The sequence below is a fragment of the Strix aluco genome, chromosome 2 (genome assembly GCF_031877795.1).
Source record: "Strix aluco isolate bStrAlu1 chromosome 2, bStrAlu1.hap1, whole genome shotgun sequence".
NCBI lineage: Eukaryota > Metazoa > Chordata > Aves > Strigiformes > Strigidae > Strix > Strix aluco.
This window is the reverse complement of record NC_133932.1, coordinates 16,396,047-16,468,135: the sequence shown is the minus strand read 5'-3', so window position 1 is coordinate 16,468,135 and position 72,089 is coordinate 16,396,047.

The window sequence follows — 72,089 nt, the reverse complement described above, 5'->3', positions numbered from 1 at the left end:
AGCTAAAATTGATTCAGGGATTATTTGGTGAAATAGTTAGTCAGGTATCACGTCTAGGAATAACTAGATTTTATCAATTTAGCAATATTTGTACTACTCTTCAGAAACACAAACTTACACCTCCTGTGGTGACAATCCCTGCTCATATTCCTAGCTTGATAATGAGATTACACTGATGCTGCTTATGTTTTTGGAGAAAATCAAACATGCTTTCTCAGAATACCTGAGTTTTATTATAATAGAACACTTTTGTTATCTTCAAGAAAGCAATTTCAACCCTAAGTTTTCCATTTGACTCTTAGTTCCCCTTTCTTTTAGGGTTTTCCTATCAGTAGTGCAGAAAGTTGCTCCCTCCCTGGCTCTTGTGATGCTAAATCTTCTCCTGTTCATTTAATTATAACAGTACACACCCTAATAACAGTTGTCCATCAGTCACCACTGAGATTCTGTGCATTTCTGTTATCCCTAGTAAGCCATATCCTGCACTAGTAATCGAAGTTTCTCCATTTTGCTGCCTGTGCTCTTTCCATTAGGCTATAAACATTTCTCTTGTGTGGCTTTCTTGCTCATTTGTATTTAAGCTCATGGCTTCAAAGACAGTTGTCTCTTCTACACACAATGCCTTTGTTTCACAAACGTATATACAGCTTTGAGACAGAAACTTCTCTCAGCCTGGAAGAAAATATTTCATTTGAATACAGTGGATTAAATTATGAAGGTATGATTTAATCACACTCTAGATGGGGAAAATAATAAACTGCTACCTGAGACAGACACAGACACTAGGTTACTTCTTTTGCTAGTGCTTTCAGTAAACTTTTTTCTAAAAATACAAATTCAAAATATAGTATTTCCCTCATATAAAAGCTAAATAACTTTTTTTTTTGCAACTTCAAAATGTACAGTAAAGAAGAATCCTATGGCTGAGGATTGTTGCTGGCTATAACCCTCAGACATAAATTCTGGTACTTAAAATTGCGTTCCCACCGTACTCTCATTCATTCCAACAGATGCCCAAAGCACTACTAAATCCACATTGGCATAAGCACTGTGAAAAGCCTTCAGCAGAAACTATTTTTCTTTGAAGGGTTTTGCCTTGGCTACCGGTCATCAGGCATCTTTAATTCCTTATGCTTTCCCTTTTGCTTTATGGTCTTCTTGACCTGTGTTGTTACCTTACATAAAAGCTCTCTGTTCTGTAAGCTTTTCTACATTTCTCCTGGTCTTCTGCCTGCCATGCCTGTTTTAGCTGGAAGTTAGGTATATGAAGTCTGATTCAAAACCTGTTTATCCCTTCCAGAAGGGAGTGATTGCTCTAAGTAGTTGGAAAGCACAATTAGTTCTGACTGTTACTTTGGCAGAACTGGGGCAAAAACCAAGCAGCACAGCAAACGGTTCTCAAACAAGTTTGAAAAAACCCAAAAACAACAGCCCAAATCAACCATATAGTCAAATGAAAGATTCAGTATAAAAAAATTGCAATTTTCTGCATTCTGCATTCCAGGCTGAACGTATGCCTGGAAGGTTCATCAATCCAATGTTTTTAGAACATTGAAGCAGAAAGACTTGACTTTCTTTATGACTCAGCTTTTCAACTTTTACTATCACCTTCTAGAATTGGTAAAACCAGGAAGAGCTGAAAACTTCTCAAACATCAAAATTTTAACATATGAAAGGAATTCTTTGCAAAGTGTCAACTTGCTCTATTATTTCATACTTCACTGCTCTTGATTTCACCTGTTTGTGGTTCTGTTTAGCATATACAGGCTATGTTGTTCTGATAAAAGTACTGAGCTGAGGAATTGCTCAGGAAGAAGTACACTAACAGAGCAGGCACCAGTCATTACACGAGGAAGAAAATTTAAGTCCTAATGTCCTGGAAAGAACCTATATAGAGATGGAAAAGAAATGCATGCAACAGTGCTGAGCTGTAAGCTGTTATTGTACACATGGGAGAAAACTTACAATGAGTGCATCCACAAGCTTCTGGAAAATATTCCCCAGGATCGACACAACCATGGCTGCAGAGAAGGATGTGCACCTGCAGAAACAGGATATTGTGGTTAAACGTAGGACAAGAAAAATGTATGAAGCATGGAAAGCTTAAGCTAATCGTATCTGATATGGGGAGCAGGGAAGGGAGATAGGTGACAATAAGGAAGTTGCTTGTAGCACTGGATCATTTAGTGGCTTTCAGCTGACATGTCAGGCAGGAAACCCATTATGCTATGGCAACAGTTTCACATAAACTGTAATATAAGACAATGCTATATCTTTACCCTTTCATCACTCTCCACTGTCATGCTGGCACAAGCATTTTTGCAACCACACAGTCAACCCAGTCGGAGAACTGATGATCCAGGTTAAAATGAACCTTTTTAATTACCTGAGAGGATGGATAAAGAAAGAAGAAAGGAGGATAAGATGGCAAAAGGAAAAATGTGACTATATCTTTTGACAATTTAACCACAATTTCGGTTTAGACCGGCTTATAGTGTGCAAGGAATTGATCCTTAAACATGGAAAGGGAGAATGAGGCCCAGTAATCCTTATTGCTGATAGATAAAGAAAGATGATTTTTTTCTGTCCCTGGAGAAAGTAAAGCAGTACTGGATGTTGTGGTTGTTGGGTTGGTCTCGGCCCACCAGTGCAGGGATGAAATGAGAGGGCTGAGAACTATTTTTGTCACATTTACTTTTACTGGAGTACCAGTCTATATTTCCCTAGATTTCCCATAAGCTCTGATACAATTTAAAAAACCTCATTAAATGCCTCTTTTTTCTCTCATGTTCTAGAAGGAAATTGATTTGTTATTACTAGTTGAGAAGAAAACACCTTGACTGTTATATATTTCTCTTTGTTGTCTTCCAGGTACCTAAAATTATAATTTTCTTAATTTTTCCAGGGTTTGAAATAAAACTGGTCAGCTTATGATTACTAGACTCCTTCACTTTTTCCTTTTTTTATAGGTGGTCCCAATGGTTGTCCATTTTTAGCATTTCAGAGCTTCTTTAATTTTCATAAAGATTACTGCTAATGTTTCTGTGATTGCTTCAGTCCAAGGTTTATATTAGTCAGGCCTAGGCAACTTGAAACCATCCAGATTTCCTGAGTACTTTCTAACCGTTTATTTTCCCTGGTGGCTTCAAATTCTATGTTCTTCTCACTGTGTTAGTCACCTTAAATATCTGATCCTGTTTAGTCCTTTCATGAGGACTGGAGTACTTCACATAGTTATATAACACTGTATATTATTCCTTTTCCTAGTAATAGACCCTAACATATGTGTGCTTGCACAGACACAAAAAATGAGATTGTCTAAAAGAGAAATACTTTTTCTTAAGCCCTTGCCTTGACAGTGTTATGAAAAGATTTACGTTAAAAGAAGCTTCAACTTCCCAAAAAAAACATGCCTCAGTGGTGCTCCAAGAGCCTTCAGCAAGCTACCTAACCTACAGGTAAAATGTCAGGGCACAGTGAGGGCCAGCTAGTTGCTCAGCCAGGGAGGGGAAACAAACAGTGCCCTCACCAGCCAGGGCCCTGTCCCGCAGCACCCCAGCGAGGCAAGCAGGGCAGCTTTGGTGATAGCACCCAGAGTTGGCCAGTAGTGATCACCATGTTTGGGGCAAGCCAGGATACCAAGTCAACAAGGCAATGTCCGCCTCAACTAAGAAGGACCTGGATCCAACAGGAGTCAGTCAGATTTGGCAAAACATTAGAGATGCAAACTGCATGACTGCAGGACAGCAGTAGGCTGCTTCACAATCATAAAGTGATTAGAGGATTTTGACACTGTCATATTTTCAAGTGTGACAGTGAAGTTGGTCAAATCCAAGTTAATTCCTAATATACTTTGTTTTTATTTATTAACTCATTTAATTTCCTTGTATTAATCGAGAAAATTCTGTCCCAAGCTTTACTTCAGGCACAATATGCATCTATAATGACCTTTCCCTATCTCTCTCTCCAGAAGACATCTGCTTGGACCTGAAAAGAGAATTTCTCCTCTTGCACCTAGGAAGAAAGATCAGCCTTGGCTGATGTAGTCCATTCCCTGGGACAAACAGCTGCAAATGGAGCAGAGAAAGCCAACAGAGTTCCAGCTTGTATGTCCTGTATGAATAATTCAATCTGAAAGACTTTTGTATGAAAATTCAAGTACTGCCTGGACTATATCACCATTTTCACCCTGGCCGCCAGAGAAGAACATGTGTCAATACTTGAGAAACCAGTAAGGCCCTGCAGGAGAAGAGGGGCTCTCAGAGTAGAAAGCACACACTCTTCTTGGATAATATGCCAAAGACAACTCTCTCTGAGCACGCTGTACTGCAGCACACTTTCTCTTAGGCTGTTCTTGTGTCAATGTAACTTATTTTCTTGAGAGTCCCATTTCCTTCCCTTTTATAGGCACCTCAGGTGACACCCCTTATCTGTAACACATTCTTCTCTAATGTCAAGTAATATTAAGCCTAACTAGATCGTACAGAGGATACTGGTCCTGGATATTATTTTAATAGCAGTTTCGTATTCATTAACATTATCTTATATGCCAGAGACCAAGATATTCCACAGGGCAAATAGACTTGTCTTGATTTAATCAAAATGTATCTAATGGCTAGCAAGGACAAAGCATTTGAAATAATTTGCTGGGACACAGGCTCTGTTCTTAGATACACTTGAAGAAAGTTCAACTTTTGCAGTTCACAAAGCATGAAAGCTATCTGGCTGTTCATTGGAGAGAGCTAGCAGTCTCCGGTGGAAGGTTTCCAAGGAGGGGCTGCCAAGGAGACTATAGAGCCAGCTGTCATCAAAGAACAGTCAGTCAGCTATCACCTTTACTGAGTTTTTACAGTCTAGAGACCTGGAGTTTGCTATCCTCCCACTGGGCTTCATCTACAGTAAGGAAACTTTTAGAAAGAAATGTCATGAAACACTCAGATATCAAACACACTTCCCCTATCCCCCCACATTTCAACCCCACCCCTTTTTCTCCAGAGTCGTTCACCCTTAAAATAAAGAAGCTCTCTTTTCCTTCCTCTGTTTTTGTTCTACCACTTTGGATCTGAAAAACAGTAAGTTTGTAAGTATTTTTTATTAGGCTGAAAATGAGTCCCTCTTCTTGCAGCTGCTACAGATGTTATAAGCAGCATTTTATTATAATCAAAATCAATATGGCAGTATTACAATATTTCTATCAGTGAAACAAACAAAATTAAGTTAGATGACAATCTCATTACTGCAATAGAAGCTTCAATAAATGGGAACCATTCTTACTAAAATATAAAACAGCCAAAATAAGACAAAACAAAAAAAAAAAAATTGCCCAATTAAGTACATTGCGTCCATAACACAACTGAAAGATCAATACCCCTTCAAATGTACAGAGAGGCAATTGTCCCCATCTGCCTACATAAAGAATTAATTCATCAAAACACTACCCCATAGCAGAATTTTCAGGTATGATTAAGCTATCATGGTATTTTAATGTTAAAACTACACTCCTCAGTGCTGCGCCTGTTTATGAAAAGCTCTCTGTGGACCTAAACGAAATAACATTTTTCTTTATGCATTAATATAGCCAATCTTATTCTCACTCTACCAGCAAGAATCTTCAGAAGTAATACATTTAAATCCACAGTAATACTTTTATGTTAAGTCACCATTTGAAATACAATGTGTTGTTGTGAAACAACACAATATTAATAATGGTCAGTATGTAACAGCTATTTAGCTTTCCTCTCACTTACTTCTCCATGACTTTCTATTATGCTGAGGATTTTTATTATAGAAAATGTTCATTCACATTTTTTCTTATTGCAAGATGTGAATGATTAACACTGCTGAGGGCCAAATCCAAGAATTAAAAAGTAAGGATATGTGGATTTTCTGAAGGCAGATACTAAACCTCTGGAGGTGTCACGGATTGTACTTAGCTTTGCAAGTCACACTGGAAAATCTTACTTTAAAGACATTTACAGCCTACAGGGCTCTAGGGGAAAAAGACTTCAAGACTCTCTATATACTATCTGTAGCCAAAATATACAGATAAAAAAGAACAGTTCAATATTCATAACAATATAAGTCTCTCCACCATATGTATCACAGAAGGTATTGCTGTGCTATACTCTGTTGAGATCACATCTCCAGATAATTTCAGAAATCACAGGAACATAAAATTTGAGACTAAATCTGAGCTCAACATCTCCCTTTCCTCCTGAGTATCCTAATCTTTTAAGAATTTATTTTAACCACTTGCAGTAACACATCTCCCATTTTTTGTATTAGCTGTTCCCAGACAGACACACCTATTCCTTATGAGGGGACACACAATCAAAACTGGGTACTTTTTTGAACAGATTAGAGAAGTCAGTGGAAAACTGAACTGTGCCAAAGACAAATTTTTTGGAAAACTGAAGGCGGATTCAGCACATAGTATCGGTTGAAAGAAATGGGTGGGAAATATTTTGAAAATGCTAAAATATTTCCTGTCAAATTTAGGGGAGAAGGGCAGTACTAAAAGCATTTTTAAGTGTCATTTATCATTTAGAAACTGACCTTAATAGGAAAAACAGAATGAAATGAAAATTTCTTTTGAGTTTATAGAAAGTTTTAGGCTAAAACAAAATAAAATTATGAAATTTCTTTCATAAAACTTTCCCTTTCCTTCATCGTCCTGAATAATTTCTGTTTAGGTTCTACAAGAACTAATAAATTTTCCCTTATTTCTTCATTTTGATCAACAACCAACAAAAACCCCCCAAACTTCTCCAGCCATACTTGTTTTAACAAAAATGGGCCTCAAGACTTTTTACTGTGTGTGATCAAGGGGACTGCACCCACCAATTATTTTTAAAACCCAGCCCAGCAACTTCTCTGGATCAGTCAAATACTATTGTGACTTACTGCCATCATCTAGAAGGGAAGTGGAGCTGGAAAACGTGCACCCCTTCAGTTTTCCAAACTAGTACTCTCCATGAATTTAATGACTTCTTATTACTCTTAAATTGATTACTATATTTTTGCTGGAAACAGGTCATATTTGGTTTTTGCTATTATTAAGATACTTTTAAAGATTCAGCATCCAAATAAATACAACAATCTTGCCTAAACAGGCAAGTTGGAGTGGGGCATGTGGGGAGGAAATTTATGGAAATCTCACCCTTGCACAAGACAAGAATGTGGCTATAATTCACAGAAGCACAGCTTGTTCAGCCCTTTGTCCCATGAGAAGGAAATCATCCAGCTGAGCTAGGGCGAGTGCAAGGTTGGCTCTCCCTCCCTTTTTGCAGTGGTCATCGGGGCAGGCCTGGCAGGCCAAACCATGGCCCTATTTGCGTTCACAGCGAGTCCCAAGGGGCAGCCTATCCTGAGGGCTCTTTTCCTGGGTGCATGGCCCACCGCTCACTGAGAGAGCTGAGCAGTGTCCACACACTATGTATCAAACACACAGCACCAGCAAACACCTTCTCCAGCTTAACTGTGAATGTAATTTCCTTTTTTACCATGCCTGGTAAAAGTTCAAGTGTGTTTCTCTTACAACAGTTAATAACACTGTGAGCACCTGCAACTCAATGAGCAAAGCCTCTCCTAGCTCTGCTTTTAGTGTTAGTGCTGGTGTGGTCAAATTTTTCAGAGGAAACACAAAACTTTCAGCTCAGCTTATGGCCCCTAAAATCCTTCTGGTTCACCAGCTAGTATAACCATTGCTGTGTGTCAGTCTTGTGAGGTGAAACAAACACACAAATATATTTAAAGATTCCTAAAAGATGAGATAGATGAACTATTGACTTTGCAGTCCTACTGTGATAGAAATATATTTTGCTGTGAATGTATATTTTTCACCACAAAAGGATGTGGGATGAATAAGGCACTTGCGATCTGCTCATCATGAATCCTCAACCAGGGCTGTGTAAGATTTGAGTCTTTTACCTGAGGGAAGACAAAAGGATGGATAGGTCTTTTTATTTTGTAAGAAGGATATTCTTCCACTGATAGTTTCCTGGTGCTGTCTGGCTATTTTAATCAATAGCTGTAAAGATGGAAACAGTCATTATCTTGTTACACAGCAGTCCAACAGATACTGTATGAAAAAAAGAATACAAGGAACAGGCAGCAAAAAAAATGTAAAGAATTGTTGGGCAATTTGGTTTCCCTCTTGAATGTTTGGCCTGATATAGAAATGGATTAAGGTTTGACTAACCTTTTTCAGGGTTTTTTGTTTGTTTTTACTGGCATTGCATATTTTAAACTGAGTTTCATGAGCATTGTTTATTATCAGGAAAGATATGGATATTCAACACACAGAAGCTAACTACCTCTTAGAAACTGGAAGGCATTATCATTCCCTCTGTCCTGAACTCCAACACAATATCTGTATGTGACCTATATTCCCCCAAATTGAATATTTATTGCTAAGTTCCAAAGGCCAATGCCAGAAACCTCATGTATTTAGATTGTGTATGTAAAGACAAGGTCTTGAATTCTAAAATGGGCAGATCCTTTAGCTGCACTTCCACCCCCCTTCATCATCTTTTTATTCTTACTTGATTTTGTTTTAAAAGGAAGATACTACATTCAGAACACTGCTCCCCTTTTGAACTGAAAACATGGCCTATGTATAAAAATATAGCACAAGTGTTAAAAACAGAAACAGTCAGGCTTTCAGAAGTGTAAATTCTGAATAGTCAAAATAGTCAAAAAAATTGTCCATTCCCCAAAACATGAAATATTGATTATAGAAATTGATTTCTGAACCTATAAAGGGACCATTTCCACCTCAGTCTTGAATATTAGACAGTCAGGGGAAAGGAGAATAAAGAAACAAGAATAAAGAAATCTTAAGTTATTCTTTGTTTCCAGAAACAAAGAACTGAGGAAATGTGTTTACTCTGTTAAGGTTTACAGTCAAGTCACAAGATTTAGCATACAAGAGTTCTCACAGTAGGATAACCCTTTGACTCCACACATATTGGAATAGTTGTCTCTACCAGCAAATTCAAATCTACACATGCCCTGGGCATCCAGGGTAGGTTTATGTTGTTGTGGGGATCACAGCATTCTCAGAATCTGTTTCAACATGCAATTTTGTTATCAAAATTTTTCACTCTGCTTAATATTACTTAGTTTCAGATTCACTGAGTGTTGGATTTACAACTCTACACATGTGATCTCAGAGGTACTTACAGATCACAAACACAAATGTGATCAAATGGAAATTAGATTTGGTTTTATATTTGTTTTCTTCCTTGCATTCAAGACTGGCATAAATCCAAGGCTACATTTCCTCACATAAGCATATCTGTTTCATTATGTCCAACGCAATAATAGATAGTAATGTCATTTCTGAATGGCACCATATGACACCAGCGTTTATGCTGGTTATTGTCTTGCTATATTTAAATTTAAATTACAATGGTCTCACACATATGTTAAGATTCTGATGAGTATATCTTGTCTTGCCTTCTTTGACACATAAACTTCCCAAGAATGTGGAAAAGAAACCCCAAAACATTATTCACTGATTTTATGTGTTAAGTCTGATTTGAACTACTGGCTCTTATTTACATGTTGATCTCAGTATTGCTCTGTCTGCCTGGTACTTGGCATTTCCTTTTCCTCTAGGCAATTGCAGGTCTATTGTAGAAGTCTGTGGAAATTTGTTCCTGGAGAGAATGCCCTTGAAATGAAATTATATTGTATTGTGTACAATACTGTTCATAAAGAAACTCAATGCAAGGGTGTGTTAAACTTACTTCAGAGCAAACAATCAAGAAAATATCACCTACAGAGAAAAAAAGTTATGCCATTAATACAGGATCTGATGGTCCAAGGCCACCAAGAAAGCACATAGCCCATACTGAATCACTCATTAACAGCTATAAAGCTAATGAAAAATAATACTATTCTATTAATATGAATTACAGATGAAGTCTGAACTGTGAACCCCTGCCAATTTAAACCGTTACTGTAGTGGCGTGAATAAAGGAATCCACAGACATCTTCCTGACACGGGGGTACTAAATCATCCTAAAATCAATACAAGTGCTTTGGTTTAGTCATCTCTACCAAGAGTTGAAGAAGGTTGGCATTTTTCTGCCAAGTCTGTGGCAGGCTAAGAGGCACAGCTTAAATAAAGTGGAACGGAAACTACTCCAGCTGCCCCCACATACATTTTTAAAATCCTGACAAGAGTCAGTCTGGGAATGTGAGGATTATGCCAGGCTGAATGAATGAAAAAGAGCACTGCTTCTGGAGCATATGTTTCCTCTCAGTCTAGAGGTGGTCTCCTAGTCGGTCTGAATTTCTTTGCACTTTATATTTGGCACCAGTGTGCAGAATCCAAAGGTATTTTTAACATAGAAAAAGAAAGTGCTTGGGCAAAATGCCTCCCACACAAGATGACACTCATACTGGGTACTCTCCTAGTGAATTTCCAGACTTGTTTTGTAGTTATAATACAGATGATTTCACAAACAGTGTTTTTAATTTTAAATTTCTACAAGCAGAAGCATAGAACAATGGAAACACAGTGATGTTTTTAGTGGGGATAATTGGGTTTTCCTTAGGTCCTACTTCTTTAACAGAAACTTAGCTTCATTTCTGTATCTTATATTTTGCAGGAAAAATCCTGGACATACACATTTCCAGAAGCTTAAATACAAAGAGGCAAAAAAAAAAAAAAAAAAAAAAAAAAAAAGGAGCAGGGAGGGAGAATTTATAGATTTTATAAACAGTAATGTAAAAGGAAAACATTATCAGTATGCCACATACTTCTATTCAGCTGAGATGCAAAAATTTCCATTTTCATAAATAACAGAGAGCTCCAAAGAAAAACACATATTTACTTCATACCAGTTCCCAGTATCTGACACTATTTGGCATTACCTTTTATTCTGCATTAACCTATGTATTTGGTATCGGTTAGCAAAACATTAGATTTTTACAGATTTACTTTAAACTGATCAACCACTGAAAATAAACAGAGAAATTATGACTTAAGACATTAAGAAAATCAGCTCAACTTTCTTACTCTAGCGTAGCTCACCAATACAAAGATATCCTGTGCCCCACACCCTTGGATTGGGGCCACCTGATGACACTCAAGCTGGTAGACCTAGAATATAGAGTTCTTGGTGTCCAACATGCTCTCAGTTTTTGGAGCCAATAACTTGCCACAGTCAAAAATTCTGAAACAGGTATCTAGAAGCCCAGAGGCCCTTTGCTTTGGGATATTCAGCTCTGTGAAACCACACCAGAGAAAATACAGCCTAACATTCTCATCTGAGACTTTAGTAGGTAAACTAAAAGAAAATCACATCTGAACACTCCAAGCTAACTCCAATTAGAAGTTCAAAAGGTTTACTTCTCCCCCACCCCCCAAAGCTACAAGTTTTTGCTCATGTGGTCTTGCTGTACATCTTTCCTGAAAGATTTCAAGAAATTCCTAAGTTTCCAAGTTTAGGTAGTTAGAAAAAGCATACTCCATCAAAGAATGTTAGTGTATGTAATAAAGACTGATAATCCTTTGTATGCATAAAGGAACAAAAAAACCATGCAAGCCTCTCTCCAGTCCTAATACCACCCTCAGGTCAAGCACGCTGAAGGTTTCCTGAAGGATCCATGAATGCTTGGAGTTCAGTCCCAGCCCCCTGAAGGAAAACTGGAGACTCTCAAAGCTCAACAACACCTATGTAATTGAGAGCCATTTTCTAAGTTCTAGTAGAGACAGAAATACTGAAGTCAATAGGTTTAAACTGATACAAAAATCAGTATGATATATGGTGAATTGTAGTACCCCCAAGGTTTTTCCTGATCATTTTCAGACTTATTTTTAGCTGATGACACCTAAAGTGGAGTTGGTTGGGAAATGCTTCTGGAGTTTTCTCAGAGAACTGGCTAATATGAATGAAAACAATGGTGTTTAAGGGGTACAATACAACTTATTGATACAAATAAAAATGCAAATCTAGAACCAATAAAAGCTGTGGGCTGATAGCGTCAGGCAGTCAGGAAGGGCTGTGCCTACAGTACCTGCACAAAGAGCCTTGAGAAATCTGTGGTGGTCTGGCTGCAGTGACAATCCTCACATTGACCCAGAACTTGTGAAGGAAAGGTAAAACTGGAAATGTGTCAAGTTTTCCTGCTGCTGGCCAAATCCTTTAGTAACTATCCTTCACACTATCCTTCAATATCTCCAAACTTGGATTAAAGTTTTGCAGAGAGGGAGAATTTACCACAGCCTTTGTAAAAAGTACTTTGTTTTTAATTAGCCTCCCTCATTGTTTTTTCTTTTCTCCCCAAAGTCTCGTAACTTCACATCTAAATTTACCATGTGCATAATATTTTGCCTTTCAATATAAGTTTTATTATGCTACAGATAGAAAAAAAGCATTACCAGTTCAAAACCTTAGTCAAACAAAACAACATCACATTTACATTCTATGAAGCACCCTGGGTTTTGGAACTATCCCTGGGTTTTGAAAGCACAGTAAAATATATCTTTGACAGTAGGTTGGTTACCGAATCTGTTTTTCTGATAGTGATCGTACTCACTGTATTCCAGCCACATAGCTACAGTGCACTCAAGAATACTGAATATGAACAGAGCTATAATAAACACTTTGTCTTCAATGGCTCTCATAGTTCAGCTTGGTGCGTTTTAATGTTATCCATATTCAGGTTAATGGGTGCAGCAAAAGGGTTGTTTGCCCATATGAATAACGATATTTCAAACAGTAATTTGAGTTGAGAGTTTTCAATCATTTGCACTCATAGTCACAGACAGGTCTTTGAGCAATTTCCATGTTTTTTTAGTTTCTTTTGCTGGTAGATTATTGATTCCTAGAGATAACATGACTTGAAAGATCAGTAAAGGTTAGCTAGTAAAAGAAACATGCATCATTTAAAATGCCTCTGTGCATCTGGGAGCTCAACAATACCTTTTAGCGTTGCTCAGGAGTTACAAGAAGCAACTACTTTTAGGATGATTTTTAATGCAGACATTTTGCTTGTAAAGCCAATTTTTGAGTACTGGCTGTATTTTCATGTGAAGACTTGGAAGGCAACTTGGACATGAAGTAACAACACACATATGGGTTCAAAGTTAAGTAAAATACCAAGATTAGTACCAAGATTGTCTGGGGTATTCAGTATGGGTTCTCTCCAGTGCTTGAATTGAGTGGAAAAGGAATACTAAATCCCTGGGTTTGACACTGTGTAAGTTGAAGAAGTATGGCTCTGGCTCCACTGGCAATGATGACTGCCACCCAGGATGCCATCAGCAGGTAACAAACAGCCCCTTGTCCCAGGGGCATTTCCTTCCAGGTACCAGGCATGCTTCTTGCCCAGTGGGCCAGGATGGTGAGGCCAACACTGTGTTAACCAGAGGCCCTCCAGCTCCAGCAGTCAGCGGCTGTAGTAGTTCACACTGGGAATGGGCTTGTAAGATTTTAGCAGTGCAGAAAAAGAAGTTAAGCAGCGTCGAAGAGCCCTATGTGTGCATGGCCAGGACACAGACCCTGCAAGATTGGACCCTCAGATGCAATAAAACACGCTGAGAAGAACTCAAAAAAACCCATGGGTTGTCACTGCTTTATGGTGGGAGGACTCTGCAGAAGCTGCTAGTCAAGACTAATTTTTTTTTTTAAAACTATGGAAAGACCCTGACTTTTCATAACCGAACAATGATGTGCTGAGAAGTTCCTCTCCCCTGCGCTGAGCTTTGTTTTTATTTACTCATTCCACCAGTGACAGTGGAAAGAATAATTCACTTTACTGAGTTCATTGTAAAACACGGTGATTAGGACTAAAGAAAACAAAGTCCCTCATGGGTCAACTATCTCATGTCAAAGAGCAGCACTTCTCTTTCTTGTAGTTCTTGACTGAGCTTTTAGGAAAATAATTTACAAATAGAGCATGGACAAAAGAATTCAGTTTGTCAGAAATTTTTTTTATGTTTAAAACAAGCAATTGATTGCATTCAGAAATCTGTATTAATACTCTAGCCTTTCATGAGGTGTTTTTTAAAATATTTTCCTTCCTACTAGGAAGATAAATCCATTAAACTAATTAAAGAGAACACAGAAGCAGAAATTGAAAAGATGTTTCACTTGTACAATCTTTGGTCAAAGCTGAATCACATCCATGACTAGCAAGAATTCTGTGTGTTTGTAAAAGCAGGACTTTTAAATCACAGATATACAAGGAAGATTTTGAATATTATTCTTGTTGTGTCTGAACTCACATTGTAATATCAGACTCATTTATTTCATGTGCACTCTTTCACTTTCCTTCTCTTCACCACACTTTCTGCAAGCCCCTGCAATCATCCAGTGTGAAAGTCAAACAGCTTACATCTGCCTAAAATAGGTTTCCCCAGCTATGTAGACATTTTCTACCAGAAACGAAGCTTTTATAAATTCAACTTACAAATACATCTAAGATAGTAATTTAGAAGATTGCCCAATGTACACAATATCCAGACTAAAGGTAAAAAACGCTCTCTTTACAAACATTAAAACATTCAGTGTTTTACTAATGACCTCACTTCTACTATCTTCCTATAGCCACCTTTGCAGTGCTATAATACTAGAGATAATTAGTGCAGGTTTGTCAATTTGATTTTGGTTAACTTTATGGCCTCTTTATTGTATGATCCCTATGGGAGTTTGTAGCTTGCTTATTGGCCAAGCAAAAAATGCATTTATTTTGTGCTAAACAATAGCGCTGCTTAATTAAGAGGTGTCATGCTATTTATTGTATATCACGTGCTGTACCTTTGATGAGGGGCTATAAACACAGAAGGTTCGTCAGATTCAATTTCTGTGCTGTAATTTCCTACCACAGAAAATGTGACACAAGGCAGAGATCCAATTTCCCATTTCTATTTAGCATTTATATTGACAGAATTAATGATTTTATCATCATCTTTGGCCTGCTGCTAAATGGAAGACATATATTGCCTGCTGAGATAGTAATTCTTTCTCTAAATTATGTATGTATGTGTGTGCGTACACACACTTATATACATTTACACACATATCTATTTCCTCACTTATTTTTCCATAGAGAAATTATACATTTTTTATTAAATCCATATTCAGACAGGAAGGGTAGGTGATGGGAAAGGTAATTAGGAAGAGTAATAAGAGTGATCTTAGACAATGTTTTTAAGCAGGGATAAAGATGAAAGAGTCCTTTGTATATTTGCCATGACAAAGGATTCAGGAAGGCCCAAGCTGATGAACTCATGGCATGTTGACGGAACTAATTTCATTTCTGAAGTTCTCCCATGAGAATGCTATACAATATATATGCTGTACATTTGTCAAAGTTTCCATGTAAGAAGTTTCAATTTCCTTCTCTGAAAATAATTGACCAAAGGATCATGAAGTTCAAAAGACTAGAGGGAAATGAATAAATATTATATAGAGATATAATGTATTGTAATCATACTGTACATGCCATTTTAATAGAAATCTAGAGACCCCTGTTACAATTCTTGAACCTCTTAATGGAGCCAGAGAGAACTATTTTGTAGCTCCAGCATGTTCAAATAGGGCTGAATTCCTTCTCTGGTAATCTAACCATCTTTATAATTTTGTTAGAGGTCACTAGCTTTAATTTACTGCTAAAATAATATGAAGTGGATGATATTTTAAATCCCTTTTCATGAATATTTTATACTCTGAATAACTTCTGTTGGAATATGCTGTAAGTAAGAGTCAAGAGCAGCCTCCCTTTGTTTTAGGAAATATCTACTTACTTATCTGACACAGAGCAAGACTTATGCAAGGGAAGACAGACAGACAAGCTTCGAGGGCATGTTACACTTTACTCTCCCTTTGATGTGTTCATGTAATAGTGCTAGGTAGTATACCCAATCAGTATGAATGTGTTTATGTTATAGTTTTTGTATGCATATATATATATACAAATCACCCCTGTAGGGCCTGATATCTCCTTCAAAAAGGAGTGGAAGTAACAGGTTTGTTTTAAAGTAGGAAAGCCACTTGGAAGCAACCTTTATCCGTATACACAGGTTTTCCACATTAAAGATTTGGGAATTTCCTAAGTTAGCACTCCCTAGGGTCCCATGCAGGCTATACTCATATGGGTTTTGGATTTGTGGTTGTCTGGCTACAATATCGAAATTTATTTTTTATGAACTCTCAGCTTGTGTCTTTCCTGTTATTAAGGCTCGCTCTTTACCATGGGCTTGAGGTGACATTTCCCCTCAATTAGGGCACTTAGGTGCTCTTTCTCCTCTACCCAACCACACTGACATGAGTGAAAGAGCTGCCTACCAGAGCTAGCTTTGTTCCTTAGGTCCCTTGTCTCTTTATCCTAGGCCAGGTCAGACATCTCAACATGTACAGGCGGTGCAGAAATGGAAGAGAAATGGTTAATTGCAATTGCCAGCCATCTACTTCTGGCTAGGTGAATATAGCCATTCATCTCCAGAGCCCTGTGAGCACACAAGTGAGACTTCACATTGATTTTTTAACCTGTAGAGAGGTGGCAACACAGGAGCATAAAAAGACTAGATTTAATGGAAATCTGACTTAAATTAAAATATTTTATTCAAAATGTTTGTCTCCAGTTGCTCCAAAAGCCAAATGAATCAGGGTTCACCACAGATACTACAGAGGTAAACTTCCAATTTGCTGAATACCAGTCAATTTCTGGGTGAACATCTGTGGAGGGAAGTGTTTTCCCAGCACTAGAACACTATTCTAATACTTCTACATCTTCCAATTAGCCTACTGGAGAAGAGTCTTCCTTAATCTCCTGTATATAAATTCACTAGGAATAAACATTGAAGTAAAGCATTTCTGGCCTTTTGGCTTCTTTTTTTAAATTTGCTTTTTCAAACTCCAAGTCTGCTTGGGAAAGCTACCAAGAGTAAATCCCTTTTAATATGGGCCATCACCCTAGTCTGCACAGTTATAGGATGCAGATGTGTTCTGAGTAAAAGTGCTTAATTAGCGGTAACCATTTTAACTTAGATATTTGGCATGAACAACTTAGCCTGGGTTAAGAATATTCTTATGGGAAGTAGTTACAGGGAAATACTTCTTTATGCAAGACTATTTTTTATATAGATTTATAAAAATTAATATTGCATATCATTCATCTGGTAACCATACACATCAACAACAGGTTAAAAGGCATCAGAGAGGTATCACTGGTCATACCACACGCATTGGTCTGCAGAAGACCTCATTTGTTGATGCTTAGAGTTTACAGGATTTGGTTTGTGGGGGGTTTTTTTCATTTTTTTTCATTTTTGTTCTTAAATCAGAGGAAGAAAGAGTGGCTTGAATTCCTCTGAAACATGAGATGACTTTTCTTTGGTTTTAAAAACTACCTGTGCTTAGCTCTGTGGTGTTACTCTTTGTGTATTCTGGCACCACCCAGTTGGCACAAAACATGTTACATGCCATTAAGTTGATTTTCCCACTTTCTTTTTAAAATAAAAATATACTTTATCAATCTTAAAAATTATAATAAACAAGTAAAACCAGAAAATGACCTTCAGAACAGTTCTATATAGCCTACTATCTTTTACCCAGAAGTGGTAGAAAATGATCATGCAAATATCATATGCTCATCTTAACAACTAAACAACACTTTCTCTATACAACAAAATACATAGAGCCTGTGCAGCTGCTGCCAGTATGAGTGGTTCAGCACATTTAGCCACCATTTGCAAATTAATCCAACTGGCAAGGCAGATATAAAAGCTAGGATAAGTGTAAAGTATTGACCTTACAGGGTACACAAATAGGCTAGTGGTAGTACAGAAACTTTTCTGGTTATAAAATTGTTGTGTGTATTTTCTACTCATGTACTGAGAGCATGTAATGAGAGCAGAAGGGTTACCTTGCCTTAAAGATGGGAATATAACATTCACTTCAAAATGTGAGTTAGGGTGTTTACTTTTCAGAAACAGCACAATTTCACTAAGTTCTGTAATGGTGGGCTGGCACCAGGTTTTTCCCAGATTTCAGTTTCTGGCAGGTTTTGAAAAATTACTGCAAAATAAAAAGCCAGAAAATTAGTACCTGCAGCTAATTTTTTAGATCTTTTAGTAACTTTTATCAGTGAAACAAACGACATACTTATAACAAAACTGAAGGGAATTAACATAATTTAAGTTAATGTCATAATGGGAGTTTTACACAGAAATAATCAATTTTATATGATGAATGAAATAAAAATATGCAAAACTGAGACAATAGAAGTTACATTAGTTTTATAATGCAAACTACTAAAATTTCATACCGTACAAATTATAGAGGAACCCTATTTCTGCATAAACTGTGTTTAATTTATTACTGTAAGAACAACACTAAGAACCTTAAATGATGTGTAAAATTCATGAAAAATTAATAGCAGCAGCACTACTGGATTCTGCTGTCTGCAAAGTCATCTACAAAAGTAAGACAAAGATGCAGTGTTTTCTGCCTATCCAATAAGGACTTTAACAGTAATGTGATCACTTCGGTCATTTACTATTGAAATTAACCATATGCAGTAAACTTTCAGAGATGTTGTAATTATGTATGTTATGGGGATCTGGATATATTCTTTATCTGAAAGGGCTCTCAGCTGTATTGTAAGCAGGAACACGTAGATACATTCATGACATCACCTTCCCCTTCTTTTTAGTATGATCTCTAAAAAGTTCTGAGGAAAAAACAAAAATCAGTGGAAACTGTGTCTGGGTTACAGGCTGAGGACAGAAAATGCCTGTCTCTGTAGAGATGTTCTGGTTAATTTGTAGAGTTTCCAGTGCTCTAATTTGAAATGCAGAACCCAGGATAGCTCACAGACCTCCATCTCCTTTGGGGACAGAAGAGGCTCCCACAGGACCAGAGCCCGTGGGAACATCCCTGGCCAGCTCTTACGGGGGGTCTCCAGCTCTGCCAGTGCTTGAGAAAAACTCTGGAAAGTAAATGCAAGTTACTCCAATACAGATAAGATGTAAAATCAAACTCCCATTTAAAAACTATTGACAGCTAAAGTTGATTTATAAGATCTGAAGGCTTATAATTAGCAGTGCTATGTATAATGCATATACTTTTCCAGTCACTTCTCCTGGGACAAGTGATAAGAAGTTCCTGAATAGGAACCAGGGAAACTACAGAGATTCCTTCAGGAATACACATGTCAGTGAATGGGAACAATTTACAATGATCCCTGCAAAGAGGAAACTCTCTTTTTTGGGAGAGTCTCCCAAAGAAAGTTGTTTCCAGAAGGTTTTGCCATACAAAAGGTGATATGCATTATTTCCGTACAATAAAAAATGGATTGTGTCGATTTGTCTCTAACAAGCAATGTGTAGTGCAAACACACACCAACAATCTTAGCAAACAGAACAAACCCCATGCAAAATCAAACCTCTTACATGGAGTTATCCAGCTAATTTTTCCAAGGTATAAAAGTGCATGGGTATGTTGACACCTTTAGCTATATGTTTTAAAACATAGTAGGAACTGGTTAGAAATTTGGCAGGTCATTCCTTGAGTAGAACTGAATAGCTACACAAACACATAACCTCACTCAGCACTTTATCTATACCTTCATCTTTTGGGAACCGAAGAAAAAGAAAAGAGGCCCTATAAAAATGGAGAAAAGAGTAGGGTCAGTGATGTTTCTACAGAGAGGGAATCATTACAGGGATAAGAGGGGAGGCTGCAGCCATGTGCTCCCATGATGGCAGGCTTTCCCGATAAATTCTTTTGTCTTTGTTGTGCCTGCCCTGCTAGAAAGTCTTGAGAAAACTCTTCAAGCAGCTCTGATGCTTTGCATGGACGTGTCTCTTCTTACAGTGGTTAACAGAGATAAGGAAAGTGAAGGCAGGAGGTGATGAAGGAAGGGAGGAAGACAATGGGACTATTCCTACATACAAATCAAATCCCCAGAAATATGGAACTTTTCAGAGTTCAGTTTGGAAAATGGTACATTTGTAATGTTAAAAGGAAAGCATTTGACAAATTAATTAAGGCATTTTAACTATTGGCAACTGATTCATATCCTCTAAATATCTCTTAACAGCAGAAAGGTATTATATAGGTCTTGTGTGTGAGAGTTAATGACAATTCTGCATTATACGCTACATATATCTGACCCCTTGCAATAGAATTTATTGCAACAGAGAAACTACTTCATGAAGAAAAAGGTAACCAGTGCATTTTGCTTCTTTTCCTGTTCTGTAATCAGACTGCAATTTCCTATAATGTTTTCATTATCAAAAATTGCTCAATTAATTCCTTCAACTTTGCAGACGAAGCGTGAATTACTTTCTTCAAATAGTCACTCTTGGAGGTGTATTGATTAGTTCACATTAACTAGATAAGTAAATAGCAGTGTTTCTGCTCTCCATCAGGCTGATACTTAAGGACTTTTGGCTCAAATACTTGTTTATAAATCCAGAAATGTGGATCATGAATACTCCAGCATACAAATTTGACATTTGTTTTACACAAACATACATCATGCTCCCAATCACTTTCATTTTTCAAAATGGCACGATTTTGTTGGACCTCTGGCAAGAATCAAAGTCAGTGTAGTGAGCCTACAACATTTGACATTTTACCTCCTGGAATCAAAATGATGAAAGGAGATTTCAAGTTTTGATTTACAATTTTTATTTTATTTCCCTGTCTCAGGATGGAACTTAAGAGCCACTGAAAACCTCTATGAGATTTGGAACCTCAGGGGAAAGCAAAAAGTAGTCCAGTGTTTGATTTTAGTCTTCACCTTTTAGCCATTTTTATAGACCCAACATTGTAGTCATCCCAACTATGGAATGTGTGCAAGCAACCCCACTGCTTGGGGAGTGCGGCGCATTCTGAGCAGCATGCCAGTGGGCCCTCACAGTGTCACTTGGTAAAGAGAGAGACTGAAAAATGAAATTAATTTCAGAACCCCATATTTTTCTTTTATTGCCCATAACTGTAATCTTTTACTTCACTTAAATGGTATGCAGGAAAAAGAGAAGGGGAAGATACAGATATTAATGAGGTAATGGAAGAAATTACTTAAGAATAATTCTAACAAAATTGATTTTCAAAAATTATAGTTCTGGCTCCCCACTTTTTCTGGAGTTTAAGTCTTTAGTAGCCACATTTTCAAGTTCAGCTGAAGCACAACCTATGGACTAGAACTTTACCAACCTCCACTCAACCAAAAAGAAAAAAACAACCCCCAAAAATAGATTATCAAGTAATAACACAGCTCCAGAGTACCTCCAGTCTTCAAACCTGATGGCTGCAAACCAGATCTATTTAAGGCCTGAAAAGGATTTAAGTAATGGATGAGACAACAATAATGTTTACCAAGGAGCAGAGTGGGAAATACAGGATGATGAAACAAATGACACTTTCACATACCCTTTAGTTAAATCCAGCACTTCCCCTGAGAAAAAGTACTCTCTTCCCCCTCCACTGCTTATTTTTGACAACTAGCGCAGCCTCATCTTTGCTTCTGCTGGATTTGTCAACACGGACTGATCATCTGAGGCAGTTTAAAAATGTCCAATTTTTTGTCAGGTCAATTTTAACCCTAGTCCTTTTCCCCAGCCTGATCTAGTCTGGCTTTTTCCTCCAAGCCTTGTGAGAGCTGCAACCTACAGCTGTAAAGATGAGGCTAAACTTTCCTCTGGAACGTGAGAGCTTCTCTCTTGAGCTCTACCTGATCCTGACCTAGCTAAGCAGAGAGCACTTCCCAGGCAGCTACATCCTTATGAGAAGAGATGAAGCATCAGCCCTGAATGCCAAAACCTCTTTCATGCACCACGCAGTGGGTGGGTAGCAGCAGGAACCACCCCCACTACTGATCTTGCCAAAAGTGCTCTGTTGTGATGGGGAGGAGAACAGGCAATTCTCTCTTCAGGTTGCCAAAAATGCATAAATTACTACATACACAATACAGAAATTGCCCCCTTGCACTGAACGAGACCTCACAGACCAGCCAAACCAGCCATAAAAAGTGCACATAATTACTCCTAGTGATTGCAAACAAAATTTTACACTGTGAGATTAAGGACACACATGAGCCACTTCCCACGTATTTTCCTTGCCACTGGCCTCTGAGTGAATGTGGGCAAGGATTTTCCCCTCTGCTCATCTTCCTCTTTTGTAGGAAAATGGTGGGACAGGAGTCCCTGCTGAAAATGCCTTGAGATTTTTAGATGGAAAATGTGGTGCGACTCAGACATTGGTACTGCTGCGTGCACTCAAATCTGAGAATTTGGTACTGTGCCTCTGCACACGGAATAAGCAAGCATTAGCATCATCACAGAAGCAGACTGAATCCTGCTGTCCTTATCTATAAATGGGAAGATCTTACCCTGAAACCCTTACTAGTGGGAATTTTCAACTCCTAACGACTCTGACAGGTGCTGAAGTGCAGCCTCGTTTCAGAGCGTAAGCCCCAGTTGGCCTCCACAGGACTTGGACACACATATAAGTGTGTTGATAAACTGAGTCTTGACTTATCAGTGGAACAGGGAGTGTCAAAATGTCCTAAAAATGGGTTCAGCACAGGATTATTTATTATGGGATTTTCCTGTAAGAAAGCCTTCTTCAGAAATGTTGCCCTTTGTTTTACAGGGTGATCTTTTGCATATACACCAAGGTGCCTCTCAAACCAGGCTTGTAGCATTCTACAATACATTCTAACAAAATCAGGTACATTTAAACGTGAAGCAAATATAGAGTTACAAACTAAGGAAGTTTTCCATTGTGCTGTATAATTCATTATCACCATACTAGCCCTTTGGAAAATTTCTTTGACCAAGTTAATGATGATGATAGAAAGCCTTTGAATTACCTGACAAAATCCATCTAAGAGTTCCCAGGCTGTTGTGGCTGCTATCTACCTTTCTAAACCTTTAAGCACAACATTATAGATGCTTTTTTATAGTACACAAAAAACTTAGAAGAGATTATTTTTTCACAGGGGAGGGGTAGTATTTTTATGCAGGACACAGTAGCATACACCTACCAGAGTCCCATTCCACTTAAAAGCACATACAAGATAACATGGTGCAGTGTATTGTCCCAAACTCCTACTCCTTTCTTATGCACACAACATGCTAGACCAATCCAGCAGTTAAAAGTGCTAACATTAAGGAAACTCCATCTACATAATTTATTTAAAAAATTTACTATCTTCCAGATTCATCATCTTGGCAAGGTGGTAAACTATTCCTTGCTATTTTGAGATATGGAGAACACAAAAATCATTTTAGAGACATTAACATAGAAAACTCTTGACCAAGGTACAAGATTTTTCCCACAAACACAATTTATTCTCTGAGTTACTTCCAGGTGCATACAAGGAAGTGACACACCAAAAGGGAACTGAAAAGCCAACATGCTAATTTCTTACGCCAATACTTCAGGTGCCATTTGACAAATAAAGTGTTGAGAACACAACCTTAAACAACAGACAGGCAAATGCTAGTTGTTTTCCAACAGTGACAGGTGCAAGAAGTCTTGAGGAAAGTATTCATTATGGGCAAGGCTCAAATTAAGTACTTAAAAATTGTGGCTTAATTTAGGTCATTTATCATTCTCCTCAAAGGCCCTTTTGTACAATTGAATTCTGAAGTGCTTCGTTTGCTATTAGATCATCACAGCTGCTGTAGTATCACTCAAAGCAGATGTTTCTCAGACAGAGAGTGCCCAGCTCATTTTTAGAAAAGCAGTAACTACAAATCCCTCCCTGGCACTTCTGCCCATGGATGTGGATTTGGCCCATGGATGAGGATTCAGCCGTGCAGGTGCCACGACACTAAGCCACTCACAGGGGTTCTGCATGGATGAAGCACCAGTGGTGGCAGACCCCAAACTGATTCCACTCTGGGGGCACTTTAATAAAAACAGAGCTGCACACCCTGAATTTTCAACTGCCATTTTCCTTTTGAAACAGGTGGGTAATAAATCAGCTTAGATAATTATTGAACAATCTCAGCTCTTTGCTACAGACTGAAAATAAGAGGCAAATAGGTTTCCTTGTCTTTTCAATGTTAAAATTATTCCCTGTATGGTACTTGTGTAAAGTGCAGACTCATCTCACAAGCTAACAAAACATTCCTCTGAGACAGAAACACTGCTCATCTGTGTATGGCTCCTCCACCTACACAGTGGTGTGCTATTGCATAACCTGCAAGCAGGGACATGGTGCTGAGGGAATGCAGGCAAGTCAATAAAGAAATTATTTCACTCTTCCAGTGACCAAACAAAACTTCTAAGAATTTGCCTCTTCTGCATGGTGCTTTAGCAGCATTGAAAATTCTTTGGCAAAAGAATGTGTCTGTAATTTTGTGACAGGGGAAATGGTTGGTTTGCTTAAAAGATGTAGAAGGTAATGGGAGAAATACATGCTTAAAATGAGCAAACACAACGCAGGTCAGATGGCTCTTGTAAAACCACTCATTAATGGGAAGCCTAGACTGTGAGGCACCTAAAATTAGCCAAGTGCAGAATTAGCTCAAAACTGGCAGATCAGCTCCATCTTGCATGACATCCATTTCGTTCCAATAAGTACTAAGGCAGAGACATTTAACAGATATTACAGTTCTCTATTTAGAAGGAACTAGGATGACATAATCATATCCTTTGAAGGCAATGAAGTACTTTCCAGTCCATTAGTAACTCAGAACGATGTCATTAGAAAATATCCACTAGGGAATTAAGCATTAAAAAAAGTTTAACACCAGGAGTGATGATAACTTTCACTCAAAATCTTAGAAGCTTTGTCTGAAGAGATCTCTGGCTTGCTATTATTTCTAAAAACTGCAAAATCAGGAATATTTCAAAGGAAAGGAGAGTGAGTGCTTATAAGCTGCTCATGAGAAAGGTTCACAAGATAATACAGGTAATGGTGAGGCACATAAATCCATTTGAGAAAAAAATAATGAAAAATTTAGTAGGATTTGAACTGAGGAACAAGTCACATTTTTAAGGAATATAATCCTATGAAAGACAAGTGGTGTCAATCACAACATCATCTTTAATAAGGTAACAAGTTTGGTCAATAAAAGTAACTGATCTGTTAAAATTATACACTTTTGTGAGATTTTTAACCTTGCTCACAACTAATGGTGCAATGCATAATAACAAAGCAAATGTTAAATGGATTCAGGCCTGCCTACTTCTCAAATCCCAGAAAGAAGGTCAGCAACAAATCACTCCTGAATAGCTTGTTTTATTGGGAATTTTTAGGGATCACTTCTAGGCAACTATCTATTCAACTCTTTTATCAATGGACTGGTTTAATCGTGGCCACTGCTGATAACATTGTTGTAGTTGATACAAGTGATGATCTCCATTCTTGATAAAGTCCTTGGAAGAAAAACAAAGGGCTTAAAATATGTTCAGATTTTCAAATGTAGAATTGAGATCTGCAAAATTACTTGAGAGCTGCTGGCTATGCCACACAACAAGACAATTAAAGATGTCCTCTTTGTTATCTCTGCAAAACTTAAAAGGACATTATTAAAGGAACTGAACATTAAGGACTCTTTAATCCAGTTAAAGGCACAATAGAGACAATAGCTGACAATTAAACCAATTTCAGTTAAAATAAACAATTACAAGATCAGCATAATCAAAAGTACATCAGGTCAACCACTAGAATCCACCACTGAGGGACACAGTGCAGCAACCTCAAGTCACAAGTTTATACCTTTCTAGAAATTATGCATTATGACAACACAAGTTACTAGGCTCAACACACAGTTAACTGTGTTAAGTGTAATGGCCTGTGGAAAACAGGAGTTCAATCAAATTGATGTAATAGTCCCTTTTGGATTAAAACACTGGAAATTTAAATCTGGGCCTGAAAAATATTAGGAACAAAAAATCACCCTCCACAACTACTTAAAATAAATCCACCTAATATCCTCACCACCATTGCATACTATAATCTGCCACTTGAAATTATTAACATCTCTGGAGTCCAGTTTGTTAAATAAGGGGGAAGAAATGCTGGCTTTGTGCCTAGAAACCCTCAGCTCTTCACAACAGCATCTCAGGCAATAACAGTTCTAGTTGCCGTAGACTTTAACCACAGCCTGTCCTTTAACCCCGCTTTCTAGAGTTAAGTAGGGATGACGTTGATATCCAGCAGAAAATTTGAATTTCCGGTCAGCATGGTCTCTTGCACTAGCTGTCAGTTGTGGGTGAGGCAAAGAATTTATCCCTATCCTTATGAAGTCCTAAAACAATCATGAAAATAATTTCCTCTGCTTTCTAAACCCTCAAGGAACAGTTTCTTGAAAAGTACTTCCATATGGTAGTAGGTACAGGAGAAGACTCATTTGGCCAGAGCCTCCCTCTCTCACAGACAACATAAAGGTCCAAGATGATTATTATTAGGCCTTAAAGATTAAGGTATACCAAGGTACTGCTTTTTTCCTTTTTGCCTAGATACTCCCACTTCAGGAAGTTCTCCAATAATGACCAGAAAAATATATGTGATTCATTAAGTTTGAAGCTTTTAAACTCTTTTTGGCTGATCACTCATTAAAAAAAGAAAAACAGTTATTAAATAAAGGAAATTTTCATTCTTCAGAAATGTACATACAAATTCCTTGTTCATCTGCACCAGTAGAGAAGGAATGCAACAAAGTACCTCAGTTAACTCAGTGCTGTGAAGCAGAGGTACAGAAGTTTTGACCAGTCCAATGTAGGTAGGAGTTACTGGTCATCCTATGCAGTTGTCATATTTCACTTGCTCTGCATAGAGACTAAGTTCACTAATATATGAAGACCTAAAAACACGCTGTTCATTGCCCTGAAACACATTTTTAAACTGTATACACAATATATGAATAAAATTTCTCTAAATCATACCACACAGTGAAATAAGAAGATTTTATAAAATAGAAATCACAGTAAAATTTGGATTATTTTTTTTTTTTTTTGATAAAGAGACATGGCCTAGTTTGCAAAAGACTACTTATCTCGCCTTGAAAAATAACAGCCTTCAAGCACTTGTATCAGTCTGATCATTTCAAACTGAAAATTGATGAAGAGCCATTTCATTCAAAGCCTTACATGTGGTGTGAATCCATTTATGAGTGATGGAGAAAGCTACAAGATTTCCCTTTCTCATTTACCTAATCTCCAAATCCTATTCATTTCACAGCAGGGGTAAAACCTCAGCCCTGCATAAGTTATTTGACATTCTGACATCAATCTAGTTGGGGTCAGCATGCTGCTTAGAACTTCAGGTGCTTTGTGGTGCTGAAACTGAGGATACCCAGGCAGGTGGGAAAAAAGACAGATTTTCTAACAGGCAAATGGGTGACTTTGGTTCAGCTGTACTTCAGCACAGCAATAGGAGGAGGCCTGGGGGCAGCTCTGGAAGGCTCAGCTAGTGGGATTAATCACATTTTAGGGAGCTCCACGTAGAGCAAGGGGTCTCAAAAAGGGCATTGGGACTTTCTTTAGGCAATAATCATTCCCTCCCATGGTACTCTTTAATAGACTCTAACTCTGCTCTTGAGTGCCCAGGAAAGGAGAGAAGAATAAAAAAAAAGAAAAAAGAAAAAATGCCAGAATCAACTCGTGTGTCCTACAGGGGCAAGAAAAGGAAAATAGGATGCGGATCTAGAGGAAGCACTGGAGATCCCCAGAAGGCACTTCTCTATCCTTTACGTTGAAAAAACATGTTTGCACTCACTTTCTAACGTTTGTAAATGCGGTTGGTCAGCACCGTGCACCTAAATTGCAAAAGAGACTAAAAGTCTCCATCTTTCCTCTGTAACTTGAATGATGAATAATATCAAAGAATAAAATACAGGGTGATCATGTCATTAAGGCTAAAAATGTAATGCATATATAAACCAAAGAAATAGAATAAATTACATATATTGTTTAAACAGTTTCCTATTTTTAAATACATTAGTTTCTCTGCAGCTGTTTCAAGCTTCACCTTCAGTGATTGCAAAACATTTTTCTTCTTACCCACTAACTGGGAATACAATATATTATTTTAGAATTTATGAGGCAGAACTATTACATAGACCTTGTGTCAAGTTATACACAGATGCAAGAAAGGCATAGATGGCACCCACTATGACAAGATATCCTCAGATATCAAAATAAATGGGGACAATCTCCATTTGAGGTTTTTAGCATTTACAATACTGGAGAATGAATTCTTACTTCAGTATATCTAAGCTTATCTCAGTTTATTGCAGAATTTGTGACTCTGCAATTAATCAGAGCTAGCAACTTTGATTACCTTTGGAAAGCAGAATGCATTTAAATGGAATCACTTGGGAGAGGTAGGAAAACCATAATAGGACGATAATTTTTGCCCAAAAGGTTCTTCCAGAAAGTTGCATGATGCTGATCAACAAGGGGTGACTCATACAATTTGGCTAGTGGAGTTGAAAATAAAATCACAACAACATCTGGCTGATATTTAAATGTCAGCAGTGCATGCAATGTAACTGTGATCCCAGAGAACTAAAACCAAACAATCTCAGGTACCTAATGCGATACCAAGGATTTGATGTTCATGTACTTGTTGAAAGCAGCAAAGGGAATAATTAAGTCTATGGTCAAAGAGTACTGATGTGCTAAACTCTGCCTCAAATTGGTGATTATATCAACAATTATCTACTACTGTAAATTGGGTTTGGATGGAATAGGAACAATACAAAATTTTTGCATTCAAGGAAGCTCATGCAGGCACTGCAGCTATCTTTAAACAATTTTTTTCCTATTAATCCCCATGTTCCTTTCTAATCTATGGATTAGAGTAGACCATCCATTTAATCTATGGGACAGGCAGTAAACTTGGATATTTATTGTGATAAAAGTATGTCAAGAGCTTAATTTTCTCAGTCCTGAGAAGCTAGGAGAGTTTCTCTCTGATGGTTACTATCTACTTGCTGAGGAAATCAGCAATCTAATAATTGATTACTTCTGTAACATTTAGGGTTTAACAATTTATTTTTGGACAAGACTAATCTGCTTCTTGAGTTCACATAACTAAAGTTCAGCAGTATCTATTTACTGGTACCAGCTGCTGTCTTTCCTCCTTTTGTTCTTCACTTCTGGAAGAGTGAACTGTGCTATGGTCATGAGAACAGGGAAGTGAAGCAATTTACAGAATTTCAGAAAGTAGGGACATAATGGTTGTTCTCATCAAATCTGGGGACAGCAAAGCAGCATACAGCATTGTAAAATCCAGCTGTTGAGCAAACTGGCATGAGATGACCTGGGAAATCCAGGAGTTGAATGATGTGAAAGGGGCAGTAGGTTAGGCAGAATGATACAATGATGATGGCAGAATGATGAGATCATTGAAGGAATTGTGACTGGCAATCAAACAAATTAAATTTAAACATACCAAAAGGAAAAAAAAAAAAAAAAAAAAAAAGGATGGCCTATGTGTCAAATCTTCTTGAGTGACCATAGCAAAGATCATCCCTCACTATCAATTAAAGGAAAAAGAATGAATATATAAGTACATCACTGAAAGAACCCAGCATAGGTTTTCCATACCTTGCTATAAAGTTGAAAGTAATTGCTGATTTCAGCAGAATAATTGTGCTTCATGCAATGGAGGTGGAATTGATAAAAAATGAACTAAAATGTCTCTTTTTCTTCAAATGCATATTATACTGAAAGAAAAAGCAGACTTTACCATCTCAGATAAAGGTTGTCCAGAATGTTGGACACAACTAAAGCTACTGCAATTTTTTTTAAAGATTTGGGTGCAAGGGGGAGGCAAAAGGAAGGTTCATTTTTCAAGTTTATGATTCCAAAGGTAGCTCCATTATTTCAAACAGCTTGTATATTCGAATAATTTTAAACTATTTATTTACAAACTATTTGGGAGTCATAAACAATTCTGTTTGGGATGCAACAGTCTTTTCTAAGGCTGAAGTTTGTGAATGTGTTATAGTACGAATATTTAAGTGACTTGCAGAAGTATTTCAACCTTACATTGTTGCTACTTCTAGTACTAGATCCCCTAAGACTATTTTCAGTAAAGAGTAATCTGGCCAACATTTTCCAGAAAAGGTTATACACATTAAAACAGTAATTTGTCTGTATTCCCTCAGTTCTTCCAGTTTATACATAACTGACTTCATACTTTTTCATTATCAATCTCTTTGTAGCCCAGGCAATACAATTTTCCTCATTCTCAAAAAGAGCCAAAAAAACTTTAAAAAGAAGCCTGTTGAGATATAGTGGAAGATACTAAGACGATGTTTTTGAGTGGCTTCTTTCAATCCCAGGAGGCAGCAACAGTTCACAGTTGAGTCTGAAGATATGCTGAAGTAAGGGCTGTTTTAACATTTAGTGTCTGCATAGCTCCAGAGAAGAGATCCTCCTAAATGTAATTCTAGTTTGTTCATTTCCTACTTTTATCTCTTTGGCTTGAGTACCTCTGTGGCCGAATATGTTATTTCATTTTAAACGTACATGATTGTTCTTATACATCCAGGTCAATTTTAAGCTTAAAGACCTAAAAATGTTTCAAATCATTACGTTTCCCGCACTCCACCCCCATCCCAAGACTGAGTTTAAGAACCAATGTCAAACAACTATGGGGATGGAGAGAAGGGAAAGAAGACTTAAAAGTCAATAATAGCTACATGCTTATGGATTTTACCTTCATTACACCCACCTGAGCAAGATTTTGAAGTTGCATTGAACATCGGGATGTAAAGGAGAAAAGGAAAAAGACGATGACATATCTGACCAAATTCATATTCTTAATGTGTAGCCTGCTTGATTTGTCAAGGTTTCACAATAAAATATGGGTGTGGTTCTATACCTACTAAGCCTGCAGAGCATCTTAGTGAAACTAGATACGCCAGTTCTTTTGTTAGACCACCTAATGGAATATTCTCCACCTTTTAGTTACTTCCATTAAATTTGATTAGTGAGGCTGAGGTGGATTCAAGTGAGATTTTCTGATGTCAAAAATATACCTCTTTTACAATAATAATAAATTCTCTGAGCAGTCCCAGCTTCTATACATAGGCAGCACAGATATACTTGTATGGAAACAGTAGAACATATTTAGAAGTTTAAAAAAGAAACACTTTTAACATGCTATATGCTTCAACTATCATTCTTTGCATTTTGGACATTTGGAATGATAAATTGGATCAAACAGATTGTTTGGTAGGTATTACAAAACCTAAAAATTGCTAAATGTTCATTCTAAAGACTAAAACTAGTAATCAAGGTTTTGCATTCCATTGCTTTTTTTCAGTGTGCTAACATATTTCTGCTAGACAGCAGTTTCCCCTTATGTTCAGTTACACATTTATTTTGTGATTAAAAATAGGACATTTAAAAATGTATTTGTTTAGTAAGGTAAGCAAGAAACATAAAGCCTGAAACCTCTAGTAATACTATGCAAATCTCTGAATAAACCTATAGAAATCTAACAAAAACCACCTAATTAAGACTCAAGTGCTCTTCTCACACTCAAGCCCCAAATAGGGATGCAACGAGACAGAAGTATTCTTATCTTGAACATTTTGTGCTTTCAGAACTACTCATTGGGCAGATTTTTTTAGGTTTTCACAATAAAGTTGAGACTGACACATATTGGAAAAAATATCATTCTGGTTTCCTGTTCGGTTATCCTCCCACATCTTAAGTCAACATTTCCTCTGGAATCATGCAAGATATTTTGTGATTGGTCTCTGGGGTTTCTCTAATTTTGACCAAAAGTATATTTTCTGATAGTAGTTTGTCCATCCTGACAGGTCCCATTAAAAGCATGAGCTTTAAAATGATCCTGTCAAAAAACCTCTCAACTGACCTTACTCCTGAATCATGATTATTTTCCCCTTGGTACACCCTTGCATCATGCGTTTTGGTTTTTTCCCATTTCTTTCATCCTCTAGCAGTGAAGGTTCCCATATTTTTCGTTAGTCCCCCCGCTGTTTACATGACTATAGGTGATTGAATCTTGCTGCTCAGGCTTTTTTTTTGGTGTCTCTAGATGACGACTCTCAGCACAGCTTCTCCATTACTTTTTTTCCTGTTTCCAAAATCTTCTCCTCTCTTCCTTTTAAACAGGCTGGAAGTTGTCCACTCTGCCCTCTCTGTTGCTGCAGGACTAGTCACTCTCTCACTAAACACACCCTTTGAAGTCTTTTTTGCTCTTTCCTCTTGGATTTGTCCAATTCCCAGTTATTATCACTTCACCCTTCTTATAAAGCTAAGTATGCCCTTGCTGTGCAGACAGTGAAATCTTTCATTCCTGTTTTCGTTTTCTTACCTTACCAAATTATCTTCCTTTTTCCACTGCTGATGTTGTCCCAGTTGATACTAAGCTGACAGCCTCTCTACTTGCTTTCAATTAAAGTGTCTTTCAACAATTTAAGGCACAAAGAAATATAGAAAACTTGCTACATTTGGGCAGGTTACATATTTTTAACACTTGTTTTCCAGTATAGTTTTCCCACAAGTTTCTCCAACACCAGAGAATGATGTGTACAATGCTCAGTTTCTTTCGATTTGGAGTTTATCTCGCAAATTTTTTGGAATTAGTGGCCCTAAAACTTTTGCTTGAAAAGAAGTGACAAAAACATTGATTTTTCCCAGTCTCTATACTCTATTTCTTATTTTTTTAGGAATTGGGACCCATTATTTTCAAGTCTATCAAGTACTGTAGAATTTGAAAAACCTTTCCTTTGCAAAAAAGAGTTGTTGAAATATCACAGAGAAAGATTGCTTCATCTCTCCAGAAAAAGTTGCTGATGTCTCATGGGTAGTTTTAGCAAAGCCATATACTTAGATTAATATCAACTGCTTACTTCCTCCTTTCCTTTCCCCTTCCCCAGCTGACTAGTTAGTATTAGGGAGAGAATCATAAGAAAATTCTTGTTTTCTTGAGGGTTTGTCTGTTTCTGAAATTATATCTTGCCATTGGAGACCAATAAAACTGTAAAATTTTGTGTAAATTGCTCTTGGATTTGAAAATGACTGATTTTGCAAGCAAAGGATGTGACTTTATATGGTAAACAATCATCATTCATCCCAGTGTAATCTAAAATAATGCAGGGCTTCAGAGAAGAAAGAGTAAAAAAAGACCCCAGAAAAGAAATCCAGGTGTCCAGCAATAATTACCAGAAAAAAAGAAAGAAAAAAGTCAACTAAATGGCATATTATATGTCTTGGTACCAGTTACCTTTGCTGAGGCCACCTAGGGACCTGCAGGCAGTCTTTTGGTTGCAGAGTCAAAGCTATGCGTAGTTACACACACACTTCTACTTGCTAAAAGCAATGGGCTCAAGAACTGGAGCCCTGTGTCTGAAGACAATCCAGCTCCAGGCACCCTGGCAGTCACCTTAGAGCTGCACCCACACCCAGCTGTGACTGCAGGAAATCCCATATCCCAGAACTTCAAAAGCATCACAAAAACCGTAACTTCAAGCATCACACTGTTCAGTGCATTGCAGCAGTGATTTTGTGCTTAATCTTCCAGTGTAGTTTCTGACTCAGTTTTGAGAGAGGATGATCAATAATTTGTTCTGCATTCGTGTACATTGATGGATAAATTCCAGACAAAGTATTCAAATTTTCTCCTGTCTATTGTGCTGATGATAATTTAATTTAATAAATAATAAAGTTTTCAGTGTAATTTTTTTTCATGTATCAACAGCAATCACTGTAGTGATTTAGGATTGACTTTAGTGGGGGCTATGACTTGTACAGAGATCAGAGTAATGAACAGAGTCATTCTTTATCTCTTGGTGAGAGCAAAATTTCTTGAATTCTTTCTAAAGTGTTAATTTTTGAAAATGAAACAGTCAGCAATGAAAATGACCTTTGCTTGTCAAAAAAATAAATTTTGATGTAGCATTTGGGGGTTTGTAGTTGTTTGTAATTTATAACTTAGTTGCAAAAAAGAAATCACATTTGTCAAGCCACCCAAATTATTGTAAAATGGTGATCGAACTAGTTAATAAAGATTTTTGTTGCTAGAAACTCTTATAGCTCTAGTACATCTATTATCTTTCTGTGAGTGATACCTCTTTAAGGGATATTTGGATTTTCTGTTTTAAGATGCTTTAGGTTTTGGTCAGTCCAGATATGAATTCCCAGGGATGAGCTAAGTGTTGTGAGAAAACAGAACATATACCTTCATGGGTATCAGCTGCATTGTCAAATTCATCACTGGGCAAATTAACATCCAAATAGTCCTGCCGAGTGGAATAATCAATTTCTTCCCCAGAAATTCTTTGGTCTACAGTCTCAGCAGCTGCCCTGGTTTCTGTGTTTACTTCCTTACCAGTTGGAACAAAATCTGTTACTGTTGTAGTTTAAAACCTGTAGCTTTTTCTCTAGTTTTTCACTAACGTCTTTTTGCTTCTCCTCCACTTTCACTCATCCTTTTGGACTTAACTAGTCTAAAGTCTTCAGAGGCACCAGATTAAAAGACATCAATATGCTAATACAGTAGGCACATAAAAAGGTCTGTCATGAGTAAGCTATTGCTATAAAGCAAATATACAAACACCACCAAGTTTTTATTATGTGAATAACTGATCAGATAGGAAGAAGCAATAAAGACAAAAAGAGTAGCTTCATTATAGGCAGAAGATATCTTAATATTTAATGCAACACAACAAATTGAAAGATCTCTTTAGAAACTTGCCATCCATTTTCTTTAATTCACTGAGATAGCATTTATTTTCATGAGAACAAGAAATTTCTCACATAGATGTAGAGAAAGAAAATTCTTCAACAGGGGGAGGAAAGAAGAGATGGGAGAAAAAGCCTCAGGGCATATGGCAACCTGTCAACACATGAAATGAACAGTGATATGAACCGGACACACGGTCCAACCCACTCCCGACACAGATACTGCATTAACAAGGCAGAGTTTGAATGGCTCGTCATGCCAGGAAGGTCACAAAAGTGAAATGGGACTAAGCCCTCTTGATAAGAGCATCCACACTAGTTAGATTTCAGTTTTGCACCTGCTGTTTCCAGCCTGTGCTCCTAAGCTGCTGTCAGTGCTTTCCTGTGAATAGGAAAAATTTCAAACCTTTTTCATTGCTCTTCAAGGTCTTTTGTCTTTCTTCCATCCTCGCTTTTGTTTTACAGAGTGTCTGTTTTGCTGCTTATTCACTCCCCACACACAAAATATTCTGTTTTGAACTTGTGCTGCCTTCACCCATTCCTGACTGTCTGGCAGACACATCATCTGACCTTTGATTTCTCCCTCAGGGTGACCAATATTCCCCTTCTGAATCAGGGCAAAGCCTAATTCTCCTTTAGGTTTTTTTTTTCTTCCTTCCTTTTTTTTTATATAATTTTGCTTACCTGAATTATTTGATGTAAAATTTACAAACCAAACTTTTAAAGTGTTGCTTGAAACAATCAATTTGGGTTGCTGATCTTGAAGAATTGTTATTTTTTGAAAGTATAGACTCCCCACGTATGCTAAAATAGGAATTCTTTTTTATTTCTCACAGATGAGGCACTCAACACATTCAGACAAACAAAAAACAATTACCCCCCCCCCCGCCATGGTCTCTGCAATTTCCAAAAGCAAATTTGGATGAAATTAAAAAGAACTTTTAATCTTAAATCTCATCAAAATATTTTCCAAACCTCTGTTTCAGTTTCTGTAGTATTACATCTTCTTTCAATGGCAGTCTGTAACCCTATGAACTGATGAATCTTTTGCACTTGTACATAAAAGTTTTCTAACCAAGTCCTCAATGTACTTTACACATAGCCATAGATTTTTGTTACCGTGAATCAGAAAATAATCCTCATTTTACAGATGATCAAATAAGACATGAACAGTCACAGTATTCTGAGGGTGACCTCCAGTTTTGATTTCTGAGTCCTATCAGCTGGGCTAGCAACAAGTACAAAAAAAGTTAACGTCTCCCAAAACATACAGAGAGCTTCTAATATATGCTACTTATCAAAATGTTAATGTTAAAAATAAAGAATGAGTTAAGCGAATAGTAAGCGCTCTTGAGAAGGCTGTTAAGGAAGGCCAACCAGAAAGCCCAGCTCCCAGTTTTGTGACTTAAAAAACATGACTACCCTTTGCCATCTTCATGGCTTTTAGAAGTGCCTGTGAGCTGAAATTAATCAATTCATGCTTTCCTTTATTGGCTTGCTCAGGAAGAAGATTATCCTATGATCATAAATTATCAAAGGAAACTTCTAGTTCAATTGTCTCTGCTGATTTCACAAAGTGAACATTGGGAAAAACCACTTCTATTCAGATCCCATTTGAAAGGGAAATAGTGGCACATGTAAAAATAATTTAAAAACTAAATTAAAAAAAACTTTAACACCCAAGACGAAGTTGTCATAAAAGTCATTCACGGAAATGGTAAATCATTAAAATGATCAAATAAAATGAGATGGAATTATCTGGCTGAGATTCTTACTGCTTAATGGTTTCCCCAGCTCCTGGTCAAAAGGGTTCCTGACAGTACATTTTCCGGAATTTTATTCAACTCATTCTGAAATGACATACTCAGCAGGAGTCACACAGAGCAGTCCAGTGTCACCGGCAGTAATACTTACATGTAACACCCTATGGGCATCACCATACTTAGATTTTTCTGCAAACTTGAATTAAATCAGTGGCAGCTACCTGCACGTGGCATGTTCCCTCTAAGCCACAATATGAGGACTACTGGTCTAGCATGCCTTGCTGCTTGGGACATTTTTCCTGCTAGTTAGTGCGCCTTTTCTCTACAAATACAGACCTGCATGCTCGGACAATTTATGACTGGATTGTGCTAGCACAATTTGAGTCCTTAAAGTTAGCATCTCATTTTCACTATTTCACAGTGCATATTTCTGCCTTTGTACAGAGCCACACGAGCAACTGAAAGAGCACAATGTGAGACCAACCTCTAAAACACTTTGCAATCCACAGATAGGCTTTCTGGATTTTCCTCTTTCTCAAACAACAGATTCTTCCCTCTTCCATAAACATATTTCTACCATTAAGCAGAAATATCTCTGGGAATATTACATCTTAGACCTCCTAGATCTTGAAGAATTTTTACAGGTACTTGAGATGAAACACACAAAGAGTAGCTTTTGCAGCAGTGTCTTCTACAACACTCTTTTGTAAATTGAAGAAATAATTTGTGAAATGTTGAGTTTCCACATTCCCCTGTTGGTCAAAGAGCTGCCTGACCACACACATCTATACCTCAGGGTTATGGATGATAACAAGCTCACATGGTCCATACAGAAATGTAGACTAAGAAAAAAAGTCTCTATTATACCACCAAAGTCTTGTCATACCAGTTCAAAATGCTCATTGAGACCTAGATATGGTTTAGTATTCAAATAAACATCCCTGTTTGGGATTATCTTTCTTTTGTTCCACTGTAAATTAAACCATTTTAAAATTGCTAGTAGTTTATCCAGTGACACAGCTCCCTTTCATACTCCCCAACAACCTTTGTAAGTCTGTGGAAACTGAAAATCATGTAGACTTCTTCACTATACTCTTCTGAAGAACTATACTCCTCTGAAGAAAAAGTTTATCATTCAAAAAATGAAGTAATGATTTTTCTTGTTTGTGGAAATGTCAAATGTGAATTAGTGAGATTAAGGCCCACAGGGGGTTTCCCTGCTGAGCCCCACTGAAATTCTTAAAGCAAACTGGCCTGTACTGTCAAGTTACCCTCTGCAGAGCTGAGTCAGACACAAGATGCCTTCAGTGCTAACAGGTTTCATAGCCCAAGTTAAAAACTCAGTTAAACACATGTGGACAGCCATGGAAAGCACACCCTGAGGTGGGCGCTCTGCCTGATCGAAAGGCTGGACATGGGCTCCTGTCATACAGCCGTTGTTCCTCTCCATCCTCCCCTTCCCCATCTTTCCCTGCGAAAAGGAGAGAGAACAGAAAGAGGAGTCTGCTGCTTATGGCCAGCTGAGTGCCTACAGACTCCAGCAGAGAGGAGAAAAAAGCCCAGTGCTTCCCTCCAGGCTAGCAGCTGTAGCTGCTTCTTAATTTCCAGAGGACCTAAATCTCCCATCATGACCCTGTAGACCTATTTCAGGGGTGCAGAGATGAAGCATGAGAGAAGACAGGTCGATTATTCAGAAGGACTTGGATATCTGGGCTTTAGTCCAGACATTTTTGCAAGCACTCTATCAGTTACACTGGGTTCACTAGGTATTAGATGAAGCTAGTTATAAACTGAAAAGAGGAATTTTCATTTTAAGCTTCTTTAGCAGTCAAAATTTGATGTTTTTAAACAAAGGTCTAAGATGGGATTTGCTCCTGTTTTATGTCTTTGCAGGAGTGTATGTCAGATAATCACTTATGATATATATCCTCACACACTCCTGACAAATCACAAATTATTAAGTCAAATAAAACAGGTCATAAGTGCTTGCTTGAAAATAAAATCACATATTGAATTAGTCTCCTACATGAAACAGATGTGCTATATATGTATTCATATACTGAATCTAAGAGAAGCTTTGCACATCTCTGCTGAAGGTACTTAAAACTGCCATATAAAGAATATAAAGAAAAATACATTTTAAATAATAGGCTGCAATTAAACCACTTACAGGCAGAGAAACAATTTCAAATAAAATAATGTAGCCGATTCACAGAATAAAACACACAAAGAGTCTGAACTGAATGTCTCTGAAGTTAAAATTTTTACTTAGTTTGAATGTTTTCACTCCTTCAGTACTGCTTTCTAATAGCTAGAAATAGCCTAAGAAAGCTTCTTTTTTTTTTTTTTTTTCTTTTTAGCTCTATGTTTCCACTTACTACTTAGAACAGAGAAATTTGGATGAAGCTCACCATTTCCAGAAGCATTCACTGAGCAGAATCATTGAACATTACATGCTTGTTTTATTACTATTGCTGGCGTTGGTATTGATGTGACCCCAGATATATGAGGCCTTTAAGGGACTCCTAGCCCTCCACTGGGCTTAAACGGAGGCAAAAGGACATCATAAAATGTAGTGCATGCCTTCTTCTAAAACAAAATGTCTCTCAGACTCCTTCATTCACACCAAAACCATGGGAATGTATTTCTATTTTGACAGGTTATTTGAGAAGTTTCATGCATGGAAGATGCCCATGAACGCCGTAAACAGGAAGGCAGGCAGGCAATACCAGCACAGCGGTAATTGTAGTGTAAGGTCTGGAATACGGCTGCTTAGCAGTAAATAGTAAACCATTCCCTTTAAAATGGGATATGACCAGACAACTCATAATTCCATGCAGGATTTAGCCTGTAGCTGTGATCAGCTCTTTCACTTGATGTGTTGTTAGTTTTGGCAATGGCATGCATACCACCAGGTGGCTGTCAGAATCAGTTGGGATTTTTATTTGATTGAATAGCTTTACTTGATAAATGGGTACCACTATGCTGTGGAGCTATACTGTTCTGGATGCAGCCCTACACAAGTATATTCATTGCCTTCTGCTCTGTCAAACATGGATCCATGTCTGGAGCTGGGGAATTGCTTTATGTTCTTTTTGTCATTTAAATTCTTAAAGAAAACCAAGAGACGTCCTCAGCCTTGCCTCGCCAATGACATAGGTGGGGAGCCCCCTCCTGAGGACGCTGGAGAACAAGGGATACAAGGGCATTCTGTTCTCCTGTGGCCCCAGGAATTTATCACTGGTGGTGTCATATATCTTATAGCTTCAGGGAATGAAGAGACGTCCTTCCTGAAGGACGTTATCAACTGTTGTTCTTAATTTAACACATGCTGACTGAAGGACAGAGATGTCCTCATAATATTTGGCTATAGTTTCCTTGACTGTAAGTCTATGCATGTTTCAGATTCTCTGCCTCCTGCCTTTTACCTGCGTGGCTCCAAAACCTAGGGAATTATAAATCCAGTGGTCTCTTATTTTGACTATTATTTAATATCATCGAACAACTATTATTATCTCCTTTTTTTTTCTGAATATTAATCTCTGAAGTGAGCAGCAAATTACAAAATTGTACACCTAACTGCACAAAACAATTTTAGCAGGTTGAAAAAGTAGCATACTGAGAAATGTTTGCAACTGTCACCTTGGACAACCTTGGAAAGAACTGTGAGAACACCACAAAGAACAGTGATGAAAGTGTATTTCTTCTACTCTGATTATGTTTTGCTGAGGGAGAGTAGTCTCACTCAGTGAACAAGTTTTCTAAAGGCAATATTTGCAACAAGTGTGTTCAGAACAGGAATTACTAGCAGTAGTTATACATAATAATATTAATGTTATGCAGGTATACATCTGAAGAGAAGAGGCTTTGTTCTTATTTATCAGGTTTAAAACATGACTATGTCATAACAAGGTGAGGGGGAACAAAAAAAATCAGAAATGTTGACTTTTCAGAATATCTGACATTATCTTAGGTTATGGATCTGTTTACATCTTCATTATATGCTTTGCATTTATAACTATCTTATTTGAATTTACTCTGCACCATAGCTGTACACACAGGCAATTCTTTCCTCCACGAATTTCCACAAAATCTATTATCTTGATGTCATAATCGCTTTAGCAACCTTAGCAAGCCTATCCTTCAGCTGAGTTGCTATATCACCTCTTAAGGATGTCTGTTACCTGATTTGTGGACACATTTTTCTTGCCCAGAGATGATTCCTGGGAGCAGACAAGAGGAAGGGGAAGAGAGGTGGGGATGAGGGGAATGTCCAAAGACCAGTTCTGTGCCACAAATCTAATGCAACATGCTCCACAAACACATATAACTCTCTTCTACCATACATTGCAGATGCACCACACATGAACTAAACAGCAGACTTGAGGACCACTTTTCATACTGTGCATGCATATGACATGTACCTGACACTGAATAACACACCTGGAGAACTGTTGTCAGTGCAAAAGGAGAAGAAGCAGCAATATTGCCCTGTAGTAAGAGAGGAATTTGTGACGTGGTCATTTGGAAATTGTGTGTGTACTCTGTCTCTTTGCAAAAACTAAGGATGAAGATGTTAAAAGGAACAAGAAGCTGCCAATAAAAACTCAGCCACAGTGCACAGCATACTCTGTGAAACACCTGGTGGCACAGTGGTGACCTCTGTGTCCTCTGCTTTAATTTAGCTAAGTTGGCAGCTAGATGCAGACAGGTAAAAAGTTTTCTTCCCAGCAGAGACTTAGAAGGAAAGCCCTAGTTGCTCTCACTGTGATAACACAAAGCTGTTTCTGGGTTTTTTATTTTCTTATTAGTTTCTGAAGGCTGTAGGAAAGAAGTAAAGATATTTCTGAAACAACACTTGTCACAACAGAAGGAGGACAGGAGAACAAGGAGGAGACCCAGGACTCACCAAATGGATTTGTTCACTGAAGGTGTGCATGTGTGTCAGCCCAAGCTGAAGGGCTCGAGGGCATCAGAGTGTTGCCTTTTTCCTTGGAAGGAAAGCAAAATCTTTTCCCAAACCAAGGGCTCTGCTGAAAACTCTGCAGTGGGTATTTCATGTTTTTTCTCCCACCTTGTCTGCTCCCTTGGGAGGGTGGCTAGCCCCCAGGAAGCTCTGTGATGGAAAGCAAAACCCAAGGCACCTAGCAGGTCAAACTACGTGCATGTATTTATACCTGTTTTTAATGGAGACTACCTACCCTTAAGTTATGAATTAAGACCAGCTTAATGAGCTTGAGTGGCTTCATTCTCAATTAAAATTCTTGTCTTGCTGACATGAGTCTGATTGCTCCTCCTGCCAAGCTGCCAGATGACAGGACTCAGAAGTGGCCCTCTTACCTGTTCCACCCCACACTAAGCACCTTCTTCTGTCAGCTGCAGCCTGGTGGAGTACCACTCCTGAACAGTGGGCACCCGGCCTGTGCCGGCAAGAAGCCATTCTCGCATCCGCTGTCATTAGCGGTGTCTCCAAATACCAGTGTGTGAAACGCCAAATGGGAATTACTAGGGAGGGGGACAGGGAAGAAAGCATCATGGACATTTACGAAGAAGATGTGGAAGCAAGTGGGCAGCATCAGCACCTCACAAGCAGCACTTGCTGGCTGAAGGGTTGCTGATAAATGACAACTGATTACTTTTTCTTTGGTTGACAGACATCTTGGTTGCCAGTAACTGAGCCATAATGTTCATTGGCTGCCATCCTAACAAACTGCAGGTGGACTAGGGGTTGAGGTGATGTCATTACAAATTATCATCTGCTAGATCAAAGTGCATGGGGAAGAACTGCAGGTGTGCTACGTTAATACCTACATCTATCTTTCAAGTCATTTCATAATCAAATCTAATGTGGCTTCCATATCAATATGCTCTCTTGGACCTCAAACACTTTGATGAAGCTTAATGCATCACATATTGGCAGAATTCACATGCTAGATCTACAATGCTCATTTTTCCTTCTTAATACTCATGTCATCTGTGAGTGGGGAATACATAAAATGATATTGTATGTGGAAACACAGGGAACAACTTCCAGGCTCAGTGATCTTGAGAAATCTGAGGTTTTGTTTTGCCCTTTTCTTGCCCCCAAAATGTGAAGTGTTATATCTAAATGAGGTTTCACCTTCATTAGTGGAGTCTTGACTAGGCTTATGTTGTTTTTAACATTACCTGGCTTTGGCAGCTTATTCTTACTGTTTATAGTAATCTAGGCATTTCCAGCCCTCATTGCATTTATCCCCCAAACACTCCAAGAGAAATACAAAACTGTCATTTATCATTCTCGCTTTTATATGACATGAAACAGAGACAAAGAAAACCAGTGATATGCCCTCTGTCACAAAAGAGTGTATAGACAAGGAGGGGACTAAACCTATCAGCCCTGAAAGAGTCTTGTGCTTTCAGACTGTCTTCCTCTCTTTGTGGAGTTAATTTCATTTGCTCCAAAGTAGCAGGCAAACGGTGCTCTGTGTATATGTGACTGAGGTTCTCAATTAAGTTTCATTTATTCGTAGCTTAACAAATTACCAAAAGTCAACTGAAACCCCATGTCCATGTGCACACTTTCAGAAAATCTAAGTTAATGCTGGTTAGCTTAATCCTTTTTCTTTTGTGTTTAAAAGAGAATGCATTGCTTTGCATCAGCCGTGAGCTGAAAACATGCACGTAGACAGTTAGTGGGACCACTGGAACACAGTAATTTGTGAAGCTGCCATAATTTGTTTGGGAGTTAGAGTCTTGAGAGAGAGTGAGCACAAATGTTTGACTTTAGTTTTCAGCATAATCTGAATGCAGTAATGCAATTATTTGCTTTTTGGAAAGTTAGCTTTCTCATATGTTCCCATAAGCCTTAATACTATTTTGTAACCTTTTAGTTTTCTCAGCAGACTACTTAATGTTTTCTTTTGCAGAAAAAAGATAGATAATCGAATAAGACTGGAGTCAGAATAAATTTGCAATATCTTCAAAAGGCACAAGGGGACTGTAGACTCAGAGGTTGTAACGCTTCTGTGCTTCAGGCCTCTCTATCATCTAGCAGCCTCACCTTGCACCCAGCCATCGAAGACCCACAGCTGCAGCAGGCACCAGAGCTCAGAGGCTGCGTGGCAGGGGAAAGCAAACGGCTCCTTGCAGGGACCAGCGGTCTCCAAGCACAGCAGCCAGGACAGGCTGCCTTGTGCCAGCCCTGCTGAGAGGGAACATGCTATTTGGCACGAAAATGGCGGGTCGGCAGCCGCAGCTTTCTCCCCAGTGTCACCTGAAACAACTGCAGCTCCTTCCTGGGGGAAGAGGAAGCGAGCGCACAGCCCGTCGCTCCCAGTACACCCTCCTTGCCAAGCAGCTGTATTTACTGAATGTGAGGACTGTATTTTTTTTCTTTTAAAAACCTCTGAGAGCATTTCAACTCTAGTGCTTCTCCACTGCCAGGGTGCAACACGCTCCTCCAGCCAGCACGCCCCAGGTACCCCTGGGTACTCGTCCCCTCTTCCCACCGCAAGTACCCCAGGGTGGCTTCTCCCCTTCCCATGAAGGGCCACGTAGGCCAGCAGCCGCCCCGTAGGCCCCACTGCAGGCACCCACAGCGGCCATGAGCTGCAGTTTTCCCTGGCCACTCGCGGCTGCAACAGATGTTTTTGCTTTTTTGGGCCAAAGGAAACTTTATAAGGTTTTTCCTCCCTTTCAGGGAGGAATGCCAAAACAGTCAAGAAATGGGGAATATATAACTGCATTCACATTTCCAAACCAGGAGGGAAATACTGCAGTTGGATTGCTTGAAAGCATATATAAGGCCAAACTCTGCCATTGAAAATAAAGAATGGGAATTGCACCTGTGTAACTCAACCATTCCTATCTGCATAAAGGAGGGAAAACTTCTCTCCATTTCAAAAGATAACATATAATTATTCAAAAACCTCTTCAGACAAGGATAAAATAACCATTTTTTTTTTTAAAAAAAAAAGTTAATTCCAAGATGGAACAAGGAACATTTTCCTACACACATCTGGTACTTTATCTTATCAGACTGGGATAATGGTGTCTTAGTTGCCTTCAAAACACATGCAGCCTAAGCTGCTTAGTCAGACAATTCTTTGTTTAAATTAGACTTTAAAAAAAACTATTGCAAGCTTGTTATCAGACCAAAATTTCACTTAGTTTTTGAAATCAAACTAAAGTAAATAAATAAAAACACCCCAAGAGAAAAGGAAAATACTTTATCTGTTGGATTTTCTGTTTGTAATTTTTTCTGCCTCAATAATACACAAAGATGTTTTCTTGAGGAAATAATCTCAGTTTTTAAATATCAAACTTGTAAGGATTAAAACCAGCTTGCTCATCTATGTTTCTGCACGCACCCTTCTTGTAGACCTCTGCACTGCTAACTTAGTAGAGTGAGATTCATCTGAGTAATTAATTATTTCAGTGAGCAACTGAGCTGTTCAATTTGAGATTAACTACTATAAGCATTCAGAGAACAATCCTTGAAAGCAAAAGACTGAGCACATCTGCTACACCCTTGATCTACAGGGTGAATTTTTTATTTTTTTGCCATACATGGATGCCTTAATAAGCCACTAGGCTCCTGTTCACACTAACCTTAAATACAAACAAGGAGAATATAAATTATATCACTTTCTTTCATTAAACTTGCATCATGAAAGACTTTTTTCCTTTATGTCCCCCCTCACTCTTATTCACCTATTTCTTCATCCACCTAGAGTTGTCTACTAACCAGCAAATAGTTTGTACCCACTCATAAATCTATTCTCTGTCACTTTCATGCTGTCAAGTTTTTTTGTTCCTTGGGAACTCCTGTAACTCCTTGCACCACTAATTCTATTTCTTCCCAGTGAATTTCCTTCCTGTTCAGCTCTTTTATTCTCTCTTGTCCCTCTTCATTATCATAACACATATACTGATTTATAGCTGTCCCAGGAGCGGCATGCTGTTGAACAGCTAATGAACGCAGGAATGGCACACTCTGTGACAAAGGGAAAGTCCTGCCCCCTTCAAAAACAATGCAGAAGGGAGACTGTCTTTAGCGTGAGTAGCCTTATGGTATCCTGCAAGTACACACGGAAAGCACTTCTCTCTTCAGCAAACATGGTTTTACCTTCAGCAAGGGCAGGTTGAGAGCACACCATGCACACCAGCCATTTAGCTCTGAAGAACCACCAGTACTGCAAGGCACCATAAATTTGTGTAGATGGTTAACTGCACAGAAGTGGGCTGCAATTGCACGCACAAATTTAAGCAAGCCAGTGAACCTGTTCAAACCAGTACAAATATATTCAACTCACACTTTTGTGGGAGATTCACAGCAAGTTTCAGTCAAGAGAACAGTAATTTCCTGTAAGCCTGAACCTTTTCAAACTCCTGGTCTTGTAAATCTCTTGAGAACTGGAACACACTCAGTCCTCTGAAGCCCTGGTGATATGAGCTTGCAGCACTTCATGTCACTCTGGCAACAGGATGGTTATTAGAATACATTACTATGTATGAAAATAGTCACAATTTCATGGAAATAAAGTTTTGAAGACACATAGACAAAGTTTTTGTTAAAATGAGAAGTAGAGACTTAACATTACAACTTAGACTTAAAAGTGAATCAAAAGAAAGCAAATCCCAATTTGGTAAATTTACACAACCATTCACTTAAGATACAAATTTCAAGAAAGTGATCAAGCTGAGCACTAAAAAGTGTGTGATACCAAACTGGTGTTCCTTATCAGCTAAAGGGTCTGAAATATAAACTGCATCCCTCCAGACCCTGACATGAAACTTGGACTTCTCCCATTTGCACTTTTGTCTTTGAAGGAACTTGGAGCAGTACAGCAATCATGCTGGGGACTGGCAGAGCAACACAGAGATGCAGCAGTAATTGCAGGCTACAAGAGCATGGAGACTGGATCTGAAAGGATGGAAGATAATCTGAAATACAGTCAGGGGCAATCTGCTTTGCCTTGGAAGAAGTGGTGCCCTAACAGTCTTTCTGTCACCTTCTTCTGCGTAGAATAAGCTCAGAGGACATGATTCAGAGGACAAAACTCAACTTTTTCAACATATGTGATCACCTGCAGTATTACAATTATCTCTCTTGTACACTTAACTCTGTCTTTTAATTTCAGCAAGGTGCTGTTAGGTTAAGATATGACTTTGCTACACGTACACACCGCATTTTGGCACTTGGCTCTCCAGAACCTGACGTCTCCAATTCCAGTATGTGCCTAATCCTACCAAAGGAAGAGATGCACAGCCAACTAACCGTCAAGAAAAAAAGCACATAAACTGTGTACAGGTTCTTCAACACATGCTGTGTGGGATGAGAAGCGAAGCTGAGAGTGCCAAAGCACAATTGCAGTCAGTCATCTATTTCAAGAACCTGTTTTTTCTCACATTGTTCTTAAATATGTGCAACCTCTACAAAACCAGGGAAGGTACCTAACCACATTGATGGAGCCAGAAAGTAGCCCTGGGGAAGCCAAATTATGTTATTTTAGAAATTGGTCTCTTTACCTTTAGTTAATTATGAATTAACTGGAGCTTTGTGTCAAATTTGCTCTTCAAGTAAATTTGGGTACTCTGGATGCAAATGTAACCTGCCTGTTCTTGAATTATTTGTTACATTCTTAACTTCATATTTTGAGGGCCTGTCAGCTAGAAATAAGAGTGTGTCCAAATTACATGTTTTGTTTCTGATCCGAGACTGAATTGTCATTTATTAACAGGAGGGAAATGGAAGGTTATGACACCTGAGGAAACAATTCTTTCAGGAGTTTCTTTAAATATACACATTTGCATAGTCTGAGATTGCTCTCATTCTCACTAACAACCACAGCTATACCTCCCATTAACACAGTTAAAAATACTCATATTCAAGGGTTAGGATCCTCCAGCTAATTTACAGTTCTTATTTGAATAAACACAAACAATAACTTACACAAATATTTGCTGAGAATCTATGAACATGCGTGCTCAGGTCAGGAGTTCTATAAGATTTGCATCTTTCATCATTTGGGAGCAGCCCTAAGAAGGCTGAATCTTTTCAGACATACTGTATCAGTAGCTCACAAGGCTCGCTGCTCTTTAGGAAATCATTCTCTAGAAACTATTGCTACAATCAGGTGAAAAAGCCATTTGTTTTCCATTATACCTGTGATGCAAAGAAAAGTAGAGTGCGGTTTCAGAAGAGTGTATAGATCTAAAAGGGAAGAACAAAGGTCTGTGATAATGAAAACTAGTATATTTCAATGGTCAAGAATAGTTTTTGTATTTATGGCAACAAAACAGAGTTTTTCTTAATGGATCATCCCAGTCTCACCAAAACATCTGGTCACCTTTTTTTGATCTGGACTGTTTTTCTCTTCATGTTTTTATTTGACTTTGCTCATCTTGGAGCTGGTAAAGGTTAAGCAAGTGCTGGCAATGAAAACCAGTGAAAAAGGTTTGATTTTGGGGCATAGCCAAGAGGACATTGTGCAAGCTGCTCCATACTGACCCCTAAGTGCCTGAAGTCTCCACCAAAAGAGACAAGCCTCCCATGAGATAAGAAGTAATTCAATCTTTTGCTGGCTGGCTCAGGTCTTCTTACCAAAGGCTACAAGTTCATCATGACCTTAAATAAATGAACTGAAACTATCTAATTCATAACCCTTGGAACATCACCTGCAGCTTTAGCTCTCACTTGGGAGACCTGAAGTAGTTGTTTCCAGTTATTTCCATTTTCAAAAATCCTCTGTACATAAAAAGGTAATGCCAAAGTCTTACTTGACCCTAAATAAATTTCTGTTATCAGTTTAGAAGGATTAGCACTTCATCTCTTCATAAACAAACCTCACTCACTTTGTGTTCACACTGTAAAGGTCCTCTAAAAATTGCTTCTACACCAAAATGAACCAGGCAGCTCAGGTGACTGATGCAGGCTCAGCCATTTTTATGGGTTCATGGCTGTCTAATATTTAGTTTGACAACAGAGGGTATGATTTTGGTGGCCTGTTTTTTCCCCTCACTCAAGAATAAATTTTCATTAAAATCACCAATGTTAGAAGCAGTTACTCTATCATAGGACTTCTCTCTAACAATCTTTTTCACAGCATATTTTTAAAAAAATTAGGGCTTTATCTACCAATTATTCACCTATTTTGACAGAATAAATCCTTTTTAATTCTACTCCATTAAAGACATTTCATAAATCTTATGTTCATAACTTTGTTGAGTTTTTACTTTCAGTCTTCTTTTTTCTCCTTTCTTCAAGTTCATCCAGCTCCTATCTGGATCTGTGCTGCAAATGCTCTGTGATGCTCCAGATGCTCTAAGATGCTGGGAGTACTTAGTGAAAGTTAACGAAAACCCTCAGACAGTTTTTAATCTGTTGTCGGTGGAAATGTACCTAGGAAGAGGTGACACTCATTCAAAAAATGCAGAGGAGTCTATGGTACCTCCTAGGCACATTGTAACTTGAACGGAAAGGTGTGAAATGTGAAAAGGCCAACAGCACCCTGAGCTGTCTGAACAAATGAACTGGCAGCAGGTCAAGGGATCTCCTCTACACAGCACTCATGAGGTTGTATCTAGGATACTGCATCCAATCTCCCCCCCAAGATAGGGAAGACTTTGATAAACTAGAGCAAGTTCAGAAGAGGGGCACCAGAATAATTAGGGGCTGGAGCACATGTCCTGGGAAGAAAGGCTGAGGGACTGGGGCTTGTTCAGGCTGGAGAAGGGATGGCTTTGAGGGAACCCAACATCTGCCCCCATTGCCTATGGGGAGGTCATCAAGAGACAGAGCCAGGCTCTTCATAGTTGTGCACGGTAGAATGATGGCAGACAATGGGCAGAAGCTGAAACAAGAGCAGTTCAGACTAGATATAAGGAAAAACTTTTTCCCCATGAGGACAGTGAGGCAGTGGAGCACTTGCCACCCAGTGCAGTCTCCAGCCTCGAAGGTTTTCAAGACCTGACTGGATCAAGCCATGAGCAACCGGGTCTGATCCCATGGCTGACCCTGCTCTGAGCAGGAGGTTGGACTGGGGGCTTCTCGAGCTCCCTTGCAAACTCAATTGCCCTATGATCCTATGAAAATTCATGTTAGTCCCACAGGTGTTTCTGTCATGACTTTTCCAAGCTTCACAGAGCTTTTAAAAGAGCATTATAAATATTACAGTAGACTCTTGCTGGTTATCCTATGATCCTGAAGTCCTGCTGTCACCACTTAGCAATGCAAAAGAGATCACCAGCTATCTTGTGAGAGTTTCACATACACCTAGCAGTGATAAAATACCAAGGTACAAACTCTGTGTTAATATGCCTGCAGGAATAGTCAAAGAAAGGAACAAGTGAGGACTTAAAAAGAGATAAGAAAAAGGTAAGTCTTCATATAATAGTGCTCAGTCATGCTTAGTAAACACACAGAAAGTACAGCAGCTACAGTACCATGAATTGCTATGATAAAAAGAATAAATATTGCAGAAGGGTGTGCACAAGACATGCTTTCTCTGTGATGTAGCATTTCTGGCCTCTGGAGCACCTGCAATCCTTAATTTACCTGACTGGGCTGCACCAGGACCCATGTCCAGGCAGCCCCACCTTAAGCTCATTTCCACTCAGGCTGGACCCACACTACAGCCTCATCTCCAGCTGCTGGAGAGAGCCTGGCCCTGGTTCATCCCCTCACTGTGCTGGGAGCTCTTGCTCTATCCCATCACCAGCACCCCACTCTGACCACCCAGCAGAGACTGGGGAGGGCTGTGTTGGGTCACTCCAGCTTCTGACTTGTGTCTTCTCATGGGGCAACCCCATTCCTGCTGTACCCTGGCACAGAATTTGGGAAGCAGATTTCCTAAATCTTCCATATTTTTCTGAAGTCAATGTATCTGACGACTTATACTTTCTCACTATGCTTTTTCTAGTCACTCAGTATACTTAAAGGTGGCAAACATTACCTCACTCCAAGTGAGCGTGCACAGAGCTGGCGCTTGAAGGTCTTTGGTTCACCTGCAGCGATTGTTGAGGAGCAGAGGATAATATTTAGAACGTTCTTGACAGCATTGCACGGTAAGCAGAAGAGACTACATTTTCAGTACAGAACTGTTAACATTTACGTAACTTTCTGTAACAGATAATAATCATCTCTGTTTAGAAATGGGCCAGTATAGAAGTGCAATCTAAGTGTAACCAACCAACATGTTCGTGTAAATTAAGAAATGTGCATTCTCCACTCCGAGCAACATTGTATGTAAAGTTCCTTCACAAGATTATCTAAAACAGCTCAAAGGGAAAACAGTAAGGAGAAGAACACGTCATCTTTAGCAGAACTATTATATGTGAACGCTTCTGAACCTGCATGTTCAGCTACGTATCAGAACCACCACGCTTATGGCCACTCAATTCAGTAAAACCAGAATTTAAAAAAGATACGCGTTGCTGTCCAAGAGCTGTGCCAATCTCACCAGCAAGACAAAGTGTCCTCTGTCAAACTTCAAAAAGGTAAGTCAAGCATTACTAAAGAAGGACATTTTCTGAGGTGCTACTATTCTCTTGGAAGACACTGTTTATATGTTCCCATTTAGCGATCCTTTAGCAACTCCGGCAATTGGTATCACCAGAAAAATAAATTAAGAAGCTAATGTATTTGCACAGTCTTCTAAAGCATTATAACAGATGTTGTTGCAGAAGGTTGGCAAGACTACCAGCCCAGCTAGCTCATCATCTACTGATACTACTGAGAAGATAAATATTCCCAAGATCTCAGCTGGAGGAGCAAAGCAGCAAAGCTCAGCTCTCAGCAAGCAACCAATCAAGTACCGATACTGTGTTTTAAAGTTTATGGGATTTTGGTCTTTCTTAGCTGAATGCAAGCACTCCATTATCAATCTGTAATCTAGGCCATTTCACAGACCCCTGTAGACTGGCAGGAAAGATAAGGGACTCTGACAAGTAGTAATTCTTTTCCATCTTTATTTTTGATTTCTATCTCCAGCCATCACCCTTCCAAAGGCACCTGTAATAAAAGCTCCCAGGCAAACTCAGGTCCCCTCTAGAAATCAGAGCTAATACATCACCATAAAAATACTTCTGAGGATTTATAATCCAAATAGAAAACATATTGACTGCACAGGGAGCATCTTATGAGATTACTCCTGGGACAAAGAAGTGAGAAACTCCATCCTTGTATAGTAATTCTGTACTTTTTTTTTTAAAAAAATATTTTTTTCAGTTCAGAGTTTCTTAAATCAACAGAAGCATGTTGGAAATTCAACAAAACAGTGGCATAAGAGGAGTAAAGATTACATTTTGATGAATATGACATTACAAGCATTCTGTGATACACAATAGAGCTGTCAAGTGTACAAAATCCTTGTTTAAGCAATCTTAATTGGCACAATACTTCAGAACAGCAAAAACACAGCACTGCCACAGTGTAAATGTAGAGGCAGAAAGCAGCAGAAATCATTCGTGATACCTCCATGACAGATTAAAAATGCAGTGCTCCCAACATTAAAATAAAAATGCCTGCAGACAATTATTTTTTGACAGTTAGAGGTCTAAAAATTGCACCTTGATATTCAGCTACCTCTTACATTTGACTTCTTTCTTGGTGACCAGACAAACAGCCATGAGCTAGCTTCAAAGGAAGAGGAGTCTTGGGATGGCCATCAGCATAAGTCTTAGCAACATAATTTCCTAAATCCTGGGACAAGAAGAAGCGGTTGAGGATGAGGAGACATTATCTCCAGCTACCCTTGCAGGGCAGGAGCTGCATTTAGAAGTCCGAGTCATGGAGTCTCTGGGAGCCGAATGGCTTCTGCACCCTGTAAACTCATGAAGAGGCTTCTTCTGTCATGTTTCTGGTTGCACCTTCCATTCAAGGTTCAGGTGATGTTTTTTTAATGATGACAGAGGATTTCTTTCTTTCAGAGGAAAAATAATGAGGCTATGAACTTGATGTATTTTAGTTATGCCTCAGCAAGTTTATTACTTTGGTTAAGGACTGAATCAAAGAAGAATTTGATAAAATATATTGTATCCCCCCTTTTGATTTGAGTATCTCTACAGATTTTTAAAAATGGCCATTTGTAGTGCTCCTCCGCCTGGCCTCTTTGCATTTCCCTATTACCAATTAGGAACCAGTGAAGGCATGAATATTATATGTTGCAGAACACAGTAAATTTAGTAGGTAAACAGGTTCACTCCTTCTGAATGCTGCACAGCTCTCAATACAATAGGTTAGTAGTTGGAAGGAGTAAAACTGTTTGCTCAAGAGCACTGATAAGGTCTCAAACAAAATTTACTCAACTACATTTGCAGAGGCATCACTGAGAATCCTCATAAAATTGTCCTTAAACTGCACTTAAGAGGCTTTACTTGATTGAGAAATATGTTAGCTACTGTTGGTTATTAGGAAACACCTAAATGTTCTCATTGACAAGAGTTTAACTAAGGAAGCTTTTGAGGAAGGTCAGGCTTTAAGGAAGAATTTAAAAACAAAATCAAACCAAACAGATTTCGTTTACACATCATCTGAACTCATTATGTTGAACCTAGCAGCAGAAAAACAAGACCACATTGACAACTTTTGACTATAGATATCCTTGCTAGCAAATACTTGTATTTATTAGTACTGCTTTGTTCAACATCCCAATGGGCATATAGGTATACAAGTTGACGTAAAAGAGCACTCATTATTAAGTCCTGTTTCAAACTGTATCTGTGGGGATCTATTTGAGCCCCACCTCAGTGACACTTCTTGGTGGAATGCAGCAACACAGAAATGCAGCAGACACAGTCCAGCAATGTACCATGCAGCTCAAAGGTCTGGAACAGCCCCAGCTGATCTACTGGTTGGTAAGATCCTAGGAATGCAGGAAAAAAGAAACTCTACTGCTTGTAAGAGAAAGCTGGATGCTTTTTTTTTTAAATAAAAAATATGACAGTAATATCTTAAGTCCTAACAGAGAATCATATCTTCTTACTTGCTTGGGTCTGTGGTTGAAATATCAATGTCTTGTGAAAGTTGACACACCTTATTGTAATTCAGACCAGTCAACAGTCCAAAAGAAACTGTTTGCCTATATATATTTAACTTAACTGACATTAAACTTTAGGCTGTAAAATCCTTAAGAGTGGTACATTTCTTTTTACGTCTAAACAATCTGTATTACCTTAAGCTGATTAGAAAAAATCAAGCCCATCTTAGAAAGATAAAAAAACCCATTCACATAAAATAAGCAAACTGTTTTGACATTATTGCTGCAGGCAAGCACAGCAACTAGCTATAGATAAGCCCTCAACCGTTTAACATCTATTCTGTTGAACAGCAAAACTTTCTTTGGGATCCTGTTTGGAGGCTGTGATTGCAAAGAACCTGCACATCCTGGCAGAACACCAGCATGGACCTCAGAGCCAGGGACACAGCCTGGGAGGGTGCTGGTGGCACTTGCTGGTGAGTCCCAGCTCTTCATGTGACTGAGGCACACTCTTGCAGAACTGGATCCAGGAGACTCTGGGGTGCTGCAGCCACTGCATTTTCTCATGGCCTCCTATGCATCCATACTATCAACATAAAAACTTCTCTGAAATCAATGCAATAAATCACTGCAACGTGATGCGAGTCATCACTTCTGGACACAAATGTGTTAACTAAATGGAGACATATCAATTCTTACATCGATCCACATCCTAAGAGCGATTTTCATTATTTATTTTCCCCTCGGCCTTTCTCAGCAATCATTTATGTGAGATTTACTAGATCATCAGCTGAGATCTACCTCGTCGTTTTCTCTACAGCAAGCCAAAATGCTGCAGTTAAGAGGTTCTGTAAACTCCAAATACAAGCATTCAGTCTTCGCTGATATAGGTGCAAATAAGGCAGTTTTTAATATAATGAATGGAAACAATTAATTTATCAAACCTAAGGCAATCCTTTTAAACAAGATAATTATTGAGTATATGGGGAAGGTAGAAACAAAATTATTCTTTTATACTGATGCAGCAAGAGGAGAATTTATCCCAGTCCTATTGATTTCAAGTGTTAAAGAGGAAATAAAATCCTTGCCCAAAGCAAATGCCACATTATCTTCTGTTGTATGTCAAGTCCAATCTCTAAGACTTCCAGTATGTTTCTAGAGCTTTAGTTTGAATATCTTTAGCACTCTGAGCAAGATAGCACCATCTTGCCCCAAACATATGTCTTTATATATAAAGTTGAACGTAGCTATTCACAGAGGAACAAGATGATCTCAAGTATGAAACACTGGGGATTAATTCAGGGAAAATGCTGGCTGTATAGTACATATATTCAATTATATCTTCCAAAAAGAGGAAATCCTCACAGTATCTTTTTTCTAATTACCGTTGATAAAACACCAGTGCTGCAAGAATCACATGCACTATATTAAGTAAAACTACATTCAGGAACATGGATTTCATTTTAGAAAAGTTGACATCTGCTGAGAGTGCCACAATTCCAAGAAATTTCTTTCCCCCTCCCCCAAGGGAAACAATCTGTACTGTCAAAACTTGCTAGAAAAATTGCTTTCAGGAAGGAAAAGTTGCAGAACTCAGTAAAATATAGAAAACATTCTTGGTAAGATAGCAAAACTGGTTAGTTGTACTTCAGAAAGGATGTCGTAGAAGTGCAATGTAGCCAATAACATGAATAGCAAACAACCCTGGAGCAGATGATGTGACATTCTCAGGTAAGGAATTTGGTCACAGAACTGTCAGCAGAATAAACCCATACGCTGCTTTGCAGAAAACAAGGCAAACTTTTCCCCATTTGATTGATCCATAGTTTGGCTGACAAACTAAGTTTGTCTCTTATACAAGGAGCAAGCTGTAGAATTAGGATCATGTCATATGTTCCTCAGAAGAAGAACATCTTCAAATATACCTCTGTGATTTTAAAAAAAGTTACTTGAGAGGCTTTTATCACTTTACATCACACTTTGGCTTGTAGTGTCTCAGTTGCATTGTAAAATGAGAATTAAGATGCTAAATGTGCTCTGATTCTGATGAAAATTGACCCATACAAGTCCTAAACAGATGCAGCTGATCTTGTAAGTTTTCTACGCACTATATTACACTGGTCTAGTACTTGGGAGAAAATTCTTAGAAGTTCTCAGATAAAACAGGAAAACCAAAAACTACAGTGCCGACTGATGTTGGCCTCCAAAGACTTTTAAAACAGTACAAAGACTTTTTTTTTTTTAAAAAAAAGGCTTTTAAAAGCAGGGCTGTGCAGTCTAGATACAAATTGAGCAGTTTAATCCATGTAACTACAGTTTTACTTGTGCAAATCACCAAGGTGTTACCCCTTCTTAAAGCACTGTTCCACTTTACTGTGTGTAATTTAGAAACCTATAGAACTGACTATATTTTACTGGTGAAGAGCAGCTGGGGAGAGGATAATTCCCACACAGCACCTTGTCATGTAGAAACTCAAGGCATTATTTTTATTAATTGTTAAGCAATTTGTCTGCTCCACCACCAAACAACTTTCCCTTATGTGTAATCCACAGCCCTGCCAAGAGAACTTTGCCAAATCACCACTCCCTCCACCTGAAAGTAATTTTCGTAAGTTCTTGTTTAAAGTAGAAACCAAATGGTTATTGTATTTTTTGTTAATGTAATGCAGCTATATTATAACAACCTGTGGCAGATACACAGGGCTTGGACATTCATGCTAACAGATGTTTGAGAAGGGAACAATTCTTTGTTTGGTTTGTTTATATGCCAGCAGATCTTGTGATGAATCTATATAAAAACTATCTTTCTCCCTCCTGAAAACATATATTAGGGACAGGACTACATTAATCCCTAGTGTAAAGCCACTGAAGTCAGCAGTGTTACATTACCCTTGGTGTTTAGTTTACATTTATTTAAAAGCATAGTCATGACTCCATCTTCCCTTTGTCTGCCTATCTTCCTTAAGAGAGGATCGGCTGCACCAGATAATGAAGTGGATTAGTTGTGGTGGATTTCTGAGTATGTACTGAACTTCTCCAGTTATCTAAGGATATGGTTTCATGTGTTTAACTTTTACATTTGGATAAAGGGATTACACCATGAGTAATGTCTAACCACCACTGCGTATGGTTTATTTGTTTTGCAACATCTGCTGAAGATCAAATCCAATAAAAAAAAAAAAAAAAGATTAAAAAAAAATAACTAACATTTCAACAATGTGCCAAATTAGGGAGCCCGCCCTTTTGCTTGAAGACAAATGTTCCCATGTCCATAAGCATCCAAAATGGTTCTGCTCCAAACACATCCACTAATTTGCATCACCGGTGCCAATAGGATATATAACAGTGAAAAGAAAAATAAACAGCGGAAGAACAACAAGGGGTAGAAAAATAAGCACAGGACTGAGCAGAAATGGAATCTCCATAAGGATGCCAAGTAATATTTGGAGAGGGTGAAAATGGAAACAGCAGAGAAAAAGTTCCGCTGGTGAAATAATAACACAATAGGGAGAAATTGAAAAGTGCTGTTGTGCATGGGACTGTTGTCTTGGACCTGCTCTAGGCTTCTTCAAACAAATCTTCTACTTCCAAAGGACCTGGGTGGCCTGGCAGTCTCCTTCCTTATTTTCCCTGTGAACACTGACATGTGGAACATGTCTTTGAGAGTCCATGAGGAAAGTGACTACATAACAGATGGATTTCCTTGTTTATTGGCAGGTACAAGTTAATGACAAACAGCACTGTGGCTATTACCTTTTGCTTAAATTATTTCCTAACAAAAGTACCAGTGCATTTAATGATTCCAAGGAAACAGAGCAAGAATACCTTTCTAACTTTACTTCCCTTGAAGAAAAAGGCATCCATCCACCATCTGTTTTTCAGCCTTGCTACTCATGTTTTACTTTCTATCCTTTGGTGTGTGTGTGTGTGTGTTTAATAGCATCCCTAATCCTTAAATCCCAAAATGGAAATTCTTGACCATCAAGCATTACATTTCTATTAGAGACTAGAGTGAAAAAAAAAAAATCTTTGTCAAATCTCCTCTCATTTGGTCCTAACAAAAAAGGAATTTTGTCTTCTTCAAAAGGGATGCTTTCAGTACTAGCAGTGGTTTTGTACTTACCCCTCTTTAGTATAAATAGGGAAAGAAACAAATGGGAAAGAAAAACAGTTTATTGATGTTCAGTGGTTGGTATGGCAATGTTCAAGGGTTCTTAGAACATGGAACAAAGTTGAGCACTGAGGCTGAGTGGTCACTTTTGTATCCCAAAGTAATGATGAGTGAGGCTCTTCATCTCAAGGTTACTGAACAGCACAGTGTTTTGGTATGGGTAGGATTCCACTGTTATGTATTGAAAAAAAGTGCTGGGAAAGGCTGGGGAAGAGAAGAAAAGGATGATGTGACTAAAAAAAAAAAAAAAAAAGAAAAAGGAAGGAGAAGCTTAACTTTCTCACATTATTTAGGGAGAAATCATCTCAGCAATGCTTCCTAGTTCTCTTTGATTTTTCCCTGTGTGAGGACCCTAAACTCATGTAGACTCAAAAAAATCCTGCATAGACCATGAGCAGTACTTGGATTTGTTACCTAAGCACAGCAGTTTTATCTATGTCATCATTTTGAAAGTTGTCAGTCCTCTCAGCATTTCTGTGAAGTGTGAAATAAAGACCCTACTTCACTGATCAACAACCCTTTTTTATAGTCCCTACTTTTCAGATGAAATTGGGAGTTGTAAATGAAACTTAGCTTACCTTCATTGTCTAAAATATTGAACACAAAGACATAATTAAAAAAACCCAAACACAACTATCTTGATTCTGTGGCAAATTCGAGGTTAGCAGAAGAAACCTGGACTGTTTGAAAAGATTTAGTCTAAGTGATATTACTCTCAGAGCCACTGAACATTTTGCTGTTCCATCCCAGAGCAACCATCAACTCAATTAAGTAAATGAGAGAATAAAGTTATTTGGGGAATGTACACCTCTAATTAGCTGGAATTATTTGTGCAGTTAATTCATTTATGGATAGATTTCTCAGCAAGCCCAGGGCTTCCACTGCTTTCACACTACTGTATCAGGCTTAATTGCCATTCTGTTTCTCTTAAAATCCTTAATGGATAATTGAGTGCTGTAGGGGAATGCAGGTGGTGAGAGTTAAATCTGTAAAGGACAGGCTGTCCTCAGTCACAGAGCTGGAAAAGACAGTCTGCAAGCCCCCTTTTCTTCCTTGTCAGTGACTCTAACAACTCTTGTTGCCTAACCAGTACTTCTGCTTGTTGGTGTAAGTATTCTTCTAGTTATACACTAGTGTAATAATTGCAATTGCATGTAGTAATTGCACCTTGCCAGACTGGAAATATATAGCTTGCACTTCACCTAGAATAAGTCTGCTCCTGGCAAACCCTTCCTGATACTTTAAAGCAACCTGCCTTCCCCTAAAAGCTACAAAGGAATGACTCCTATCAAACGATGGAAAGATGTCTGAACAGAGTTGTCGTTGAAAACCCTACCATTCCAAATGTCCATATCACAGACACATTACCACAGAAAACCTGTAGAATACATCTGTTCGCTTGTTAAGTTAACTTCAAGCGATCATCACCAGTTTGAGGGAGAGCACAATCACAGCCAATTTTAGGAAAACATAGACAAACAATAAAAAAATAGATAATCCAATGCTGGAGCAGAGGATTCTGCTGTCCAGCTCTATCAGGGAAGGGAAAAATCTTACATTTTGAATTTATTTTTATGGCAAAGCCTTCAAGACAACTTTGTGGGTTTTTTTCCTCCTTTTAGTGACATTGCATTTTGGATGCCGAATGAACATTATTCTGTTTATTTAAATTAGCAGCTGACCAAGTCACTCATGACTAGAGCTATCCAAAAATATGTCTGCTGAAAGGACTGTTATTTTTGACTAATTAGAACACAAAGATCTTTTATCAAACTGGAGCAGTTACTGTTTAAAAATTGCAAGAACAGAATTGCACCCACTGAGCAGGGATATGTTTTCAGCGTATATGTTATTGTCTTGTGACAGTTAAAAGAAAACAAAACAGCTGCTAGAAATACTGAGATAAAAACTCACTTTTTTTTTCCCTTACGGATGTTAGTTACATAGATGAACCACCACTGCATTTCTACTAAAGCACCATTTTTAGCTTAGCATAGACAATAGATACGACCATTAAAAGAAAGCAAAATCCCCCCACGTGCTGTGTTGAACTGGAATATGACACCAAATTTCAGAGGTGTACCTGATACATTTATGAACAGAGTAAACACCCTCTTGCCAGCAGCATGTACTGTGTTTGACTGATGGTCTGCTCTGCTTACACCAGCCTCCTGCTAGCAGACTGCAGGTTTACCCCATGGTAATTGTTCGATGTTTTCATAACGCCAAAGTAGAAATCATTGTCCAGTTGCTGAAATTAAAGAACTTCCTGGTGAAATTACTCACTCCCCTGAGTTCTGGTCTTATATATGTCACTTCAACACTTTTCCATCCTCTTTTGACTCCTGGCTGCGCCTGTTTAGGTTGCAAAACATACAAATCAGAGGATGGTTGCTGGCTGTCTGGTGCAACACCATGGCCCTGACCCCAGCAGAGGTTGCTAAGTGCTATTGCAACACAAATAAGGATATGATACTTGGCAGCTGCCTGAAATTAATGGACTAGATGGGAACTCAGGGACTGTGCTTCAATTTCAAGGATTTTTGGGAAACCTTAGGCCAGACACTTCCCCATTCTGGATCCCAGCTTTTCCATCTGTAAAAACTGAGATTAAGATACTGATTTCATTTGAAAGTGCTCGGGAGCCTCCATGAAAGCCAAACACTAAAACCATGCCCCTTTGTCAGAAGCTATTACCCAATCATTTCAGTAATATTGGACAATGTGAATTACATTTAAAGAATAAAACCTCCTCAAATGATTTCTTTAAACATAGAAATTTCACGTGCTGCTACCTTTGCTGATGATGCCAGTACACAATATTTGGGGATGGGAAGGAGTGTGGAGCTCATATGTGCTATTTGTATTCCTACATAGAAAAGATAGATAATACCCTGCTATTAATGTTACCAGAGGAAAGATTATTTATGCTCTGGAGATTAAACCTAGATATTTTGGAAGGAAATAAATACAGGTATGAGCTATTTGGTTGATTTTTAATTAGACATTTTAAGATGTATTTATTTTAACAGGCTTCAGGGACAGATCATTATTTATTGCCACATCAGGTTATACTGGAAACTGGAGGCACAGAATTCATTTGCCAAACTCCTTGCAGACAGGAGGAGGGATAGACAAGTCTCAGTCTGCAACCAGGGGAATTTTAGAGGAAAGCTTTTGATGCAAAGCGATCCCAAAGAGTAAACCTAAGGGACTCACAATTTCAACTGCAAAAGTAATTTAAGCAACGTGACATGTAGCCCACACGGATGGAAACAGATGACATGGCAGCCTTGGGGAAGTCAGGCATGGAGCAGCGCTTCCTGACCAAAGCCCTCAGCCCACAAGCTCCTGCACTCGTCACCCAACTTCCCCTGCCCAAAAGGCCTCCCAGATTACAGGTCCCTGACCCTAGAGGTTCCCATTCCCTTCAAACCCTCTTATCCCACCCCTCATAGCCCAATATCTTCTGGAAACTGCTTTCCTTAGGGCTTTACCCTCTGTGGCAGCAGCACCAGCACCACACATAAAGGGGCTGCGAGCCAGTGTCCCCACTGCAGATGTGGGATTAAATTCTCCCCTCTCTTCCTTGGAAAATCAGCATAGGGATAAACTGTGAGTAGGAAGGCTTTGAACCACAGAGTGGTCTCTTCCTCTCCCAATACCAGACTGATTTGCTTTGCCCAGAGGGGTGTAGAGTAGAAATGAGAAGAGAGGACTGCTTCCAGACAGCTATCACAGAAAAAAAACCATTGCCTCTTGTGTCTGGCAGACTTTCCAGAGTCTAAGCACAAGATAAGAGAGCTAAAAATCCCCTTGGACCTGACTTTGTGGTCAAAAAGGGCATGCTTGGGAAAACAACCTCTTACTCACCTCCTTCCCTCCACTATTCCCGAGGCACTGAATAGTATTCCTAGATAAGTAGCTCTCCAAGCAGCATCCCTGGTGATTCATCACGGATTATACCAGAGTCCACCCTCTGAGCAATAGATGTCAGCTTCAAATGGTGCAGAAGCACCTTGGACACAAGGGACACACACAGTGCGCGGGCTGCAGTGGGGCATCTGGGAGCTGGGAGCTGCAGGACACGTCTGGCAGGGAAGCAGATGCAGCAGCAGACATCTGCTTCTGCTGCTCATCCTGCCTCCCCCTTTTATTTTCCCAAAGCAAAAAATCTCATTGGATATTTTCAAGGAGGTAAAAAGCATACCTCGGGCTGGGTAGGAAATGAAGGTGAACCAGAAAATTTGTCAGGCACCCCAATGAATACTTGGAAAAAATCACAGGTGGAGAAGTCCAAACATTTATACTTCTCCCCAGAAGCCAGTAGCTGAAGACTGAAATGCCCTATAGCGTAAAAGAAACTAGCTAATTATCTAATCAAGTCAATACATCTCAGAAGTGATTAATGCATTCAACCATTATGTCTGTCATTGTTTACAAGGCACTTCGAAGATGTATATCCAATGAAAGCTGTTTAAGTGTTCTGCACTGACAAGTTATTGGCATGGTTTTTTACTCATGCACTTGCATTTCATTCTTGCCTGAAATAGGAAGGAAAAGGCTGAAATTTGTAATTGCCGTGGGTACTTCTAAGTAGTATAATCTTTCAGTAATACACAAAATATGCAAACACCCACGAAAAACCAAAAAAGCAAGAGAAGTGCTTACTACAGCTAGTCCAGAATTCCCTTTAGCTGAGGAGATGCTCTCATGCCTTCATAAAAAGACACAGCTGGTTTGGCAGAAATGAATAGATGAAAAATCCACAACATTACAGCAAATAAGAGCAATTAGACAGTTCAGTGTTTATGGAAAAGCAATCAGCAGTCTGACTCTCTCTCCTCTTCCAGTGACCAAGTGCCCTCAAATCTCGGGTCTCCACCAAGAGCTCGGGCTCAGGGTGTGCATGTGGGGGAGATGCTGAGGATCCCCTTCCCCCCATTGAAAAAACAATAAATTCTTATTCTACTGATCATGGAGATGTACACAGGGCTTGGAAACATTTCAATTTCTTTTCAGACTAACCCTGTATTTTCAAAGTTACTGCAGAGGAGTCTATGATAGACACTAAATTTAACATTTATACAAATGAATAAAGAATAAGTATTGTAGGTCAGCAAGTCAAAAGCTTACCACAGTTATTACCATCACACTAACTATATTTTTGCTAGCTTTTCCTTTCTCACTGTTTAAAATCACATATTTGCATCACAGTTTTAGCATAAATCAAGCAGACATGCAGTCTTCAAAACAAAGTATCACCACTAGCATGTTTAAGAAACAATTGTCTAGACAGGACACTAAACTTTTAACTAGAAGGCTGAAGTCATCAAGAAGGGGGAAGCAAAAAGGAGAACCAATCTCCAACTAAAACGAGTCTACAGCCTTCCTCATTTTTATTACACAGGCATTTTTTCAATTCAAAAACATCTAATTACCTGCAAAGGGTCTGACTCTGATCTAAGCCACTTAATGTTTTAACAACACAAACTGTTCCACTGTAAGGACCTCTTCTCCCATACAGCACCAAACCGGCTGTAGGTAATGACAAAATTATTAGAAATAACTCTTATAAATTCCATTGTATGAAATCATACCATGATTAATTTGGGATGCTGCTTTTCAGTGCTGGAGTTCTCTCTACCACCTGCAGCATCACCCATGCTAATGTGCTTCTCTCTTCTGCAATACATCTATTTTTTTCCTGAAGGAATCTGGAAGAAGATATCACATATTCTTGAGGATAATGGTTCTTTTTCAAGGGCCTGATAAGTTTGCCTTGCTGCCATTTGGACTAGGATTGAAGGACCTCAGAAACCTGAGCTTCCACTGACTCATGTCTTTGTTAGTCTCCATCAGTGTCTTTCATTTTCTGATGCTCTATGGTCTTCTTTCACTTTTGTTTTTTTGGTGGGTTTTTTTGAAGTTGGTCATTAGAGGATTTGTTTTGTCTTTTAATAAAACAAAGGAAATAAGTATTTATTAAAATAATCACAATATTTCCTTCAAGTCCCAATTTTGCTTTGAGAATTTCCAAGTCTAACACTTCTACCTCTCAAATACAGCAGTAGCTACAGTCTGGCAAGGTCATTGTTCGAAGTAATGTAACATGTGGGACCAAGCTGGAGCAATGCTGTTCCTCTTGCAGATGAAAATACAGTAATGCATTTGTGGGTCCATCTAATCCTTTCTTTGCTTTTTACAGGCCCCAAAGTCCTCTGGGGATCATCAAAAATCACAAAGTGTTCCCAAGTGCTGCACTTCACATTTAGGGGTTGGCTTTACTGCAGATGTGAAAACACCTAGCCAGACATTCTCCAGCAAATGCACAAGAGGATACTGAGAGCATAAGTAGTCACAGCTAAATTTAAGAATAATGTCCATTTAAGATTTAGACTATTTTATTCTAAGTTGGCTTTTCTTTTTTTTTTTTTTTTTTTGTAATGGATTTATTGTTTACTGATCTGATTAGGACACAAACTTGCTATTTTCTTGCTGCAGAAAAGCCCCAGATAAGATGAAATTCAAAATGCAGCAAGTATCTGTTATATGTGTAAAATGTAAGTAGTGTCAAAGCCAGGAAACAGGATAGCCTGGATATCACAGGTATCATCTGAGGTAGTCAACATTTTGTTTTAACATCAACATATAATTACCTCTAACAATTTTGCCTTATCCTATGCCCCTTCATTCATTCCTTCCCAGCTTCATTTGTTGCATGTAGCTCACTGAAGCTGACAGTATTTTCTAAAGTTAGTCACCACTTTATTCTTTCTAGCTCTCATTCCTTTCCTATCACATATCTTCCTGTCCTATAGTCATGCTTGTTTTTAACATGTTCCTCCAAGATTGAAATGTAGCACAGAATGTCACTGTGCATAAACCTTAATTCACATCAGCCTGGCTGTTCCTGAATAATTTAGAAAGCTAGTCACATACTGATGGCATTTCTTCACTATGGTAAGAAGCTTATAGTATAGCTCAGAAAAGCATCCACATTGTACACAGGAATACCAATGCATGTGCTACCCACACAATTTAAAAATATGATTTAACAGCATAGCAAATAACTTCCAGTCAATGACAATTTTTTTTTCTCTTTTAAAATACAGTACCAATAATAATTTTCATTAAGGACTATGGCCTTCCATGTCCACTAGTCTTATGGCACTACTTCTCTTTTCTAGGTGCAAAGCCATCACTCATGTTCAAGTTAAGAAAGGTAGTAAGCTAGCAAACATCCCAAAGATCCTGCCAGTAAAAGTGCAAATGCATAAAATATCAGAGCATCAAAATTCTGTTAATCCTTTTTAAAAAAAGGTTGACTCCAGTGTAAAGTGGACATTCTGTTTAATAATGAGGTTTTTAGGTAGTTTTTCTGCTGATGGTTCCCACAAACAATGCTTCTGAGTTAGCTGAGCTTTCCCATAAGTCCCACTCAACCATGTTAATATTTGTTAGTTCTGCATAATGTTTATGCAGCCCCTTATCCAGTGGAGACGCCTGCATCCTTATTCAATAGATTAAGAAGTGGCATATATTAACCATTTTACTATTTGTATTGAGTTACTTGCATAGTCATGCACAATCAGGGCTGCATGGGAAGGAAGCTGGAAGAGAGATGTAGAAGCCATTGCTGTGTTATTTTCTCTTACTAAGAGACATTGTTTAATTAACACTGTCCTTTAGACTTCAGAGTGACCATTTGTGGGAGCATACTAAAAAACAGCATGAAGGACTTTTTAAGAGAAGACACCTGGCTATTTTTTAGTGGGTCAAATCTGAAAGGGTTTTTTGGTTTTCTTTTTTCTGAGGTTTTTTGGGGTTTGGGTTTTGGTTTTTTATTTCAGAATTTTTTAATTTTTTTTTAAGATTAAACTCATTACAGCAAAAACTGTTTATGAACCTTAAGTCTGACTTCTGGATGCTTTATTCTCTTAGCCTCCTCAGCTGGCTTGACAATAAATAACCCAAAGCTCTTTAAAATCTTTTCAGATACCTGTTTCATTTTGTCATGTTTCATTTCAATCTCATTTTGTGAGGATGATTTATATTTTGAGTCCTTGGAAATAACAAGCTGGAGTACGGTTCACTGCCCTACCTCGTTACTTGTGCTCTCAGATGCTTTAAAAGCTGTCCTGGATCCTCTGTTCACGAGAGGTGAATGCTACCCCCTTCGGCCAACAAGGCACGTCCAACCAGAGTGGTGATCAGGGCATCACTCCTTGCTCATCACTGAGCAATTGCTCAGGGAGGACCCGCTCAGGGAGGACCCCTCTTCCTCCATCCACATGAAGTCCAGTTTGGAGGGAAATAAGCTGCCTTAGCCAGCCATGGCCATCTAGCAGCTCTCAAACACGAGCCCTTTAGTCAGCTTCAGAGCAGCAGTACTAAGTCAAAACAAGGGTTCAGCCACCATTCCTGTATCCCACAATATCCTTGTAGCTTCCAGCTGTTTGCAACTGAACCTGATTTGATAACATTGCATTGAATATCAATTTTCCCAGATGCTTTTTAATAAATACAAACGATTAACTTCCACAGCATCTTGAAGCACAGCCTGTGCTTGCATGAAGACTGGATGTTACAAACATTGCAGCAGAGATAAGAGAGGTGACATTTTCGTGATCTTCAGAGCTACCCAGATGACAATGCACATTAGCATTATGAGGGGAATAAGGTTAACTGTTTTTGAAAGTCATGTACAGCACTTCAATACTATTCAGATCTGATCTTTATCTAAATTTTTATTTGTTTTATTTTTAAAATCACATCTATTGAACCTAGAGGTTACAAATCAAAGAACAGAATCGCTGCTGCAGAGGTTCTCCATCATTTCTTTACTGTTATTTATTACCTTGACCCTATAAGCTTGCATGTGCCCAATTCTTAATTTTTTAACTCTCCTCAGCATCTCATTGAAAAGCCTGTCAAAAATCTAGTTGTCAATGGCAGATTCAGCAACAGAGCATAACTTTACTTGCTTATTATGGAAAGGCAAAAATCCATTTTTTCTTTTGTCTCCACTGTTTTGAAAGCTTTGGTACATTAAAGTATGAAAAAATCAGTTCTACTTGCTGTTACTTATTCAAGTGATTAAGATGACAAAGCTGTCAAAACAAATGCAGACTTCAAGAAACATTGAGCTATTGAAAATATTTTATTTAAAAGGTCTCTTAAAAATCCATTCTTAATGTATACTGCACATCTCTTAGCATAGTATTACTGAATGAGGTAAGAAGCGAGAAGACTGATACGTACCATTGATTTGGTATGTCACTGCTCACAGACAGATAGCCTTCTGTAGAGAGGAAACTCACACTGGGCTTTCTCAATAGGAAACTACTAAAAACTACACAAAATGCAAATGGGCCAAAACCACAAACAAGTTTCCAACCCACAATATACGAGTTCACATTTCTTTTTCTGAATAAAAATTCCCACTGATGTCAAGAGGGCTAGAGCAGAACCTTAAATTCAACATCTCCTTATCTATTTTTGATCACAACACTAGAGGAAAGTGTGAGGACAGAAAAAATGTAGTTGCTATTTGAAATAAATTAGAGTATATTCACCCCTCAACTCCCAATGTGCCGAATTACTTTCCTAAGCCAGAGTCTGTGAATCGATCACTATTTGCCCTGAGGTGCAAGTACCCCTGGGACCTGTAAGACAGCTATTACCAGCGCCAAGCCACAGCTTAGCGTGGCCAACACTAGCAAAGGAACACCAGGTCCAGCTGAATTGTCTGGGGGAAAGCAGATGCAATTACTGCCTCTTCCATTTATTACTGACATTGGAACTCGCAGCTCCACCTTGAGGGTGGCAGGATCACACTATGGGATCATGAGTCCCGCAAGACAGTCCTGAAAGGAGCAGAGACTTGGCCTCGGTGATCCTATGGGTCCCTTCCAACTCGAGCTATTCTATGATTCTATGAGTTGCCTAAAAAACCCAAATTGCCGCTTTGCTCATCACCATAAAACAACAAGCTTCCAGCAGCACAAGGCGCCACAGCACCATGTCAATGTTACCTGTTCCCAAATGATGTGTTTCAGAGCCAAGAGCAGCAAAATTCTCTGTTCACATTAGTGGGAAAAGTAGAAGATGAGGAAACACTAGGTAAGTTAAAAGTTTCTTTGATTTTAATTGAATAATCAAGTTCAAGTTTTGGAGCATGAAAATTTCCATGTCAGAAAACGTAGAAGGTGTTTGGACAAACAATCCAATACAAATATTTTAAACTCTTTGTAGATCTTGGGTGAAGATGAGGATTTTAAACATTGCATTGACCATTTCTAAACAGATAAATGGCTCACTGAGTGCCTTCAGAATCCATCTCCAGTTTTCTAAAAATCACTCTACTTCACTACCTTTCTGCAGTTACCTTGTCTTTCCTGTTCAAGAGTATGTCTGGCCCAGTCACACTTTTGGGGAAGGGAAAATACTTATTCGTTATTAAATTTGTCCTTGTCAAAACTTTGCTCCTGAACCCCAGGGTGATTTTACCACCACGACCACCATTGATTTTTGTGGCATCCAATGCCACTTGCAGAAGAGTTTCAAACACAGCCTTTAGCTCTCTGTGTGTTCCCTTTCACATGCCAGGAGGGCCAGAAGGTGTTTCGCAGTCCAGATGACAAGGAAAACTACATTGCCTTCTCTCAACAATGACTGGTCCATTACACTGTCAGACAAGGTGAAGCACTAACACAAATTTCAGATGAAGTCATGGTCCTGTCAGAGAACTAGAGCTTCTTTTTCTCAGACTAAGGCCTCACCTGAAGTTGAGGTTGTAGGTTGTTCAGTAATTCAGATACCTTTTCTGGAAACATTCACATTTTTTCCCAAGCTTTTTTTTCTAGGAATACAATTTTTTCAGCCACAGTGATTTTTTTTTAAGGAATTTTCTTCTTTTTTTAGTAATATCTGCTGAGACTACACAAGGTGGAGATGGATATTTTGCTTACCTGATGCTCTGCACAATGTAAAGAGAATTGATTATCACAGGCAATGTCAAACACCTGACAGTCATCTGAAGATAACACAGCAAGCAAAGAGAATGAGTAATGGTTGTAATGTGGTTCAAGCCTAGATTGAAAGTAGTAAAAAAAAAGGAGGACAGAATAAAGTAGAAAATCCTGCACTAGTAATTTATGTGTGCTAAGGAGACAATCTTGAAACCTGAGAAGTATGGTCAAAAACCAAGAGTACAGAAAGTAGTATTCAGTGAGAAAACCAAAAGTAAAATGCTATGCAAGGCATTGTTGGGAGATAATCCAGGCAGGAGACTGGAAAGGACTGTAAATTTCAGTTCAGGAAATGTTCACAGAAGAAATAAAATCTTTTTCACCTACTTGGTCCAAAAAAACCCTCAAAATAAAAAGCCCAAAAGTCCCCAACCAAACAAAAAACCTTACTCCCTACAGCAATCTCCTTTATACCTCAAGACCTTTTATGCTTATTTAACGTTTCAGCTGCAGTTTTATCACAAGTTAAGTAAAACAGAAAAAGAAAAAGAAGCTAACAGCACACCAGGTTTTCTACTTTTTCTATACCTTCCCTATTAATCTGATGACAAAGATGAGGTGGGAAGTGAATAAAATATTGACTAGTTTTAGGAGTTCCTTAAGCAGTCAGTATCATTAATTCAATACAGAAAACTTCATGCATTTGGAAAGACCTGGTGCATACACATGCAGTTACAATTTGGAGAGTGGGGAAAACAAATGAAAAACAAAACCCAAACAAAAAACCAAGTACAGTCCAGTTTGTGAAACACTACCATTTCAAAATCTGCAACACAAGCTACATAAAACTATTCCACCTGAGGTACAATAGCAAAAGAAATACTTTAATCAATGAATTATATTCTTTTGGTCACTTTTCACTCTTTTTTGTCCTTAAGGATATTTTGTTTTGTGAAATAAATTACGGGTCTAAGATATCTGGACAGAAAGACACTGTGGTAAAATTCAAAACATGTCATTGTTCTCAGAGGGTTGTTCTTTTTCATCCCCTGACTTTCAGTTTTGTACCTGATTTTGGTTATGGTCACCATTCTGTCTCTACAAAATGGTACACAGTCAGAGGCAGAAGCCCAAATTATCTACATTACAGTAGAAAATGGCACCTGTGAAAGAGGAAACCTCACCAAGATGAAGACTAAAAACCAATTACAACCCCCGTTACGATGGGCAAGACTCCCATACAAGTTCTGCTGTGGTCTTCTCAGGTCATGATTTTTTCTTTGTCTTCCTCATATAACAGTGTCAGGTAACTGCCAGAATACAAACATTGTGCAAAGTACAAAGAACATGAAGAAATACTATGAAAGTTTCTGAAAGTTTTGTAACTTACCGCCTTGACAGGTTTGAGGAAGGATATATTAATTTCCTGACACTGGCAACAACTACTATGATAGAAAGATAACAGCAAGAAGAAAAATAGGTGTCACTTCTCCGCATTAATTCATAATATCATTTCACATTCTTTAAATCCCTTCCTCTACCATGAAGTCACCAGTGTAGGGGCACGGAGCAATAATGCAATTCTGCTGTAGAGAAAGAGGAAGAAAGAGACCTTTCAGTCTGTGCACTGCTATGGGAAAACTGCAATTTATATCTAAGTTGCCCACTGAAAAGTGCTCCTTCTGTAAAAGATTTGCACAGTACCTGTCCAAAGAACAGCAACTGCTGCATTTTCAAATTATTCCCTCAAGAGGGGGCATTAAGCTATCCCCAACCAACCGACACCCCTCTGAAATCTGTATTTCAGGAGTGGATTCTTTTGTACTCATTGAGATTGGGGATCAATGATTATGCACAACCATAGTGTAGCAACAATTCATTAATTTTGAATTTATTTCCTCCAACAGAACATTAAATGCCTTAAATCATACAAGACACAGATTTCCTTATGGAGCCAATACAGAGTGAAAAGCTGTACAAGGAAGGTACTAGCACAAGACAGATACATACTAAACAAATGTTATTACGGAAAAATGGCAATTAAGATTCTCTTAATTAGCCTGTCATTTTGTATTTATCATCATAATGTTTGTTTTACAATGCTTTATTAAATCTGGCTTTATGACAAACAGTCTGCTGGCAATGCATCCTGCTGTGCAACATATGGTGTTACACCTAATGAATATTAATGCTGTGAAGTACAAATGGTCTTCTGGGACAAGGGCTGATGGCTGGGAAACTCCTGCAGATGGCATTATTATTCAAAGAGGTTAACCTCACGTGTTTCTCATCAGGTCTCTTCCATGGCTACCTCGGATTCTGCTTATAGGCTTTCAAGAGAAGGTTGTAATACACTAAAAAACCTCACAGTCCCATTCCCAGTTATCAGGAGGGTGTTTTTGGTTGGTTTGTTGGTTCAGGACTTTTGGTGGAGATTTTTCAGTTGAGTTGGGTTGTTTGGGGTTTGGGGTTTTTTGGGGGTGTTTTTTGGTTTTGTTTTGGTTTGGTTTTCTTTTTTTTTAAACACAAAAACTTACAGTTTAAGCTTCATATTGTAAGTTGTTCTAGCCTTTGATAAAACAAATACAGCCACCTTCCCAAGCTGAAGACAATCCTCATTTGGTATTTCTTACTGTGCTCGACCATGTCTAGTTTTAGTTGTTCTGCTCGTGTTTGTGTTACATGCTCCTTATAGTAGATCCAATGAAGAGACATCCCCCCCCAAGGTAGAGATGTAGGGACATGAGTCTTTCTCCTGGTCACTTAGCTGGACCTTTGGGGCCAGCAGAGTCACAGGTCACAGATGGACACAAAGGGACTGTGGTAAGGAGCAGTGAACAAGTATCTAAACCTCAGAGCCCAAAGAAAAAACTCCCTGGAGTGCAGCATTTTCTGCAACTCAAAGTCATTGAGCATTTGTAATTGGACCTGGAGAAGAGGATCCACCTGCAAGAGCACAGTGGTGCACAACCCCTATCACTTCTGTTCTGGCTTACCCTTCACTTCTGTGTTTTCTACAAAGTGTTAAGCCTCATCTTTTCCTTTTCAATTTTGAAAGCCTTTCACTTCCCCTGGGGAGCTCGCAGTAGGAGAGCATCCAGGCACATCCATCTAAAAGACCGCAAGTCCCACCACACACAAAAAGTGAATCTGTATAATTGGGAGACTCTTGAAGAGGCCGCAGAACCAAGTTTACACTAACTTTGAGTCCCATAGCAGTCTTTATTGGGAAAGTCAGTGAAGGGGGTGGTGTTGTATTATCCCAAATTTCCATTGCCCAGATGGCTTAGTATTGTCTTTATTGAAGACAGAAGGTCCCTCATGCCAATAACTGAATAGGCAGAGTTCCCCTCCACCCATTCCTTGGTGTGGAAAAGGTCTATTTATCAAAATGCTCTCTCCTTTATCTCTGGCTGGAAAATCATGGTACCAGAAGTAGCAGCCCTTTATGATTTCTAGAGTGTATCTGTTCAGGGAACTATTGCAATTGGAGAGATTCATCCTCTGAACAAGTTTCTTATTATTTCACAGCTTCAGGAAAATAGCTCAGATCTGGCAATGATGTGATT